The 72,089-nt window shown below is 36.2% G+C and overlaps 2 protein-coding genes across 2 annotated transcripts in view; both read right to left on the minus strand.

Annotated features, from left to right (window-relative positions):
- Positions 1–5,423, minus strand: part of LOC131168223 (CRM-domain containing factor CFM2, chloroplastic) — a 28,562-nt gene extending 23,139 nt beyond the window's left edge. The window contains exons 1-9 of the mRNA XM_058127515.1: positions 4,648–5,423; positions 3,757–4,267; positions 3,548–3,678; positions 2,847–3,161; positions 2,607–2,763; positions 2,177–2,469; positions 1,779–1,838; positions 1,628–1,684; positions 1,431–1,547 (exon numbers count right to left, since the gene is read on the minus strand). Of these exons, the coding sequence (XP_057983498.1) occupies positions 1,431–1,547; positions 1,628–1,684; positions 1,779–1,838; positions 2,177–2,469; positions 2,607–2,763; positions 2,847–3,161; positions 3,548–3,678; positions 3,757–4,267; positions 4,648–5,367 (2,361 nt within the window). The 5' untranslated portion in view covers positions 5,368–5,423. The remainder of the gene's footprint in view (positions 1–1,430; positions 1,548–1,627; positions 1,685–1,778; positions 1,839–2,176; positions 2,470–2,606; positions 2,764–2,846; positions 3,162–3,547; positions 3,679–3,756; positions 4,268–4,647) is intronic.
- A 4,857-nt stretch (positions 5,424–10,280) lies between these two features.
- LOC131168224 (uncharacterized) lies at positions 10,281–37,409 on the minus strand. The gene is made up of 6 exons (XM_058127516.1): positions 36,770–37,409; positions 22,877–22,912; positions 13,918–14,119; positions 10,978–11,056; positions 10,700–10,817; positions 10,281–10,457 (listed from the first exon to the last, which is right to left on the minus strand). Exons 1-6 carry the CDS (start codon positions 37,210–37,212, stop codon positions 10,433–10,435), a joined length of 903 nt encoding a protein of 300 aa, XP_057983499.1. The 5' UTR covers positions 37,213–37,409; the 3' UTR covers positions 10,281–10,432.
- Positions 37,410–72,089: the final 34,680 nt, after the last annotated feature.

Below are 72,089 nucleotides of genomic sequence, written 5' to 3' on the forward strand. Positions count from 1 at the left end.
AACATTGAAAAAATGGGAAGATTGAAGAAAGTTTCTAGCCACAGAATTCGAAGTGAAGAATTTGGGGCAAATACAATACTTTCTAGGGATGGAGGCAGCTAGATCAAAGAATGGAATTAGTGTTTCAAAACAAAAATACACCCTTGATCTCTTGACTGAAACAGGCCTGCTAGGTTGCAAACCAAGCGACACACCTATTGAAACTAGAAAAAGAACAAAAGATGTTGAGAAGCCAGTAAAGATTAGTCGGCAAACTAATCTACCTGTCACATACTAGACCAAACATAGCTTTCGCAGTAAGTGTAACAAGTCAGCATATGCAATCTCCAAAAGAAGCACACTAGGAAGCAGCCTTCAGGATCCTAAGATATCTAAAGGGATCTCCAGGAAAAGACTTATTGTTCAAGCGAAGTGAACAAAAGGAAGTGGCAATATTCATTGATGCTGATTAGGCTGGCTCTACAAAGGATAGAAGATCCATGAGCACCTTTGTATGGGGAAATATGGTCACTTGGAGAAGCAAGAAAGATAATGTTGTAGCAAGGAGCAGTGCAGAGGCAGAATTCAGAGCTGTTGCTCAGGAAATATATGAAGGATTATGGCTGCAGAGGCTATTGGAAGAACTACATGCTGAGTTAGAGTTACCTATCAAGTTGTACTGTGATAAAAAGGCAGCTATCAGTATCTCTCTCAACCCTATCTAGCATGACAGCACCAAACATGTGGAAGTTGACAAACACTTCATTAAAGAAAAGGTGGAAGAAGGAACTATTTGCATGACACATGTCCCTACTAAGGAGCAGATTGCAGACACATTCACCAAGGGACTACCTCAGCAAATCTTTGAGGATTTCATTGGCAAGTTGGATATGATCAACATCTATGATCCAACTTGAGAGGGAGTGTAGAAATCCCTACAGTTTAGGAGTCATGTGTGATCTCTATAATTAAGGAATGATTCTTGACTGTCTTATTTTAGGCATGTACAGAGGGGGTGCTAGTCAATAGGGATTTCCGTGATTCTTGTATATTCCTTTATTCTAGGATTTTATTTCCTTAACTTAGCTGCTGGTTACATGTTATATAGTAGGGCATATTGTACAGTTTTTTAAAATTAATATACGAAACAGTATTCTTACAGTTTCAACAAAATGGCATATTCTCTTGTAAAAAAAATTATGACATGCTAACAAGTTCAAAGAAGGGCAGCATGCCTTATGTGAATGATGTTTAGCCTATATGCTTTTGGCAGCATACGCACATCGCAACTCGCAAGTAGAAAAGCATGCCTGGAAAATTAACCAACTAACAATATTGACAAACATAAAATCAAGTTCATGTAATTGCTAAAAGATGGCATAAGCTTGAACTGGGAACAAATATGAGCCTAACTGTGATGTTCTATGCATTCAGTTTTCAATGGCCCCCACCTCCACATTATCTTTAACACCAGCAGGAAGTAAAGAACAACAGTGAGAATCAGCTTTAAGTTCAGAATCCAATCTCTCACAGTCAAGTGACTGCACATCATTCATCTCCTCCTTAACCTGCATCATCACATTACTGCATAATTTACAATAATGTATCTAACACAGTGAAAAGGGCTTAAATTAACATATCCACTCACCAAGTGAAGTTTTGATTCTTCAGCAGACAACATCCTATTCATCTCCTCTTCTTTAACCTGTTAAAGACAGAAATGTGTTATCTACTTAATAGCCATTTCAACATATAATTGAATAAAATGACAAGATTAATATAAATATGAGACATCTCACCAACTGACGATTCAAACCATCTATATTTCTGTTCAGCTTCAAAACATGAAGTTTAAGGGACTGCATAATTCAACAAGGAGGAATAAGTTGCTGAAGTAGATGGCATTTCAATCAAAATGCATAGAAAAAATAATAAATAAAAAATTTAATAATTCATCCTAAACAAATAGATAAACCTAACCAGCAGTTGGCTATTGTTCTCAATTCTCATAACTCTTCCTCTTTCTTTCAAGAGAAGAAATAATGGATTAGATGATTCAGTTAAAAACATCAGCCTGGCCCCTCTTTAAAAAAAAAATGAAAAAAAAGTTTGTCTCTCTTTTTCATTAAAAAAAAAAAATGAAAACAAGCCCCAACCTCTGCCACAAGATATGTAGACATACTAATGCCAATTTTACCTGACGACGCTGCACCTCTAACGAGCGCTTCATCGCTTCTCTTTTATTCAAGAGTGTCTGAGGCCGCAAACAAGCAGGGCGTTCATAATTCTTTCCACGATATATAATGATCGCATAACCCTTCCTCACTCTCTCCACTGCCACTAATATTCCTCGACTTTCTGCCTCTAGCGTCCTGGCTACTGCATGAACCTCCTCAATGCTTCTATCGCTGCATAATATCTTAACAAGTTCCCTATACTTCCAATGAAGATGCATATTTTCAACTGTGCCATCAAAAACCCCTCTTCTACCTGAGCAAGAGGAAAGAAAATTTAAGAGGGTCTTTGTAGCAGAAGAGAAAGATGCCCTTTAATTTACTATTGAGTGGAAGAATTTGTCACATGTCTGATTTAATTTATGTAACCTTATACTAGACAGCACAACTCACCCAGTAGCAGGAAAGGTTTAATTTTCAAGCCAACCCTCCTCAGCATATATCTTTCTTCTTCAGTGATACCCTCTTTATCTATTTCAGGTTGTTGGGGCACTTCTCCCTTCCCCAATTCTGATAGAAGTTTCTCTGCTTTTGCTCTCTTTTCTAATGCCTGTTGTGAGAAACATGCCATTCATAGCACAAAACAAGAGTGAAACTAAGTAAACCCATTGTAACATCTTAATAAACATATACCCTTGATAACTTAATGCTAGTTCTCTTAATAGCTGCTTCAGTGGACCGTAGCTTGCGTTGTTCAGGGATGAGGGCCTGCTTCTGGCCATTTGTCCCATCAAGTTCATCTCCAGAAGCATGCTCTATGGTCCCCAGTTTAGGCACTTGTTCAGTCAAAACTGATGAACCACAATCCACTCTCTGTTTCTCCCTGCCTACTCCAAACCTTCTCCTCTCTTCTATCGCAGAAGAAACTGCAGGTGGCAAAAAATCCTTCCCTCTGTAAAAAACTATAAACTCCCTATCCCGTGAAAGCAACGTTCCTCCAGTCAATCGCTGCAACAAAAATATCTAAATAAATAGCCATCTAGGGAGAAAGCATAAAGTAACTGAGTCTTAATACTAAAGATTCAACAAGGTAGCAACATAAAGAGTTTCAGAGTTATGGGTCATAATTAAATTCTAGGAAATATATCAAACTCCACACACAATTAATAATTTAAACCAGTGGTCCAGCCATTTATGTAAATCTCACAATTTCATCTCCGTAGTCCCCAGTAGGTTGCCAATTTTCAATTTTCGGTTTCTATTTCTCATCTTGGTTTTCCATTTCTGGTTGTCATTTTCATAATTCTTCCAAATATACCAAATGGCCCTTATTTTAAAGTGACAACATTGCATAATGCCAAAACATAAGAATTAATGCCCATGGTATCACTAACCTTTAATTCATCAGCCATCATCTCATTATTAGTGTTTTGGACTCCTCTCTTAACTGCAATTTTTGCAATCTCGCATTTTTCCCAGAGCTTGACAATGGAGGCAGCCAATCCTTGAAGTCTTCTATTTCTCCCTGATGAAAAGGTGAAAATAAGTAGAGAAATTGGTGCCAGAAAAGAATAATGCTTGTGAAACTGGAAGTTAAATTCACCTAATGCAAAATGACATGGTAAGGGCCGGACAAGTCTCCTTAATGTATTCATTTCATCATTCGTTAATGTAGGCTTCACGCCATAAGGAAGAAGCCTAAAACGTCTCCTGTATCCTGGAACAACCTCCGGTAGAAGATCAGCATCAACTGGAAGAGGGTCAGGTCCCCACCAATCAGTAAACCGCGGACCCAGTCCATCTAACAATTGGTCAGCTTCTTCTGCAAGCTGAGCCTCCCCTGGAAGTAGAAATCGAACTCTGTTTGGACAACCTACACCTTGTATCAAGGATGCCCGAGACATCTTATCAATTGGTCTTGGCCCAGTACATTCTACACTGTCCATGCCAGGTAAGTAGCCTTCCTTACTGTCCTGCACTCCATCTTCCAGGCATGAAGATTTGTGATTTGTCGCAATGTTATCATACGAGAAGTAAGGATACTCATAATTGGGTCCCCTGTACAAGACTATTTTACTTCCAGACCTCCAAACAACCAAGCCTCCAGTTTTTCTCTGAGGAATTTATTATGACAGAAAAAGAGTAAGTATGTGCCCAAATCCAATACTCTAAGGACCAACAATGGCATTCAATATCAATTTGTTTGCCCAAAGTTAACTTGGTCATGCCGCAAATATCTTTAAAGAATTAAAGACAATCACATCATGAGCAGGGCGCCTAGTTGCTATCAACTAAAAATGATCAAGCCTAACGAAAAGAAAAACATTGCTAGATTGGGGCCTTTGAGGTATTTTTCATGCTTTCAAAGCACAAATTTTACGTTGATTTGAAGTCTTAAAAACACGACAAATACTTCCAGAATGCTTATATAAACAAAAATATAAATTCCAATGACACAATTCCTTCCAAAAGAATATAAGGAAAAAAATTTTACCTCCAATAAGTCATGGGTCCTTTTCATGTTTATCTTACACAAATCCTCGCACGCAACCTTCACAACCTCCGACCGCCTCCACCGCTCATGAATCCCGTTCACAATTCCCTCTGTAATCCCCGCTTTCCCAATCTTCAATTTCTTCTTCATCCCAATCCCAATGCGCTGAAGCCTCTTCAACTCCTTCCTCGGTAGTGTGCGCTCAGCCAAAATTGGCACCTTCTCCTCATCCTTCTTCGCCAACTCCTTCTCCTGCTTCTTCACTTCATTCGTCAGTTCATAGAACCTCGCAATCGCACTCCCGGACGCAGGCTCCGGCATCGGGTTCTCCGGCGTGCTCCAGCTCGAATCAAGGGTGCACCCAACCCGGTGCTTTGGCAGTTGCCGGCGAAAGGGGACGAAGATTTCTCCGGCGGAACCATGGCCGACGGTTTCTGGCTGGGTTTCGCTTTCGGGACTTCGAATCTGACCTGGGTCCTCGTCGACGTAGCCAAGGCTGCGGAGCTTGTCGGCAATTCTTTGGATAGCGGATTTGGGTAGTGTTTTGGGGTCGGAGGTGGAGCAACGTAGGAGGAATTTGGGGGGTTTAGGGTTTCGAAAGAGGAGGGTTTTAGGGAGAGTTTGCGTATAGGACAAGAAAAGGTAGAATGGGGAGGAGGAGTCTGGTAAAGCTGGGGAAGGGAGAGAGCAATGGTGGTGGTGGCACAGAGGCAGCGGCATGGTTTTGGGAGAGCATGAGTTGGAGCGGGTGGGTAAGTGGGTTCAAGATGAGGATTGAGGGCAAACTCTGTTGACCGTTGATGGTAAAATAGCTATCCACGTACAAGGAGATTTGGCGGGTAAGCTCACCCTATTTTGGTCAAATGGATGGCTAAGGATATGTTTGGATCCTTTCTTACCCTTTCTTCTTAAATTAATCTATTTTCTTACCCTATGTTTGGTTCCATTAGATTTAAATACAATACAATATAAAACTATATTAAAATTTATTCAAATTCATCCAATCTAAATCTAACGTTTAAGGTAAATATTGTGCATAGCTTGATAAATGAGAAAATAAGTTAAACTCAATCGCCCTATATAATTTATCAACTTCTTAAATTTTAAATAATTTTATTTTAAATTAATTTTTTTCAAAAATCATCCAAAAGATAAGGATTTAATTAGTTGCATGCGGCTAGATCACCTAATATATATATATAAGTTATAAATTTAGAGCTTTTAACAACAAAATGATAACCTTTTTTTATAATTATTCTATTTTATGAGTACATATTTTTTTTTTTTCAAATATTACAAGATAATCAAGCAAATTAATTACATTTCTTAAAATTGACATGTCCCTATTAGCCATTTTACACATTTCAAGAACCATATTTTTTTTTTTCCTACCAAATGGTTAGAATTATTTGTTTCTTTAATCTTTAACAATTCATTTTTTACATACCGGAGAGTAGTTTTATGGTCTAAACCCGCTCATCTCCAATACTTCTTTCTAAATATTTCTTCATTTTCATATTCTACCGAAGATACTAAACTAAGTCTAAAACGTCCAAACAAGCAACAATAAAGGAAAAAAATTCAACAGCATAATGGATCCAAGGCCCCATTGGTTAATATTAGGATTTAAAAACTTGTATAAAAAATCTTATTTTCGAAACAAGAATAGTACATTGTAATATTGTATATTGTATATATTTTATATTCAAAATGCATTTGGATAATTAAATGCTCATGAAAAGATTCAAAAGATGATGAACATCAATCAATTTACAACTTGAAGTTTGTTGCTATTACCATTGAAGCAATTCAGAAGCACAACTCTAACATAACATTGAGTGGAGGTGTTGTTTATGGTGTCACTCATATACTTGGGATTTTATAAACAGAGGAAGGAGGAAAAATATAAGGGTGTTGCACAGTAGGGACTCGTCGACGAGTACCCTATCCTCGTCAACGAGTAGATCCCGAGAGGAAGGAAAACTTAGAGGTTTTGAGATACCGAGAGCAGAAAAATGGGTTCGTCAACGAATTATCTAATTAGTCGATGATTGTCCTTCTCTGTCTCATCGACGAGTATCATGTTCTCATTAACGAGTGCATCTGGGTTACGAGAAAATATTTGAAATTTAAATTGAAACATTGGGGTGGTTGGGAATTCGGAGGGAAACTTCCGAGGGAGTCTTATTTATGTTCTTCTGGACATGTATTGATAGAAGAGAGAGATCATTGTGAAGTGTATTATGTACTTTGACATTTCTTAGTAAAATTCTTGTGCCGATTGCTTCCATGGATGTAGGCTTTGCCGAATCACGTAAACCTTGTGTTGATTCTTGTTTGTTTCTTAATCTTTTGGTTGTGTTTCATTTGTTTGTTGTTGATTTACTTATTCCATTGTGTATCATATATCCGATCATTATACAATAGGAAAAAACTCTTCTTGTATAGAAGTAAGGGTAAGAGTGCATAATATGACAAGTCTTCTCGTTGCCTAGAGGCCATTTACCCTAATGTAGAATCAAGTTAAGAACCCATTTTAGTTTCTTGTGCTCCTTGCACAGCACTAGACCATTAATGCTTAGGTTCCACAAAACCTCCATTCCAGGTTGCTTAAGAATATTAGCCTCAAAATAATGCCTAGAGCTCAACTTGTAATTAATTATAGAACTACAAATCCATGTGTTGAGAGCAAAATCGAGAAGCCTATTGCTGACACTATCTCGAGTCCTACTCCACTACAGCCTCCAGCCATTTCTTTGTTGCCCTTTGACACCCTGGTCATCATTGTAAATTAACCTTCGCCAGTACATCTCAACAAAGGTTGCCAATACCTTTAATTTACAGAATTCTCAAAACTCGACGAAACCCAAGCTTGAAGACAATCAAACCATATACACACAGCTAGTATATGTTTACCCACGCGTTAAGTCTCATGAAATTGTCATCAAAAGACCTTACCAAACTCATTCTAATTCCAAGCTTCTATAGCTAAAAATGATAGTTTACTTGTAGCTTCTGAAGCCTCCATCTCCAACCAAGATGATGGGGCAGTACTCTAAGAGGGGTTTTCATTTGTAGGGATCCCCTACGTCTCTCCCTATGAATGAATGCATGATCATACAACACTACATTTTGCATCTTAGTCAGCTAGTTTCTTTCTTTAGTTTCTTTATCTACATCTCTTAATGTATTGTTTGGAACTTAGAAAAAGGTGAGGAAAAGGAGAGGAAAATATTAAAAAAAATTCCTCTTTTCATGTTTAATTATTAAAAAAATATACAAATGAATAAAATGTAATGCGAATCAATGAATAAGTTGCGAAAAGAGAAACTTAAAAAAAAAAAAGAAGCACACAACAATTTACATAGTTTAGTGTGCCTATGTCCATGGAGTTATTGTTCAATTTTTAGTATCTCGTCAATGAAGCTGACCTTAGAGTTTCAACCCTAAACTGGAAGCATATATGTGAAAACTCCAAAATACCCTCATAATTACACCCAAGGGGGCATAGCCCCAGCCCCCCGCCCCCACCCCCACCCCCCCAATTTACATAGTTTAGTGTGCCTATGTCCATGGAGTTATTGTTCAATTTTTAGTATCTCGTCAATGAAGCTGACCTTAGAGTTTCAACCCTAAGCTGGAAGCATATATGTGAAACTCCAAAATACCCTCATAATTACACCCAAGGGGGCATAGCCCCAGCCAGCCCCCCCCCCCCCCCCCCCCGCGCGCGCGCGCGCGGCGCGCGGCAACCAATCTTGATTTAATTATAAAGGAGATTCTGCCCGCAAAAATCCTCCTACTTGTAATAGGCTTCAAAATGAACAACTACTATGAGACATCTCAATAGAACAAAATATGGATTACATATGATTAACATTTGCTTTTTCTTAACTATTTTTCAAGAATAAATTTCATTTTTAATATTTTTTTACATAGAGAGACAATACAAAGAAAAATACATATCCCTCGTCTTCTTTTTTTCCTTTTTATTTCCTCGAACAAGATCCTTAATTGCAAAAGGATTTTTGTAGATGGAGTGATTTTAAACTTGCTTCCATGGGTTGCTTGTGTTCACTCCTATAAATTAAGAGGAGCTAGTATGTGGCTTGTCAAAATTTCAAGGATTGTAATTGGAGACCGAGAAAATCCTAAAAGCTATAGATGCAATTTATCAATAGGTATGTTGTCAAAGTTACTCAAGACACTACCTATTATGTTCTGATATATAGAAATAGAATTGAATAGGACAGAATACATTGAAGTTCTTACTTGATTTATTCATATTTTCTTTTCAAATTTTTATTCTATCTTATTTACTATCCTATACATTTTGCAAACCAAACATGCGTTCATTTCTTTCATAATAATTACCATTTCTTTTTTGAAGAAAAGGTGGTGGTATCATCATTGAGATTTTACAATTCCCATTGAAGGTAAAGTAGTAGCTGTTTTTGGCAATAACACTACTTCTTCAGCTACTTCTTTCTAGTATTTATAGAGCAATACTCAATGCCCTAATATTTCTATCCGTGGTTTATTAGAATGTACAAGAATCTTCATAGTGACGTTTGCTTGGATTTTCATGGACCCAACTTCACTCATGCATATTTTGCAACTGTTGTTTGGTTTACATTTCAAAAATGGCTTTCAACTTTGGAGAGCATCAAATGGGGGATGAGGCTTGCTTGCTCCATTATGCATTTTTGTGTTGCAGCCATCACCCCAAAAATAAAAACAACTCTTCTTTATGTGTATATTTTCATAGGAGATCTACCGAATCTGCGTTTCATTTTTTTTGAAGTTAAATCTAGAGCTAAACTATTCAAAAATGTCAATGGCATTTTCAAACTACGGCAAAGAAAGTGTTGGCAATAGTTTTTTCATCATTAAAAACCTTGTTTTCTTGTAATAGCCCTTTTTTTTCTTAAATCATATTATTGTCTTCCACACAGTCTATCTTTCATAAAAATTACATGAAATGTGAGTTTTGTTAAAATAGTGCTATGCTTATTACTCAAAAATCACACTCTCACTTATCCATAATACAACATATGCTAAAAGTGATTATCCAATAATAAGTACTATCAAATGCAAACTTAGTAGGAGGAAAAAAAGGGACTGAAGCCTGAAAATTAAGAACACATAATAGCCGCTTAACATCATAATGCTTTTGTGTAAATATATATATATATATATATATATATATATTTTTTAAAATCACCTCATAATGCTTTGGATATAAAAAGCTCTCCTATTAATAGTAATAAACAGTAAAACACTTTCATTTTAAAAAGATAATGCCTCTGTAGAGAACCTGTGATGGAATAGTCGGCAGAACTCCTGTGCCCCTAAAACTCTATGCCAATGTTTGGCATGTTGAAATCAAATGAAATGCAAGTAGAAGGGGATGAAAAATTATATATCTAATATATAAAATTAAAAAGACCAATTCCATCCAATAGTTACATCCAATTCATAATTTAAAATTTTAGAAAATAAAATTACAGTCATTCTATTTTTATGCATCAAACAAATCCTTTAGGGCTTCATAACTAAAAATTTTTGAAATAAAACTACATATATAAAACAAAGCTTCATAACTTCGAACATAATACCAGCCATGTAATCAATTTATGAAATAGTAAGCGGGAACTTCATTATTTTACAGTACATATCAAACACAGCTTATCATTTTATTTACAAAGGAATCATGTTTACAATTGACAAGTTTACATTCCACATCATACACATCAACACATGAAAGCAATAAAGACCGAGTCCTTCACAAAATGAAAGTGGTTTTGTACCTATAGGTTGAGGGGGGAAGAAGAAGGAGAAGGAGAAGAAGAAGAAGAAGAAGAAGAAGAAGAAGAAGAAGAAGAAATGTGTCAGAAGAAATGAAACATGCACATAGTATAATTTTTATTAAAAAAAGAAACTCATTCTGATGTAGAGTGGACAGTTCTGGAATTGCGCTCATTTTGGGGGTGGTGAGGAAGGGGCTGCTATAACAGTTACTGCGACCAAGTATCACTCTTCTAATACTCACATTTTGGGATGCAGGTACTGATCCGGAGTAAGAGGTTTAGGACCACCGAACCAATCAATCAAAAATATATCCTCAATTTCTAATTTGAAGATCTTGAAGTCATGATCCTTGGGCCAGTCTGCCAATCATCCAAAGCAAGAGAGAGAAAGAGAGAGAAGATTGATACTGTTAGTAACAAAAGCCATGGAAATGAAACAGGGTCCAAAGACATGGGCAACAATTTCATGCTACCAACAAAGAGGAGCTCTGCTACTGAAATGAAGAATTCGTGTTCTTACCCTTCATCTCAGGATGCTTTGAAAACAATGCAGTTTGCGCAAATTCTGCTTCCTTAGAGTTTCCATCAACCAGCTTCAGCTGAAATACCATAGTGAAAGAATTTATCATAACACAAAAACATGCAGAGGTTCAATTTTTGTTATACTCAACCAAGCTGCAGTCAATTAACATCCAAAGTCAGCGGATAAGGCAATTGTTCATCATCATCATCAACATTATTATTATTACACCATCCAATTGTTTTATATATAGACAAATCTACCCCAGTTACAGTTCAAATATCTTGAGTGGTGCATTCTTGACAAGTATGGCTCTTTAGTTCATTCCCAATGATTTATAACTAAACAGTTATCCCTCTTCATAAACTCACTTGTATCCATTCTACCACTGGATCTGTCTACATTATCATTTCACTATTATGTATCTTTTTATCATATTAATTATTAAGAATTTTTTTCCCAATTTAAAATGAATCTTTGAATGATCAGCTATTAAGATTGCATCCCAGAGGGCATTACAGATGCAACAAATTGTTACAACAATGCTAGATTTAAATTAATAATAGCAAAATTTAAGGTAAAAAGTCAAATATCTTCATGATATGGTCAGAAAGATGAATTAGCAAGTAGTTGAATTGACCATTAGACACACCAATGTCCTCAGCTGGAAGAACTGGAGCCATTGACCACATTGGGTCTTTCAACGATTTACTAATATAATTGCACATTAAAACTAGTTACAATGGGTGTGTTAATAGTTTCACCATGTATGCACAAATGCAGATCTTCATGATCCACTATTATTCAACTTTAATACACACTTCAAAAAGTGAATTTGAATTTTCAAAATCCATGTGTGTTTGTAATGAGAAAAAATGAAATTGGATTTTGTGGGGAATATGGGGGAAGTATGTATTTAAATACCGGAAATCCAAATATGCAGTAGGTATATCAGTGACATGTATGACTCCCCCAACCCCATATTAATAGAAGTGTCCCTTGACTTCCCCATTCCATAATATTAAATTTACATCTTATTATTATTATTATTATTATTATTATTATTATTATTATATACACACACACACACACACATAATAATTATATATATTAACAAATTCATTATATAAATTTAATAATATAAACATGCCAATATAAGATCATATCTATGCACTAATTAATTTGTAATAATCCAGAAATTATCATCACCTCCAACATTTGATGGACTCAATTCAGAGAACGGGAAATAAATGGGCTTAAAATTAGTGACAAGTTTTTCACTAGAAATTTGTAGCTTGTAGTTTATTTTATGCTTGAGCATGACCTGCATGCACATGATGTAAGCACGAGCATATGCACGTCCATGTTCATAAGTGAATTCTAATTGGCCCAAATTTGACCTCCGAATTTGATTTTTTTTTTTTGGAAAAGATGTTGTCAGAGGCCTTTTGGATGCTGTACTAATCTACCGGGATAATGGGCCCGCCCGTCACCCTTCTCCACTTAAATACCAAGATATTATCTCAAATGGAAAGTTGTAGCCCCCAAGACTTACTATGACATTTTAACCAAGAGAGCCTTGAGTTTAGCACCTTTATTTGATTGGTAGACTAAACCTCCCATTTGATGCATAAACAACCAAAAATCACAAAGTTAAATAAGTTTGTTGCAATCAGTCATTGACTCATTGGATTACTATTTTGCATCATGACCATGATTAGGATATGTCAAGATGAATTCCCAAGAAATTATGGCTTGGGCCATCATTGCAGTAGTAGCATAGGGGTAGAGCCACTCCAAAAAAAAAATAAATCAATAAATTTTAGATACCTGTTCAATTGAAAAAAAATCTATATGGCCATCCAAAGATTCTTTCGTAAAAAAGCCTAAACAAGCAAGGATTTGCTTAACTGTCAATATTGGGATTATGAATTAAATGGGGCATAAATTTATGACGACGTTCTCATTTGAGGTTTTGTATTTTGCAATTTAGTTTACGACTAAGCACACGTGTTCAAGCGTGCATATGCATGAGTGTGTCTATGCATAATCATATGTGTGCCAAGGCATTCACATGTGCAATACACAAGTGCAAGCATGTGTATAGATGTGCATGCACATGCATTTGTACACGTGTAGTAATATGCGTGAGCGTGAGCATTTGTTGATATTTGTGCATGCACATGCGCACATATAGTTATGTCTATGGATGCATATGCAAGCATGTAAACAAGCAGTGATGGAGCTAGGGAAAAAAAGTTGTTGTGGGAGAGAGAGGGGGGGGGGGGGGGGGACAGTGTGCCAAGTGAAATTTGTGAATCATTCCATAGTTGATTATAATCTTATAATTAATATTTTATGACACATATACCGTTTATTTCATATACATAAAATAAATTACATAAATATAATATCATAGGGTGGAGGAGTCATCTCACTGACACCCCCACCCATGAAAACTAGATTATGGGGCGTGGATGCCAGTGACATACTCCCCCACATTCGGATTTTGAAAATCAGGATTCTTTTCTTTTCTTTTTCCAGCACCAAGGCAGGGGTGTCACTGAGTGTGTGTGACTATTGATGCCTCATATTCAGATTTTGGAAATTCAAATTAATTTTTCTTTAGTCGAGGTCCAAATCATCGAAAGTGTACATATATGGCAATAATGGCATAAACACACTGATTATTATTAATCCTCAAATGCAGTTACATTGATAAATTATTTGAGTGAGTGCAGAATGCTCAATTTGATCAAAACTGTGAACAATTGAACATAGATATTAAAGTCGTGTAACTACTAATTCAAAAAACAAGTAATTGGAATTTTATAAGATTTTCAAAAAATAAATGCTAGCAGTGCAAATTGGAAAGTAACAAAGATGGTTCACAAAGAAATGGTACTGTTTTTAAAAAGAAGGGATAAAGTTGCAACACACCTTTCCAGTAAGTGTAAGTTTTGCACAAGTAGGGTTCTCAGGGTCTATCTTGCCACAAGTTCCAATAGGGTATTCACTAATTGTCAATGAAGACCTTTGATCTTTCAATGCATTTCTAGCAGTTGGATCGAGAGTTGTCAAATAAAAGTATGGAATACCAAAACCTTTGTCTGGTAACCCATCACTAAATGAAACTACATTCCTGCATTGCATTTAGATTATTGTGTAGGGTGAGAAACAGCAAAGGGAAAAATAAGCATAGAATAATGAGACAAGGTCTACAAAATATAAGGGGCAAGCATTTTCATTGTATTGCAAGGGAAAGCTTTATGTACAAGTATGACTAAATTTAAATTTCCCCAAACAAAATTTGAAATTTGAAAACTAAAACAAAAGGAGAAAGTGAAAATATACACATGAGAGAGAGAGAGAGAGAGAGAGAGAGAGAGAGAGAGCTCTGGCAGAAGAATGAATAAGTTGAAAATATTTATCTTCATGTATCTAATCTCAACCTCATATAACGTTTACAGGTTATTATTCTAATTAGACTCATCTCTAGTTTTATCTCCTTTCCATTTTGACCAGCAGAGAAAAAACTAACTTATAAACTGCTGGCTCTAAATGAATCATGACCAACTGGCTCTAAACTTGATAACAATCTACAAGAACAATCATTAGTATGTAACAAAACCATACATTATTTTTTTTTTTTTTTAAAGTAAAAAATACAAAAAAAAAAAAAAAAATGTTTGGGAGGGAGAAAAAGTATCAATCAAACTCATGTCCATCCCACTTGTTACTGACACAATTTTTGTTTCACCAAGTACTCTATTTGGTATCATATTCTCTAGGGAGAAAGTGCAGATTCAAGAATGAGGAACAAATATCAGCACAAATCATGCCTAAGACCTGAAGTGTTTGCCGGACGCCTGCCCTGTACTTTGAGAGGTGTTGAGATTTTGATTAAAAAGAATGACCTAACTTGAAGGTAGGTCTCTCCCTCTATTTATAATACAAATTAAATGCGTTTCTAATGACAAGAATACCCTAAATCTCACTAAGTAACATACTAACATACAATAATAATAATAATAATAATACGAAAAGACATAAATAACCTCTAACACTCCCCCTCAAGCTGGAGCATAAATTTCATATGCTTCTAGCATGTTACAAATAAATTTTACATGAGTACCCCCTCAATGCTTTGGTAAACAAATCAGCAAGCTGCATATCAAACTTCACATAAGCGGTAGTAATGAGCTTTTGCAAGAGTCTCTCCCAAACAAAGTGGCAATCAACTTCAATGCGCTTCATCCCCTCATGAAAGACCAGGTTGGAGTTAATATGAAGAGCAACTTGATTGTCACACATCAACTTCATAGCTGAGAACACGAAAAACCCAATTCTTCTAACATATTCTTCAACCACACAAGTTTACAAGTAGTGTGAGCCATAGCACTATATTTTGATTTAGCACTTGACCTGACCACCACGGTTTGTATCTTACTCTTCCAAGAAACCAAATTACACCAAGCAAGATACAGTACCTAGTTGTGGATCTCTAGTCAGAAGATGACTCAGCCCAATCTGCATCTATATATCCATAGATATAAGTGTGATCCTGATCACGATATAAAAGGCCCATACAAGGTGCACCTTTGAGATATCTCAAGATGCGAATTATTGCATCCCAATGACTTGTCCTCGGAGAATCTAGAAATTGACTCACAACATTTGTTGCAAAAGATATATCCAGTTGAATGACTATGAGATAATTCAACTTTCCAACGAGTCTTTAGTATTGTCCAGGATTAGTTAGAAAATTATCTATATTCGACACTAACTTGTTGTTAGGATCCATGGGTGTATCAACTGGTTTAGATCCCAATAATTTAGTTCCATCCAACAAATCAAGAACATACTTTCTCTATAACAAAATAGTTCCTATACGAGATCTAGATACTTATATACCAAGAAATATTTCAACGGTCTTAAATCTTTTGTTTGAAACTTAGTCTGTAAAAAAAGTTTGAGACTCTGAATACCTTTATTATCATCACCTGTAATAACAATATCATCCACATAAACAACAAGAAGGATCCTACCCGATGAAATATGACGATAAAACACAGAATGATCCACTGCACACCGTCGAAGACCAAACTCAAGTACTACAACATTGAAACAACCAAACCATGCTCTGGGAGACTGCTTTAAACATATAGAGCCTTCTTGAGCCGACAAACTAAGCCTAACTCCCCAGCGCAACAAACCCAGGTGATTGCTCCAAATAAACCTCTTCCTTAAAATCACCATGCAAGAAGACATTCTTCACATCCAACTAATGCAGAGGTCAATGGCAAGTAGCAACCAAGGAGATGACCAAACGTACTAATGTAAGTTTGGAAACCAACGAAAAAGTATCAGAATAATATAGACAATACACTTGAGTATATCCCTTAGCAACAAGACGGACCTTTAGACGAGCCACAGAACCATCAGGGTTGACTTTCACAGTGTACACCTAGCAACAACCAACTACAGATTTGTCAGGAGGAAGGGTTACCAAGTCCCAAGTGCCATTTTCATGTAAAGAATTCATCTCTTCAACCGTAGGTCCATAGCATTCCTTCACCTTGAGTGGGCTAAGCATGGTTTTAAATCGCGGTAGCGGGTAGCGTAACGTAACGGTAACGGGTGTAACGGGAAGCAGGAGTAGCGGATGTTACATAACAGGAAGCGGGTGTAACGGCCGTGAATTTTTTTGAAGCACGCACAACCTTGTGCATATTAGCGTACTTGCATGTTTTAAACTTTTAGCCATTCTTAGAAAGGGTTTTAGTGTATTTTGGACCCTTTAGTTCGAGTAACTAAGTTATTTGGTAAGGGCAACAAGTTTACATTTGTTTTAAACCATCATTGATAGAAAATTACATGTGTGCGCGTATTTATACTTCTCATTGTTCTTATCTGTGATAAATTCTTATGTGTGCTAAATGAATTAATAAAATAAAATACATTATACACTCCATTAATCTATTAGACACATAAGACATACGAATAATATAAATATAAAATAGCTAGAAAAGAAAGAAGGTTGAAGTTGAAAAATAAAGAACATAAATATCACATTACTAATATTATTAAAAAAAAAATTTCCTAACAAGTTAGTGTTTTGAAATTGTTAATTAATGCATCTATTGTGAGTATTTAAAGCATGGTTTTAAATAAAGGCCGCGACCGTTACGTAACGCCGTTACGTAAAGGTTTTTTGGGTTACCGATACCGTTACACACCGCGAAATCGGTAGGAAGAAAAATCACGGCCGTAGCGGCCGTTACGGACCGCAACCGTTACGTAAAGGCCGCTACAGCCGTTACGTAACCGCTACAGGACTGTTACACCAAAAAAAAAATTTATTTTTTATTTTTTCTTCTCACTTTTTCTCTCTCTTTCATATATCATTCTCAATATACCAAATGGCAAGAGGGGGAAAAATTATAATGAGGATGACAATGATACAAAATTTACTTTTTCTTTAAATACTCACAATAGATGCATTAATTAACAATTTCAAAATACTAACTTGTTAGGATTTTTTTTATAATAATATTAGTAATGTGATATTTATGTTCTTTATTTTTCAACTTCAACCTTTTTTCTTTTCTAACTATTTTATATTTATATTATTCGTATGTCTTATGTGTCTAATAGATTAATGGAGTGTATAATGTATTTTATTTTGTTAATTCATTTAGCACACATAAGAATTTATCACAGATAAGAACAATGAGATGTATAAATACGCACACACACGTAATTTTTTATCAATGATGGTTTAAAAAAATGTAAACTTGTTGCCCTTACTAAATAACTTAGTTACTCGAACTAAAGGGTTCAAAATACACTAAAACCCTTTCTAAGAATGGCCAAAAGCTTAAAACATGCAAGTACGCTAATATGCACAAGGTTGTGCGTGCTTCAAAAAAATTCACGGCCGTTACACCCGCTTCCCGTTATGTAACACCCGCTACTCCCGCTTCCCGTTACACCTGTTACCGTTACGTTACGCTACCCGCTACCGCGATTTAAAACCATGATTTAAAGAAATAGTAAATTTTGCATCATTGTCATCCTCATTATAATCTTTTCCCCCTCTTGCGACTTGGTATATTGAGAATGATATATGAAAGAGAGAGAAAAAGTGAGAAAAAAAAGTAAAAAATAAAATATTTTTTGGTGTAACAGTCCTGTAGCGGTTACGTAATGGCCGTAGCGGCCTTTACGTAACGGTCGCGGTCCGTAACGGCCGCTACGGCCGTGATTTTTCTTCCCACCGATTTCGCGGTGTGTAACGGTATCAGTAACCCAAAAAACCTTTACGTAACGGTGTTACGTAACGGTCGCGGCCTTTATTTAAAACCATGGGGCTAAGGCTTCTGAAAAAGATTTAGGAAGGACAGTAGATGATAAGCAGTGAAAAAACATTAATAAGAAGGTGATAAGAAGTCATAACAAACATAGTTGGAAATGGGATGTTGAGTACATGTGCTTTTACCTTTCCAAAATAGCAATGGGAGGATCAACATTCATGGGGAATATGATCATCAGAAGAGGAAACCAAAGGCATGGTAGTAGAGCTAGAGGAGACTCTCTTCCTTGGCGCCACAGTCATGAATACACTTGTAAATTAGGATGATCAAGACGATGAGAAGGACTCGCACTACATGGAGACTCAAATGGTTGGTTAGGCAAGGACAGCAAAGTAAAATCAGGAAAATTAGGCAAAGGAAGAGACTCATTAAGCTCAGAAGTACTCAAGAACTATAGTAGTCAAAGGCGCAAGGCGAGCCGAGGAGCAAAGGGTATTTGAAGCCAAGGCGCGAGGCGAAGGCGCACAATTATTAAAATAGTGTAAAATACCTATTTGGGGTAATTGATATATGAACATATGAATATCTAGTAATATTAGAATTTAAAATGCCAAAACATTCAATAACAAAATTGAAAATTTAATAAAATTGTTAGGGCGATTCAACATAGTTCAACATCAAAGGAAAAGAATACAATAAAAGATTTCAAAGTATAAAAGAAAAGAGTACAATAAAATATAGTTTGCATGGGAGAGACATTGGTTTAAAAGATTTCCCTGATTTAAGCATTGAAGCGATTCTCCGAAGTACAACTTGCGCCCCTTAAGTCATTTCTCTATTAATTTTCGCATGCAATCAATATTATAATTGATCCAAATTCTCTTAGATAAATTTTAGCAGCAATAATTATAATTGACGATTTGACTATACAATAATCACGACTTGAATTTGTATCAAAGTGATTCTAATGATTTAAAATAATACTCATAAAATTTAATATCAAAATTAAGTTTAAATTGTCACATTTGATATATCAAAACTTTCTTGAAAATACTATGGGGAGTGTGAATATATATTATTTTAATGAGTGGTATAGAAATTTTGATCATATAAGAATTATTTAAACATTAACCTTTTTGAAAATTCTTTTTTTTTTTTTTGGGGGGGGGGGGGGGGGGGGGGGTTCATTCTTCAAAGCAAGTTGTATCCGAAATCCAATCCTAAGAAGATGGTAGAAGCTTGAAATCCATTGTGATCCGTTGATTTGTGGGGTTATGTGTCCAAAATCCACCATCACCCTCATGTGACATAAGCAAAATGCAAACAGGCAGCAGAAAGAAGAAGAAGAAGAAGAAGAAGAAAAAGAAGACGAGCTCGCTGCTAGTTCGAAATGTCGAAGACGACGTGACGAACTCACGGCTGCTTTGAAGGCTCGCAGACGAACTTGCGAAGGCTCTTGCTGGTTCGAAATGTGGAAGACGAAGTCGCAAAGGGTCATGTGACTCGTGCTGGTTCGAAATGTCGAAGACGAACTCACGGTGTTGGTTCGAAGGCTCAAAGACAAGCTCGCGAAGGCTTCTAGATGGTTCGAAGGCTTGCAGACGAACTCATGCTGCTGGTTCAAAGGCTCGCGAAGGCTCTTGCTGGTTTGAATGTGCAAGACAAAGTTGCGAAGGGTAGTGGGGCTTCGAAGGGCCGAAGAGGGCTAGGGCTCCTGTTTGTTCGAGTCAAATAAGGGCTACGGCTTTGGCTCTGGCTATTTCTTTCATTTAACAGACTCAAATTTTTCAAGGCGCGCCTCACTACGCCGCCTCATCTCGCCTCACTACGCCGCCTCACTGCGCCTCTTACAGGTCGCCTCGCCTCACATGGCATGAGGCGCTAGCCTCCACGCCTTTTTGCGCCTCGCGCCTAGGCAACTACTATGTCAAGGACTAGGTGTCACTGGTGTAGACGTAAAAAATCTAACATCAACAGAAACAAAGGAGCGATGCAGCACAGGACAATAACAACGATATCTCTTTTGAGTATATGAGTAGCCCAGAAAGACACATTTTATAGCACGAGGATCCAACTTATCCACCCTAGGAGTTGGTTGATGAACAAAGGACACCCCCAAATATAAGAGGGAGAGAGAAAATAAAAGCGAATTAGAAAAAAGAATGGAGTAAAGTGATAGAGTCCACTAGCTTTATGCTCTCAGGCAATCGTCTTCCTCGTCTTCAAATCCTGAATAACCATAAAATAAAGGAAGAATGTCACTAAACAATTTATGGATTTAGAAATCTGGCTAATGGACATAACATTAAAATGAAATTTTGGAATATACAAAATCGAAGGAAGAGAAATAGAAGAAGTGGGATTTATAGTCCCAATTCCCTTGACTGCAGTGGTGGATCCATCAGCAAGAGTAACACAAGGTAAATATGCAAGATATTGAAGAGCGGGGAAGAAGCTAGGTATACGTGTGATATGATCAATGGCAGCGAAGTCTATGACCCAAGGACTAGGACGAGAAGTACTAGATGACAAGCATATTGTGGGATTACCAGTTTGGGCAAGAGATGCAATGGGAAAAGAAGCTAGTTGTGATGCTTGATATTGCTGGAACTTGAAATACTCTTCCTCTAACATGGATACAATACGCTGCCCCCCACTCGGCCCCAAAGGTAAGGAGTCGGCGGTGGCTGCATTGGCTGTCCTAAAAGGTGTAAAGTCAGTGTTGGCTGCATTGGTGGAGAACTAGAATCACCCTGTATAACAAAAGCTATCCTCTCAGAGCCAAATGCAAGATTAGAAGAATGCGTGCTAAAGGAAGCATGAAGGGCACGAGAATAAACATTGGAAAATGATGGCAGCTCAGCATTACTAAGTATCTAGGACCAGATTGCCTCAAACTCGGGTCTCAAGCCCGCTAGAACCCAAAGGACCGTCATCTGCTCCCTCTACTTCTACATCTCACGAACATCAGCAGTTATAGGTTGCACGACGTTAAGCTCCTCATGAATACGCTTCATATCTCCAAAATAATCTGCAATACTCCTATCTCCTTGCTGTAACTAAAAGTAGTCCTAGGATAAATCATACATACGTGTAATGTTACTAGAGTATAGAAACTTGACATAATCCCAAATCTCCTTGCCCGTACCTAGATACATACACATCCGTGCAATCTGTGGCTCCATCGAATTCCATAAGAGGGCAACAATCTAGGCATCTTATTGAACCCACACTTTTTTTCTCTTCTCATCAGAAGGATCAGATTGGAGCAAGTGGTCAGATTATCCTAATCTTGCTAAACAAACCCAAACAAATTTTGACCATTAAACATAGTTCTTTCCATCTAACTTTGGAGTCATTATCTATGGCAGCGATGTAGGAAACAGATTTTTTGGGATTCACAGACTCCATCCCAACACTCACAAACTTTCAGCCACGCCAACGTCAAACAAGAAGAACAATCAAAACTAATCGGGACAATCACAAACAATATGAAGCACCAACACAACCATGGACGAGGTGAATGACTCACCGACTGATATAGCACTGCCACAGCATCACAACTAGACATACGTACACTGCCACTGCTCCAAGAAACTCACAAAGAAGCCTTCACAAACCCCAAACAGAAATTAATGGAGTACCGCACGTGCATGGTCAAAAACGGTTGGATTTTATAGCAAAAAACATGCCCAACAAGAAGGAATCAGAAAATGGCGGACGAAAAAAAAAAAAAAAAGGCTGGAACCTCACTCACACACCAGAGCGTGGGGTCGGCACTGCTGGCAATTGGATGACACGGGGCGGCACTGCTGGCAATTGGCCGACATGTGGCGGCACGTAGGTACTTTTCCGGCAATGGATTTTGTGGGGTTAGGCTTCAAAGGGTTCTATGTTTGGGTATATGGTTGGTTTTGTGAAATAATGAGGGGTGGAGGTAGATCTGAGAAGGACTGCGAAGGGAATGGTTTTTCCGGCAACGGCTGAGTATAATAGGGTTTAGGTTGGATCATGCTCTAATACCATGTTGAGATTTTGATTAAAAAGAATGACCTAACTTGAAGATAGGTCTCTCCCCATATTTATAAAACAAATTAAATACAATCTAATGACAATAATACCCTAACTAACTCTCACTAATAAAATACTAAACACTTAATCATAATAATAATAATACTAAAAGACATAAATAACCTCTAAGAGAGAATACAAAGAAATTCGAATATTTAAGGCTAATTCCCAAGGGATACTCCTCAAGTGTCAAGAAGTCCTCCATTTTTATTTTTACTTTTTACAACTAAGTTGTATCTCATCGGCCATCACATTTTAAACCACTCCAGATTTTAGAAAAGTATAAGATAAGCTTGCATTTGGTCAATTCACATGGATTACCAATACAATAACTTATAGAAGTCATTTCCACACTCATATATCTCATTTGCAGCATACAACTCCTAGAATGTAACACATTTATGCCTATGTTAAACTGATTTCCAAATAAAGCAATTGAGTTATGAATCATTCGAACATCAGCACTACAAAAAATACGGAAAACTTAAAGTAAAGAAGCAGGAGAACCTTACCCAAAGGGTGAGCCTCCCAATTCCATTGAGATGGTGCTGTAAAAATAAAATAATCACATCAGCTTCTACTTCAACCACATTCAAGCTTCATAGCAGAAATAGCTCATTACAGTTTAAGATTTGCACAAGTTCTAAAAGACTGGGAAAAGCAAACAAGAATTAAAATGCAGTGTAAGAGGGAACTGTACCAAACTAGCAACATGAGCACATCGATGAAGAAAAGGAGCAAACTATTAAGTTTCCAGGATGAGATATAGTTGTATAACGTATAGTCTCTTATAGGTAATCTTATTTTATACTCATGGTACCAAAAAAAAAATCCCTCAAAAGGTTTTGGCACCTATCTTACATTTCTAGAGAATATTTCCCTTTAACAGCAGCAGTTTTGATACAGGTAAAATAGTATTTTGCTTAAAGATATCCACTTTCAAATGCTCAATGCTTGTTACTGCCTTCACAAGTCACACCACCTTCCTTTTTGTATTGATATTTGAACACAAGAACATTGCATGGTGTAGTTAAACATAAAACAGAGTTTTTTTTCAAAAAAAATTCACTTCCATTAACGGCATATTAGCTGACTGGAGTTAAGTGCAAGGGCCCTAACACTAAAAAATAAATCAATACATGAAACACTATCAAATGATCCATCAATTAAACTGGTAAGCATCACCATAAATTCTTTGAACAACACTCTTGGCAGGAAAATGTGACTGACTGTATATGTGTCATGCATGCATCCGCGTGTGCGCGTGCGCAAGAGAGAGAGAGAGAGAGAGAGAGAGGGATGATTTTCACATACATACACTTGGAAACCTATCTTTCTAAATGCTAACTCTCATTCTAACTCTATATATTTGGCATTGAAATTGAAGATAGACGACAGCCAATGGCGATGGGCTCATCGTACACTGCATTTGAGTAGGTAGGTTCAAACCTCACTATCCCCTCCGACAGTCAGCTACTAAAAAAATTCACATTGAAGCCTTGGCTCTATATAATGCACTTTCAATTAACCCCTTCTAAGATCTTGCGGAAACACCCCATCAATTAAAATGAGAGTTGAAGAGGGGGGGGAGGGGTGGGTGGGGGAAATTCATTTGCCAAGGTATAGTCTGATATTAAATCAAAATACTAAGAAATTGGAAATGAAGTAGGAATTCTTAAGGGTGTGCTTGTTTTGCAAGCTAAGGTTTTACAAAACTCGAATGAATTGAATAGTATTGGATTAGATTAGCTATGATAATTATTCTATCTCATGTTTGCTCTTGCATCAACAAGAGACTAGATAAGCAAATATGGAGCTTGTTTTAAATCATAAAAACTAAGAAATTGGAAATAGAGTAGGAATTCTTAAGGGTGTGTTTGTTTTGCAAGCTAAGGTTTTACAAAACTAGAATGAATTGAACAGTATTGGACTAGATTAGCTATGATAATTATTCTATCTCGTGTTTGCTCTTGCGTCAACAAGAGACTAGATAAGCAAATATGGAACTTGTTTTCCTTTCAGTCTTTTCCTTTTTCCTTTTTTTTTTTTGCTTTTGCTTTTTTTTTTTTTTTTTGTGGCAACTCTAGCACACATGGGCTAAGGAGCCTCGCCATTGTCAGTCCTATCCTTTACTTTTGTTGCACCAATCAAGGGTGGCTACCCTTACCCCATGAAACTTATTGCACTCAAAAGTCACTCATTCATATTATTGATAAAATTACGTTCTAACACAATCAAACCAACACATTAGAGTAAGAAGTCACATACTATTGAACAAAAAACAATGCTAGAACCATGGTTTAAAATAACAGTAATGGTCAGCATAATGGTAATGGTCCCCGTGTAACAATAATGGCTCTCACGGGTGTTATGTTACAGGTAACGTTCACCACGTCCGTGAATTTATTTTTTGCATTGCCAAACTTGAAGAGAAACACACATATTCCCATGTTTTGACCCCAGAACCTTATATAATAATGTTTCAAAAAAATTTTAGTACATTTTAATAAACTCACATGCAAGTTATGCAATTGCAACTATTGAATGTCAATATGATTTTCAACTTGTAGTTAACGAGAAAAGTGCTTATTGGTTAGTTCTCTCAATTATAGTTGATTATAAAGGTAAGAAATCATAAATGTAATGAAAAACAAACATCATAACAAGTTTATTGCTAAGTAGTAAGTACTAGACTACTAGGTTATTAAGTAGTGAGTTAGTAAGTAGTAACTACTAAGTAATATTAATAAATTATGAATTATAATGCTAGCAAGTACTAACTTCAATTTAGAACTTAGTATTTAGTGAGTAGAAGATAGAAACTCTAGAAAGTAGAAAGTTAGTCTTTAGTAACTAGTAATAAGTAATTACCTAAATAAGACAGACAAGAAAGTAGTAACTAGCAAGTACAAACTACTAAGTACTAACAACTATGTAGTTAATACTTAATAGGAAATAGTTAATACTTAATAGTCACTAGTAATAAATTACGTATTTTATGAAAATATGAAATTAAATATTTAATTGCATATTTATAAAGGGAAATATCTGAAACCCCCTGCGAACCCTTTCTCGTATGCAGCTTTGGCCTTTGTTCCCTGACTATGGGGGTTTCTCCACCCTCACTCTCAACTTCCTGCCTTCATCCATGGTAGGCGCAAAGCTCTCAGAGTGGAATCTGTGGATCAAGAGGAAGACCTTCAACTTGGCTATTGAAGGGAAGGAACACGAAATCCTGAGACTCACAGATTTTTTGGTTATCATGCATCCATCTTTCTGGATTTTTTGGAGGAGCTTGCTTGGTTCCTTCGAGCTTGGGAAGACTTCTGGAGCTCAAGAAGAGGCTCCCGCTCAACCTCGTGGTTTCGCAAAACATGGAACAAGGAGAAAACCTGGTTGCTTCTCCTAAAATCAAACAAGCATGGCAGGTACATCTCCCTTTTGGAAACCAAAAGTGGGGGCTGGAGGCATTTGTTCTTCCTGGAGGATTTTGATTTGAAGGGGTGGCACAAAATCTCTGATGCTGTAACTGAACTGGGCCAACACTTGCTTCCACATTCTTTTTGGAAGCCCAAATCCAGGCAGCAACCCAGACCCTTGTCCCCCTCCTCAAGCTGGGAAGTTTTGAAGACCTCAGCTTCTGTTGCAGCCCCTGAGACCTTGTTGAGGCCAGCAACAGCCCGGCCTTGTACCCACTGCGCTTGCCCTTGTGTCATGAGCTAAGCTTGTTTAGGGCATCATGCTTGCCTGTGACCGCTTTTCTCGTGTGCTTGGGATGGGTTTCCATCATGTAAATACTAGTGTAGGGTTATTTTCTGCTAGTAGTGTCTTTGTATGCCAAATAAGGCAGTATGACTCCTCGGTCACTTTGATATTTCCCAGTGTCAGAATGATAATTACATAAAAACCTCTTTAGGGGAGGGTGAGTGTTCATCAGTCATTGTAAAACTCACTAGCTATTGTCAACGTGTTTAGCTTACTTGCCTCCCTCACTAAGTACACAATGTCAACGGAGGTGCTGTTAATGAATTACGTTTACTTCAATGTTTACTGCTTGCTTGCCACGGCTTTCATGAATGCTTACTGTTTCCGTTGCCATTTGATTGAATGCTAATGAAAGTGTTTCGTGGATGAATGTTGGTAAACGATAGGCTGGCTAGTTAAACAAGAGTGCTTTAACTAGAGCCGCACGGCCCTTCACAAGAGTGTGAAAATAGTCGGACCGTGACACCTTGCTGCGGCAAACTGATCTGAAAGGCTGACCAGCCGCAAAAAATTCACAGGGTGGGGAAGTTGTCTGGTTCTGCACAATCTTTTGTGTGTTGTTGAGAAGAAAGCGTAGGCCTGGGCAAACCTAAACTTTTCTCCTCCTTCGTCTAGCTTGGGAAAGAACTAAAGGTGGACACAGGCACTCTGTTTGAGGGGGCTCTTCCCTTTGGCCTCCCTGCTTCTAAAACTTCCCTAACAACTGAACCAAATGCTTTCAGTCCCTTTATTTCTCACAAGGGTCCTTTATTTGTCAGCTGAGAGGACTTCAATTTTCTAGAAAAACCCTGTGGTTGAGCCCCACTCTCAGGTCTTTGCTTCTAGCGATTCTGAGAAGGAACCAGATTCAAAGCCTCCAATTACACAGGCTGATGCCATTGATTTATCCTTAATTCCAGCTCCTTCAAACCACCTGCAGGTCTTACAAACCAGTCCCAGTCCAGCTGATACCCAGGACACTCCCAACTTTGAAATGCTGAATGGAATAAACCCGGAAAGCACACTTTTTAAGGAGCAGATCTCTGAGTGGGCATTATGGAAAATGAAAATGATCAGTAAAGCCATCAGCATGCCTTTCAATGGCTTTAAACACCAAGCTTTGAAATTATTTGAAGAGACTGAGAAGAAGAAAAAGAGGAGGGACAACTTAGCTACAAAAAACCTACAGGCAGTAACAACTAACAAGAAACTGGAGACAAACAGGGAGCTGAAATGCCAGAAATGTTCGGTAAATTATGATCAATTGGGTGGATGCACAGGTTTGGTGGAGCCAAGCAGTGGTTGGGTCTTTACTACTAAATCATATTAAGGAAACTCATTTCTTGGAATGTGAGGGGATTCGATGACAAAGATAAAAGGAGTCTAATCAAACCCCTTCTTAAAGAATGGAGAGGTGACATTGTCTGCTTACAGGAAACTGAAGTGGAAAATATGGATCAATCTTTAGTAATCTCTGGGGAGAGGAGAATTGTGGTTGGATCTCCCTTGGTGTTGTGGGCAATGCAGGAGGTATCCTCGTTATGTGGAAATATAATGTGCTGGAGATGATCAATCATTCCATCAACTCCTTCTCTCCCTTGTGCTTGTTTAAAAATCGGGATGACAATTTTCTATGGGCTCTCACTGGGGTCTATGGCGCAGGCAAGGGACCTCATAGACATTTGTTTTGGATTGAGCTCTTGGAGATTAAAAGCCGATCAGATGCACCTTGGGTTATTGGAGGAGACTTCAACATGGTGTTGTACCCCCATGAAAGAAGTGGAAGTGGAAGTGGAGCAGAGAACAGCTGCACGAGGGAGTTCCTAGACTTCACCAATGTGAATGCCCTCATTGATCTTCCTCTCATTGGTGGTGCTTTCACTTGGTTCAACTCTAGAGACTCGCCTTCCTTCTCAAGCATTATTGATTCCTTATCTCAGTGAATTGGGATACACACTTTACCAAAACCACTCAGGAGCTCCTTCCCAGGCCCACATTGGATCACTTCCCTATCCTCATTGACACAGGTGGAATCAAATGGCACCAACCCCATTCTGCTTTGAAAAGATGTGGTTAGAAACTTAAAAGCATAATGGCTTCAGGGACCCAATTAAGCTCTGGTGGTCCATGCTAAGGGGAAAGCTACCTTTGTGCTAGCTTCAAAAATGAAGGGATTGAAAGAGAAACTCAAAGTCTAAAATAAAAGCAAATTTTGGGAATTCAAATGAAGAAGACCAATATTATTAACGACATCAAGATCCTTGATGAGCAAAATCTAAGAGAAAGGCTCAATACCGATGAAAGGGATAAAAAAGTTTTGTTGAAGAAGGAGCTAACCGAGGCATATCCTCAAAGAAATCTCCTGGAGGCAGAAACATAGAGCCTTATGGCTCTAGAAGGGAGAAGGGAATACCAGATTTTTCCACTAACTGCAAGTGCCCATCGCAAACTAAACACCATTTCCAACATTGAAATTTGGGAGAACACCTTAACTAAGGAAGAAGAAATCAAAAAGGGGAATCTGCAACTTTTATAAAGCTCTTTACTGTGAATCCGAAAGCTGGAGACAAGTAGTGGACGGCATTGACTTCAAATACACCAGCCCCTCCACCACAGAGTGGCTTAAGAGACCTTTTGAGGAGCAGAAATCCACCATGCCTTAAGAGAATACAATGATACAAAGCACTAGGACCAGATGGATTCTCCTTATCATTCTTCCCGTAAAATTGGGGCGAGCTCAAGCAGGACTTTAATTAACACTTGTGAGGAAATCTTTAGATTGGATCGATTTGTGAGCAGCATCAATTCCACTTTCCTTACCCTAATCCTGAAGAAAATCAGGGCAACCAACATTAAGGACTGTCGTCCAATTAGCTTGGTGGTAAGTATCTATAAGATCCTATGCTAAAGTCCTTGCTACGAAGTAAAAAAAAAGCCACTAGGGAAGTCAATGGGCAACATCAACACACCTTTGTGGTGGAAAGACAAATCAATGATGCAGCCCTCATAGCTAACGAGGTGGTGGATACTTATCGAAGGGAAAAGAAAAATGGGGTGGTGAGCAAACTTGATATGGAGAAAGCTTTTGATCACGTTAAATGGAATTTTCTTCTCTATACTCTTAGAAAATGGGCTTTGGGGAGCTTTGGTGTAGTTGGATCACTCATCACATCAACATGCCAAGTTTCTCAGTGTTAGTCAATGAGTGCCCTACCAATTTCTTTTGCTCCCCTAGAGGACTGAGACAAAGGGACCCCCCTATCCCCCTTTTTGTTCATTGTAGTGATGGGTGCTGAGCCTCATGTTGAAAAAAGCTACCAGAGAAGGGCTAATCAAAGGCCTAAGAGTTGGCAGGCATGAAATGTTGATGGAGGTCACACATCTCTTACTCGCATATGACACTATCACATTTTGTGAGGATGACCCTCTCCACATTTTGAATCTGAGATGTGCCTTGACAGGGTTTGAGGTGGCTCCAAGCTTGAAAGTTAACCTAGGAAAAAGTGAAATTATTTTGGTTGGAGAAACCAAACATAAAAAACAAGAGAAAGCTTTTACTGCTGCCAAACAGATCTGAATTTGGACTTTCTAGAGAGCCCAATCCTTCAAAATCTTGATTCGAACTTCAAATTGAGTTTTTTATTCACAAAACCAGCACAGAAATGATAGAAAAGTGCTTCAGAGGCTTAGAAAGAAGAAACAAGTCAAGGGAATGGAGGAAAATGGGTAAAAAAAAAAAACCCTTATCAGCCAACTGCCATGCATAACATCCTGTAGTGTATGTTACGGAGCCACAACGGAACTGTAACGGACATTACAGTGCATAATGGTGTGTAACGGTCTGTTACACTCTGAATTTTGTTGCACCCGATATTTCACCCTACAATGCTCTTGGTCACATCCCATTCCATTATGTAACAGCCGATACGGACTGTTTAGTACCATGGCTAGAACATTTTACAGAAAAATATCATCACATATATCGCATGACAACAAAAAACAAAAAATAATAAGAAAACATTTAACGAGGCTGCTTATTTTTTCATAAAGCATCAATACTAAACATTTAAGCTTGAAAAATAAGAGATTTTATACAGAGAATAGAAAGTATAAAAAGATGCATAATAAATTCTCCTAAGAATATATAAGAACAGGAAACAAAAAATATCAAAACAGCACTGCTCGCCGGTCATGCAATAAGTTCAAAAAAGAGAAACCTTAGAAACATCCTGGCTGCGAAAGCCCACAGCAAGGCCAAATACTGAATCCTTCCCCAAAGCATAGGTGAAGATTGAAGACATCCTCTGTCCCGAGAATATATGTACACCTCACTCCAACTACATTCCTTAAAAACAGCAAAAAATTGTGCACCTCCACAAGGCCTTCTTTATCCCTTCAAAAGCCTAAAAATGAGACATCTAATTAACCCTCCACCAACTCTGGACATGGCCAACTCTCTCCACATAGGTAAAATAAACTACTCCACAGCCTCCATGAAAAGGATTTAAGGAGCAAAGAAGGACCAAGTGAGAAACAAATTCTGAACTGAAAAAACATAGAGAACTTACATCAGGAGTTTATTAAAAGGCCCCTTACTCTGCAATAGATTAGTGTTATATTAAGAACAACTAGCCAAATAAAAGCTTTTGGTTACATTCAGTTCATAGAATGCCTAAACCTAAAAATTGATTAGATATAAGAGGTTAGTTACAATTAGTTATACAAAAAATTATGTTGATACCATAAACCAAATAACAATGTGAAACTTTTTTTTGAGTACATAAGGAATAAATAAGAAATAACTATTCCCAAATTTCACCATGGGAATGTCTATTCCTTTCTTATTACATGTTGAATGAAATAATAAGGTATAAGGAATAGGTATTACCTACATTCCAAAAATTTTCACTATATTCCATCTTATTCCAAGGAATAGCTATTTTGCAAACCAAACATAACCTTTATCTTTTAAGGGACTTTGGCCTTCCAAATCAATGAAGCGAGAAGGACATGCTTATGTGGGTCAAATGCTCAATAAAAGACTTGCAAGAGGACACACTGAAGAACAAGAATCCATGATCAGTAGTCTTTCCTAGAGGAAGGCATGCTACACTCCAACAGACTTAATAAGGAGGTGAGCTCCAACACCTCTCTATCATTAGGAGACTTACAAAAGTGAAATACCAAGAGAATTCATCCCCCTTAGAAATAATGAATGGAGAAATAGATTCAATATGCAATAAGGACAGTCTATGCAAATGAGGAAAGGAAGTGCAAAGTGTAGAATAACCCACTCAAATGTCTTTTCAAAACAGAATCGAGTACACATTACCAACAATAAATTAGTACAAGGAATAAAAAGAGGAGGATATATATGTGAAATACCCATACAAGGACTATCACGAGAACATGGCACCAAATTAGCATCCCACCCATTTCCTTGCAAACCAAGCTTAATTATAATAGCTTTCAGCCAAAAGGAAGGCTCATCTAAAGGAAAATGCTAAAGCCATTTATCAATTAAAGTGGTGTTCTTGGAAACCAACTTTCCAAGACCCAACACCCCATCCTGTTTAGACCAACAAAAAATCTCCCAACTAACTATCCTTTCTTTCCCCCAACCCTAGACCACAGGAAATCTCTCATCACTTTCTCAATATTTCCAGTCACCCCTATGGAATTACAAAATGAAACAAGAAATAGATTTTTTTATAACAAAGAAGTTCATTGATAGAATAGGAATGTAAAAAAAGGAGAATAAGACATCTCCTTTCAAAACTCTGGGTTACATTAGAAAAAAATAAAAAGGGATAAACAAAAAACACACTAGAAACAACCCAAAATAATCATCACGGCCTATCAATTCAACAAGGAAAGCCAATCGCGCTGAATATCTGAAAAGCACATTCACCCTGAAGTTCCCATTATCCACACAGCAAAGAGAAGCCAAATAGTGAATCTACTCCCAAATCAACAAAAAATGATTCCCTAAAAAAATATATGCGTTTCCTTCCATCCACAGACCCCAAAATACAGCAAATAGGGCACAATTCAATAACTCTTTATCTTCCCTTTCCAACTAAAACTGACAAAATGAATTGCCAAAAACTCCTCCATTGTCTCTAGACAAGCCCAACATTCCCCAAAGTGAGTAAATAGCTTGTTCCAAAAATCCTCCAGGCGAAGTCACAATGCAAGAAAAAAGCGGAGCAGTTTCAGGGCATTTAAATCAAAGCACACATACATCTGGAGAGAGAGCCTCTAACGGTATCCTAATCTGTAACAAGTTATTGGTATTGATCCTATTAAGCACAACGAACCAGAGAAAAGCTTTGATTTTAGAGAGCACTTTGGCCTTCCAATAGTTTTATAGAGAGGAAAAGAAAAACCATAGCTAGTCAAAAACTCACAAAAAAATTGCAGGAATAAAACCCTGAGGGATCCAAAGACCAAGAGCATCAGCTTCTAAAGAGTCTCAACAATTATTCAACAAGACTAACAAAGAGGATAACTCCTCCATCTCCCCATCATTCAAGGATCTCCTAAAGTGAAAATCTGAAGAAAGTAAAGTACCACCCGGCTCCACAATAAAAGAAGAAATAGATCCATCCTATCCTGAGCTCAAACAAAATAGGCAAGGAAAAGAGATGGACAAAACAACATTCGCAACCAAAGCTTTCCAAAAGCAAATGCGACCCCTACCCAATAGAAATTTAGTATGGGAAATAAAGAGGGAACAACACTGAAAGATGGCTTCCCACAGACTTTCTAAAGGTGCTTTTTCATTTTATACACTTGAGATGGCTTCCATGTATTTGGTTTTTCCAACATGGGATGGAGAGCAGCAGAGCACTTACTCACCTTGCAGTCCTGCACCTACAGATGTGTTGCCTTCTCCCATTTCATTGCAAAAGAAAGAGCCCTCTCCCTCCTATAAAAACCCATCCCCACCCTTTATGTCAGCACACTTGGGCTCAAGCCCAAATCCATGTCCATTGATGGGCTTTTTTTTATACCCTCCGTATTTGAAACGTGAAGAGTCCATATTGAAGTCAAAAAAATTTTTAAAATTAAAATATTATTAAAAAAACTGATGGATAAACCGAACCAACTAAATAACGAATGGGTTTGTTATTCCTCTGAACAGACAGTTTGCAGTTCAGTTTCGGTTTGAATTTTGAAAACTGGTAAGTTCGGTTCGATCATCGATGTTTGCTAAAACCAAACCGCATCAAACCAATTTTGCCCCTTGTTTTCACCCATCCAACCTCATGGACCTATACCTGGCAAAATGGATAAAAATATGTTATCCAAACCAAATCCCACCCACTTAAACTAACTCATAACCAATCTGCACATTAAATGAGTCGGATATGTTTTTAAAAATTTTTATTTGCCCTTAAACGAGTCTGTTGGCGGATTTCACGTTTTATCCGATAGATATCCGTCAATTTGTTAACAACTAATGTCCAAATCCACAGATAATTTCATATGTCAATGCTTATTAGGCATTAACCAGTCAGTATAAGCCCAATTGGCCAAGGCCCAACACTACACTCCCAACTCTCGCACTAGCACTGCTATATGCGCCTCTATGTCTATCCCACATCCCCGCTTAAACTCAAGCCCAAATACCCAATTCTCATGATCAAAACAAAAGCCTTAAATTCATGATCTTAAAATATATATATATATATATATATAAAATTTTATGATTTGTTGTTAACTTCAGTTATCATGTTACAAAATAAATTGTTCATTGAATAGTAAAAAAATTATACTTGGAATGGGAATGACAAATTATCCACCATCCGCCATGGATTATTTGGTCCAAACTGCCATTAAAATCCGCTACTTAATTGAGTCGGATATGAATTGCAATTTCCTTACCCGATAATCCACCTAATCCTCCATGGATTATCCAAAATGTTTTGTCAGGTCTAGTTGAACACCTTCTCCATCATAGGATCCCAAAACCCAAGTGACCTAGAGTCACCACTCAAAGGTACTCCTCAAAATAAGCCAGAGGCCAATCAAGAATACCAAACACAACTAAAGAGAATACCAAACACAACTAAAGAGAATACCAAACACAACTAAAGAGGACAACTCCCAAGATCTAGGCACACTCAAATTAATACAAGCTATCCACTCTTCCCCAAATTTATTTATATATTTAATAAATAAATAAAAAAACCTCACATATAGTGCAGGACAGTAAGCACATTTAAAACATCTCCTTGGTCTTCAAATAAAAAATAGTATCATCTACAAACTAGAGATGGGACACCACAACCCACTCATTCCCCACCCCATTTCCTCTCATCAAACATCTATCTACATCCATTTGAACCAATCTACTTAGGACATTTGCCACAAGAACAATCAAAAAAGGAGAAAGAGGATGCCTTTGCCTAACTTCACTCTAAGCCCTAAACCGTGATTGAGTTTCTCCATTAATAATGATTAGAAAGAAACATTAGATAATCGCCACCTCATCCAAACCCACCACCTTTCACCAAAAACCCGCCTCATAAAGATCTTATCAAGAAAATTCCAACTTACTCGTTTATAAGCTTTTTCAAAGTCAATTTTAAAAACAACTCCCTTCTTTCTCCTTCTATGACCATCCTCAACAACCTCATTTGCTACTAAATAGCATCCACAATCTGCCTATTCCCAAAAAGGCCACTTTGAGCCTTCAAATAGTCTCTCCTATCACAAGATTCAGCCTATTAGCTAGCACCTTTGCAATGATAGTACACACACTAGTCACTAGACTAATAAGCCAATGCAACTTTAATAGACTTGATAGTTGATACTAGGCACCAATGTGATGAAGGTTGTGTTAATAATCTATCCCAAAATCCCACAAAAATTGAAATTATTGAAAATCTTCATTAAGTCTCCCTCAGCCACATCCCAGCAATCGTAAAAGAAAGCCATACTAAGCCCAAACCTCAAGCCTTATCCATATCCATCCTAAACAGAATCACCTTGACCTCATTTTCCTCATCCATTCCAGCCATCACATTTAATCTATACAAATATAAATCCACTCCAACCCCTCACACATAGGTCTACAAATATCCTCCTCAATTAACAAATGGGCACAAAAAATATGTAATCTGCTCATATATCAAACAGAAACAAGAATCATTAAAGCCACCTCCTCTCAGTTCCAATTCCTAATCATATTATTTCTCCTCATACCATTAGCCAATCTATGAAAAATTTTCAAATTAAAATTACCTTCCTTAACCCATTAAAAATTTCCTCTTTTGCCCCAACCTCACATTTCCCTAAAAATATCCTGCTCTTACTCATTTACAAGCAACACCCTCTCTATCTTAATATGCTCCAAAAAAAAAAAAAAAACCTCCCATTTCTTTCCTATCCAACAAATCCAAGCTCTCCTAAAATGTTATGTTTCTTAGCCCCAATAACCCATAAGCTTCAATATTCCACTCTTTGAGTTCCTCTTTAGACATTATAGTCATTTCATAAACCTAATCCCTTCTCAACCTTCTCACTCCAAACATTCGTAGCCAAATACTGAAAGGAATTATAACAAAGCTACATTTTTTTTCAAACCTAAACGAAGTGGATGCCCATTTGATCTTGCTAGACTCTAACAAAACAGGGAACGATTTGACACTAGCCCTAGATGAGACCCCTTGAGAAAGGTTAGAAAACTCATCACTAAATTCACTTGAAAACAGGAACCTATCTAAAAAACTAGTACCCCCACACACCTCCCCCACCCCCTCCCCCCTTAGGGGGGGGCCTAGAAAATAAAGCATTAGTCAAGGGAAGGCTCTTTAACTAACAATCCGTAATAAACCAATCAAAATCCTTCATATTCGAAAGTAACCCTACATCCCCCATTTTCTCACTAGGAAGAAAGCTCACCACATTAAAGCCTCCCCCAAAAACCCAACCAAGGATAGCAGAAGCTATGTGCAACAAATAACACATCCCAAAAATAAGACCTAAGGCTACCAGCAAAACAAACAAGGAAAAACATCAAAACAAAGCATTGTCTCTCTCTTTCATTTCATGATCACTTGTTTAATATCAGCAATTTCTAGAATAACAAGCCATAAAATTTTTAAATCAGTTGTATTAGACATTAGTAGAATCTTAAAGCATATTGATCATAGCAAAAAAGAACTTGTCAAAACTCTTTGGAATTTGCAGATTATTCATTTGGAAAAAACAATACCCCACATACAAGTTGTAACAAGTAAATGGGAATTCACCATATCAGTAAAAGGACCCTTTGAGGAAAAAAAGACTACAAACAGTAAAAAAAAATTGAAAAGGGGAGAGCATGGTTCAATAAGCCCAAGAAATGCACTTGTAAACCCATGTTTCTCATTCCTTTTCATGATAAATTACAACTTCCTACTATTAACTTCAAAGTTCAAACAATTCACATTGAAGCTTTGGCTTTATATAACCAGCACATCGACAATAAGCAACCGTCTGAGATTTGAACAATAATTAACTAGAAAATCAGAAATAGGAGCGGAAATTCCTACAAAGAACATCAACAACAAACGCCCAATACCCAGTTCATTATATCAATTGAGATGCCCTCCAGGGGAAAGAAACGCAAATAAAACTCAGGGAGAGAGAAAGAGAAGGAGAGAGAGTACTTCAAGACACCCCAGGAGTTCTGAGAGACCAGCCATCGAGCAGTGACCGCAGCATTATCAGGGTCCGGCTTCTTGGAGATGGAGAGTACGCGTCCAAGTACGATATCTTGCGACGCCACAAAGGAGAAAATCAAACAAACAACAGACCCATAACGCAAAACGTTTTTTATTTTCATCTTCTCGTTCTGCTCTGCCCCCACGAAGAAGTGAAGACCAACAAGAAGACGAATCAATTGGCCAAGAGCTAATAAAATCGTCGTATTTATACAAAGGCGTTCTATGAATGGGGATACTGTACGTGTAAACAGTACAGCCGCAGCTGTGTCATTTGTGTGTACGTTTGAGTTTCTTATCAAACAGGAAAAAGAGAAAAAGGCCCAAAAACAGATAAGAATGGCATTACATCGTACGCAGACAGACAAGTAGATGCGCGGATGTGGCATCCATCGGGGAGAGGGGAGAGAAAATCTAAGGAGGTGTGTCGAGATCGGGTGGGGGGCGGGTCCCTCGGCATGAGAAGTTCGTGCTAGCAATAAAAAAAATTGCGGCTTGCAAGCGAGAGGCTAGAAGGGGCACTTCTAGATCTCGTAATGATGTTTCTTTGTTTTTTTTTTGGGGGGATAGGATTTGGCGTACAAGATACTGAAGCTTCAATATATGTGACTTAGCAAGAAAAATATTTCTTTTATGCCAAAAAGTTCGTTTTTATATGAAAAAAAATGAAGAAAAAAAAGTTCACATTTAAAAATATTTTTTCAATAAATTATTTCACTTTGAGCTTTCAAGTTTTCAATAAGCATTGAACTTATGTTTGAAAAGACCTTAAATTTGGATTTATATTAAATTTAAATAAGATGTAATATAAAATTATAGAAATTTATCTAAACCCATTTAAATCTAAATTCGAAATCTGAAATTATACTCCCAAGATCGTGAAAGCATTTCTTTTACTATTTTGAATTTTTTAAAGTTTATTTTTTTAATTTTTTTTCAATTATCACTATGTTTCATTTATTGCAATTATTTTGGCCTCCAATCCTCACAAATGGCGTCATTATTATCACTATCTTTTTATTGGGAAAATGTAACTTTTCATTGTAACAATCAATTATACATCGCCTTGCTACATTCTTTGGCCTATTACAATATTTTCTGTTCCATCTTTCTTTGGTCACTTTGCAATTTTTCATCCTTAGCGGAATTGCATTAAAGAATAGTATTCTGTCACTTGAATTTAAATTTGTCACCTAAAAAACCCCTCCCCAAAATAATATTCATGCCCGTAGTGTTGGCAAAGGTTGACCAAACTTACTCTTTGAACAAACTGTCTACGTACCTTATTAGAACCACATCATAACGTAATTCAAATTCTAATGAGTTTGACAATTCATTTGAAATATCGATACGTACCAATCAGGTCAGGACTTTCATTTGAATCGTAATTTAGGTTGGGGTTTTTTACTAAAGAAGAAAATGATTTAATAAGACTCAAAAGTATCAAATTTTCAAAGGTAACATTAGTCAAGGATCACCTTATAAAATATGCCCCTCATTTTCCTTTTTTCTTTTTTTTTATTATTTTTTTCCCCTTCCCTTTTGCTGAAAGAATTTTTGTTTCCCCTTTTTATTTGGGATTCCCTTAGGACTTTATATTAATTCTTTTGAAATCGCCCCAGTGTGGGGTGTGATCTTTTGACGGGTTATTCAAGAAATATATTTTTTTTAAGCTCAAATAGGCTAACAAGGGATTTTTTTTTTTTTTTTATTGCAGAAAGATGACCTGACATCCTTTTGATAGTAACCATGACCTCAAATGAATTATCAAACACTAGGAAATCCAAATCCAAGTTAAATTTTTTTTAAAGTGACTTTTAAGAAAAAACTAGTTTAAAATTCAGACTCAAAGGGTTAACAAATGGTAAATCAATGTTTGATTCTTTTGGAAGTACTAGTCAACCAAAGATGGTCACCCCTCATTTGATCGAAATACAATCATTATACCCTTAAGACACATACCATAATCTAGATAAATAATTGAGAAATTTTATTCATTAATTTCATCACGACACATATGTCATCAAGCAAAAGTATGATATAGTTTGATAGGCTATCTCCATCTACTTCTCCTGATAAAACTCCTTATAATTTGAACTCAATTTCCCACAAGGATCCTTATGGATTATCAATATCTTCCTCTAGACAAGTTCATCTTCTACCAAGGACACATTGTTGAAGTGTGGTCTTTACTAAGCACCAGTTTTGAAGCTTTTTCTTTTTCATTTTTAATTTTTTTCAACTTTGCTTTTTTTTTTTTTTTTGCCTCCAATAAATAGATTCTCAGAACCAATTATTGGTTCTAGGTCTTTTGTACTAGCAAAATCATTCCCTATATCATTGCATGAATCGCAAGCAAAAACAAACAAAATTTGGCAGAAATGTGACAATCAAAGGATGGTGTGATGACATGAGACTAAGATGCATTTTATTTCATTTAAATTCAAAATAATCCAACAAAAATAATTTATAGGCGTTATCTTTTTATTGACAAGAATGAAGGTTTCATTGATTCTATCACCACTAGGTACTCGAGCATATGTCTAGTTTTCCACCATCACTTATGTGTCATGTTGATTAGCCTCTAAAGTTGATGACCAGTCAATTCTCCAACCCAATATGGAACTTTATTAAATGAGCATCGTTTTCTTTCTAGCATTACCTCCACCATAAGGATGACCTTGTATTACCTGCACTTCCTTATGTTCGTTTTTGTCCATTTCTTCCTTCACAATTCTCTGCCCAAAGCTTGAGTTGCTCATCTTTCCCATCTTAAATGTTCTTTCAATTCACTCACTAGTGGTTACCAAATATGTAAAATTATGGGGACTACTTTTAATAAAATGGCCAAAATATGGATCTTTAAGGGTGTTGACAAATAAAGAAATTACTTCCTTATCCTCCACCAGATGATAAACATGTGCTGCCATTTCTCTCCAACGGTAAGCATACTACTTAAATGTCTCACTCGTTTTCTTTTCCATATTCTGGAGAGTTAACCTATCAGGAGTCATCTCAATCGCATGCTTGTATTGGGATATAAAGGCCTAAGCTAGATCCTTCCAAGTGTGAATCCTTGTTTGATCTAGCTGAACGTACCACCTCATAGCTACCCCAATCAAACTATCTTTGAAATAGTAGATAAGCAACTTATCATTTTCATAATGCGCAGCTTTCTTCTGACAATACATCTTCAAATGAGTTAATGGACATTTAGACCCACTAAACTTCTTAAAATCCAGGACCTTAAACTTTGGGGGCAAAACCATGTTAGGCACCAAGCACAGATTGAACGCGTCAACTGATCCAAACATATTTATTCCCTCCATTGCCCTCAGGTGTTCCTCCAGCACCTTGTATTTATGGTTAAACTCCAAGCTTGGAGTTTGCTCCTTGATTGTTTCCTTAGTTGCTCATTTTTCTTCAACATTAGTAATCACAATTGGTGGTGTCCTCATTGACGAGAATCTTGACATTGGTACTATTGGGATGAATAGTGATGCGCTTGAACCAGGGTTGGTTGTCGTATTCATTGGTTGAGCTGGAAGGCGATTATAAATAGGTGTAAACCCGGGTGGAAATACAATCTCTTCTTCCATTATAGGCTCTAAAACTTGCACAACTTTTTCCTTGTTCATAGTGATGAATATCTCCATTAACTTATCCATCTAATCCTTAATCACCCAAACATCTTGACGAACCTCCTCATGACTTTGCTCAAGTCCCTTCAGGCGATTTTCCAAATACTCACCCATGAATTTAACCCTTCACCTTAAGAGATTGTCACAACTTTTGGAAGCAACCGAAACATGAGCAAGGACCTATTGACTATAACTATGTATGCATGCCTATTCATGAAATGCATGAATGTGATGCAACCTAAACAACCACTTTGCCATAATTTATGGAAAAACCTCATCACCTTAAGAAAACTCCTAAATCAACACTCTTGATATACAATCCTTAATTTAAAACTCAATTCATCCTCCCTAACTTGCAGACCCACTTATTTTCCCCTGCTAACTTTTAAGAATTATCCTATCTACTAAGTATTCTACTTCTAACAAATTTTTTCTGTAACGCCCTGATTTTTTAACCATTTTTTTCTTTCTCCTAAAATATTATTACTCTGATAAAGCTTTGATACCATAATCTATAGTCAAAGTCAACTCGAATCCATAGGTATCGGGGATTTACCTGTTTATACATTCATATCACCTAAGTAGCAAAACTATAACATACTTAACATATATACAATAACCATAGTTTCACTATCTCTACATATAAACATATAAACTGTAACGACCTGATTTTCCTTTCCATTTTTTTTATTATATAACTGTAAAATTTCACTACTTTGATATCTCCTAATAAAACCAAACCATCATCACGGACCAGATAGGGACCGTGGAATCTAGAGCTCAATAAATTAACTATGCAGCGGAAAGTAGAATACATACAACCACATCAATATATACAACACTGAAGTGTCAGAATTTTTCCCAAAAATGTATACATAACCATTCCAAAAATACCCTCATCTGAACCTAGGAACTACTCACAAATAACTCCCCAAAAACACTCACCCTATAGATAGGGCAATATTGTAGTCCCCTTTATCTGCGAGCCAGATCTGCTCGCCTAGCTGGATCACCTGAAAAATGTTAAATCACTGGGATAAAATAACACTTAGTAAAACAAAATATGCTATTGCTAGTATATGACAGATGCGTTTACATAATTGTAAAATATGGTTTAAAAGTATTGCAAATAAATGAGTCTGAGAAAACATGTATAAGAATGATACACAGTATTGTTCATACCTACGTTGCTTAACATAAACTTTTTTCTGAATATTCTATTCATAATACTTTTAATATTTATAGGTATGTCGACGATTTCTATAAATCTAGATATATATTTATAATAAATGAGAAACCTTCCCTAGACAGATAACTGAAAGTCATGATTTAACCCCTCATGATAGGATTGTGCGGCCCGTAGGCGGGACCTATCACTGGCTGGCTGACTAGGATAAGTCAACTAAACTCCGAAAGTTAGATCGGCCTCCTCAACCCTAACTGACGGGGAGCCCATCCACAACATAGGCACGATCGACTGCTGAAAATCCACATACTATCTGAGTTATGTGGTTGCACTCTGAACTAAAAATAACTATGGTACCGTGCTCTACTGACTAAATCTAGTCCATCAGGGTCTGATACTATATATATATATATATATATATATATATATATATGTAACTAATATTTCTATATTGCTATTTTACCATGATTTTGAAATAACCATAACACTATAAAACTAATCTGAGTAATCTGAAAATTTGAATAACTGACTGAATATTTAGTATCTATTTATTTGAATATCTGTGTATCTGGGTGTTATGGTTCTAAAATCATGGTATTCTGAAAATACTGAAAATATATGTTTCTGTAAGTATACTGTAAATCATGGTATCTTAGAAATACTATAAATCATGTTTCTGAATATTCTGTAAAATTTCTATCTATATATATACTAAAAATCTATCACTCTATAGAACATGTATATTCCATGATATTTTATGCCAATATACTGTAAAACATGGTATTTGTAAATTGTATAAATATTGTACTAATCTGTTACGAACTCATGCCACACAATTAAATAATTAGATTCACATGTTTTGAAATCTGTATTTTCTGTTATACTAATATTTTATGATCTGAATAATAATTTGGTAAAACATATAATTTTTACTAATAACCATACTAAAAATTCCTAGCATAGCGTATTTTTATCCTTACCTGACTATCTAAGCACTAACTGCTATTTACAACCCCATATGTGCGGCATTCATAATTTTAACATCCTTAGATAATACACGTATAATTTCCCAATCAACCAACTTAATTCACTTAAATGATTATCACCTACATATTCCCTAAATCCATATATGCACAATCTCTAAACTATAAACCCTGTATCATTTTACTTGAGTTCCTAAAATATCACCCACTGGGGTCCTTAACCCTTGCCTACAGGGTCCCAAAACACCCTATTCCTCAAAATATAATACCCTGATTTTTACTTCACAAAACCCCAGTATATTCTCATATAATACAAAATTTGGGTTCAAATGAACTTGGTATTACTAACAATATCCAAATATTCTACTTACCCTGGTTTTGGGATGGTTCCCAAACTTCTCAAATCAACATTTTGCTCCGGTTATGTTGTAGAGAATCTCCCCAGGATCACTGTGGTAGGTTCTGATTGTCAAACCGGGGAGAGACGGTACCAAAAATTTAGAGAGAAGTGAGAGAACACATTTTATAGGGAGAGAGAGAGAGAGAGAGAGAGAGAGAGAGAGAGAGAGAGAGAGAGAAATGGGCCTCAAATTTTTCACAGAAAAATTATTTTCAGCTTTATATAGAAAGCTTATCCATGTGGACTCATCGACGAGATACGTCACCTCGTCGATGATTCAATGAAGGGAGCTCGTCAATGAACACCTTCTCCTTGTTGACGAGTTTCAAATTCTGGAACAAACCTCTCGGTAAAATCTCGTCGACGAGACATGCGTTCCCGTTGATGAGCACTTCTACACTCGTTGATGAGATCCTGCTGAAATCCCTTTTAAAATTTTATTTTCTCTCCTTTATTTATTATTTAAATTACTAAAATTCTTCGGGACTCTACATAAACCCCAAAAATCCGTCATGTCCCTAACTTATCTACTTACTCTACTTACTCTACTACTGGGTAAAACAAACGAACTCCTCAGTCACGGAGCTCGCTCCATTTGTCTGTCAGAGTTTCCTGAAATATTTTTAATTCTAAGGTGAGACACCTCTCAGTAAGGGAAATAGACTAATATCAGTGTGTGGCAATGCGATTTTGTCATATAATAAACATATACTGTAAATAATTTCATTGTAGTATTATTTAAGTTGTAACTGTCAATACATGGAAAATTTGAACTTGTAAACTTACTCATAATGAATTTACATAATATTGAAATCATCTGCTAAATCTATAAAATACAGAAATTATACCTTGGATGTCCGTGTATCATGACTCCACCCCTCATGATCTGGATTGTGCGGCCCAAAGGCTGGACCTAACCCGGCTAGCCTACCAGGTTAAGTCAAACATAACATACTATGCACGATTGCTCACCCAACCTGGTCTGCCCATCCTACTACACCGTCACGCACTTCTAAAGGGTTAGTAATACAGTGGGTATCCTACTACACCGTCATACTTCTGGCCTAATCGGCCACCGACCCACACTTCCTTACTAGTGTGGTTGCACTGTCGGCTATACCCAATCTAGTCTGCCCAACCTACTACACCGTCAAAACCACTTGGGTCAGCACTCAGTGGGTATACCTACTACACCGATCTGACTAGCTAGTTATGGTATCGTGCTCTTAACGTAAGTAACCATCCGGGTTTTGATACTATATAATACATTTCACATAATATATTTTCATTCGTAAATAACATTTTCATATTTCTGTAAACATGACTTTTACATAACTCTTAATAAATTCGTTATTTCATAATTTATGAATCATATCATCATAATAAAACTGATCTCGGCATCTACGACGGCAATCATATCTCGGTATCTGCACCAACTAACATATCTCGGCAACTATGCTAGCTAACATATCTCGACATTTGCACCGATTATCATATGATAATATGTTGGAAAATATTTTAATTTCTATATTGACCATTAACTTTAAAACTATTGTCACATTATGCTTATTCCATAAACATAAAACATTTTGACATATTACAAATCTATAGTAAAATCATTTATACTCTTGTCACTTAAGTGAGTATTACTATATTATATCCATAAACTCCAAATAAACAATTAAACTCCCAAAAATAACCAATTTTCTTAATTCCCTAAATCTGACTCTCACTTTGGAGTGGTGCCTTGGACCCCCAAATTGAAAATTTGTTTCGCCCAAAATGTTGACGATCGAGACTAGGATCCCATGGTGGTACCTGATTGTCGATTTAGTTGAAGATTTAATACAAAATTAAAGAAAGAAGGAGAGGTTACCTTACCCTAGGAGTGGTGCCTACGTTGCTCCTACGACAAATCTACTCCGGTAGAAATGTTGATGGCGGAGAATAGAGTTTAGTGGTATTTTTCAATTTCCGATCGATGCTCATTAGGCCAACGAAATTGAGGAGAGAGAGAGAGAGAGAGAGAGAGAGAGAGAGAGAGAGAGAGAGAGAGAGAGAGAGAGAGAGAGAGAGAGAGAGAGAGAAAGATGAGGAGAGCGTGAGAAGACAGAGTGGGCGTGGGTTTTTTTTTTTCTCTCTGTTTTGTTAACTTTTTCTCTAGGAAGCTTAGACATTAAGCTTCCTAATACCCCTTTTTTTTTCTTTTTCTTTTTTCGTTTCTTTATGATCTTATATTAATATTATATACATGTACTTTTATCCTTATATACTTATACATATATATATATATATAAAACCATTATATTATTTAATTTAATTAATTCAACTTAATCATGTTTAATTAATTAATTAATTAATAATAATGATAATTATTATTATTATTTACTTTTTTATTTTTTATTTTTTTTGGAAACCACTACATCTTCCTGTAATAATTATTTTTGGGGTGTTACATTCTCCCATCCTTATAAAAATTTCATTCTCGAAATTTGTTGAATGTAACCCCAAGTAAAATCCATCATTAACCCAATAAGTTTTGAGTTAATCTTTTAAACAAGTCCATTAGAACTGATAACTAACATAAATGATGGATTATACATCATGTTCTAATGCACTTTACTTCAGCACTAACACTTAACAACTTCAATTTTCATCTCCGGTCTTCCAAAGATATAACACCGACATAACCTCAAGGCCCCATTATGTTTCTTAGTGAATAACACAAGTGCAACCTATGATGATGTACTAGATCAAACAAATTCCTTGTCAAGGAAATTTTCTAGTTACACCCTAAGTTGTTTTAGTCTAGTTAATGTCATTCTATATGAAATAGTTGACATAGGCTCCGTTCCTAGCACCAAATCAATATTAAATTCAATCTCCTCTTGGAAGTAACCCTGATAAATCATATGGGTAGAATATCTAAAAAATCATCACCTATGGGTAAAGAAGTTTGGAATTCATTAACTCGTATATTTCTTTCATTGTTATTACAACCCCAGACATGTGCCCAAATTTCGTCCTTTCACAAGCACTCAAGATGTCAAATATGAGAGCTTATTAGTTAGAAAGAAAACCCTTACTCCATTTGGATTTCTGAGTACTATTTCTTAAAAAAAAAAAAAACAACTAGGTGAATGATCAATAGATAGCCACCAATGGTTAGCCTCATTTTTAAATAGAGAACCTGCAATAATGACTCATACTTATCAAGGACCATACCTGTTGGGACATCTCAGGCCATGATGTGTAATCATTAGCTTGTCAGATCAAATGTATAAAAGCACTTCAAACTCTCATCATAACTTATGATTCATTTGAGTAAAAATTATATAACCTTCTAAACATTCTCTGAAATTCTAATTACCCAATATTTTTTTTAATGCCAAACTAATACACAGGATTACATTTTTAAATCAGGGTAAAGTATCATTTTCCTACCAAATTGGTTTCTAAATTTTTCTTGCTTCCAACAGTTTTACGATTCAACTTCTAGCCTATGTTGGCAAACGTTGAATATCAGAGTTTAGTTGGAAAATTTCCTCATTGAAAAGCAAGGATTACAATTATGGCAAGTCTAAGTCCTAGTATACTGACTTCAATTCAACCATTACCTTGCTCAAGTGATTGGACAAACATGCAATAAACATGTACCTTGGTTTTTGGTACAGAATACAATACTAATGAAGTTGTTTAGTCAGCTATTATCAGTGATTGGACATTGTCTGGCAGCATAAATCTTATGTGAAATGGACTAAGAAGGACAGGGTGATATTCATTTGTACTAGAGAGTTGCTAATGGTAGAAGGATTAGATTCTAAAGTCACAATCAATTGTAGACAACAACAGAAGATTTCACATTAGACTGTATACAAATCAAACCCCAATTGAGCCAATGCTTAAATGGTTAAATTGGTGTTCCATTGCCAAGTAGGATTCGCATAGGATAGAACGAAAAGATAAGGCTCCAGGTCCTAACATGTACGGTTTTCCTTTGGGATAGCAGATTGCTAAAGGTCCTAGTATCATTATGATTTTTTTCTAGGTAAGTTGCTAAAGATGATTATGTTAGGTGTTATTTGATTCACAGGATCCTTCAGAAGACTTGGCAATGTGATACCCATGACATCTTGTTCCCATGGTTGGTTTCAGGTTATGGTGATGACCCCACTTCCTTGGGAATAAAGAATTTCCACAGAACGTAGGAGTCCAATTATTGCCCACTTAGTATCTTACATTCTTATGGGCATCTTAATTTTAGGATTACACTGTCCCCACTATTTTGGCTGACTTATGAAAATATGTAACTGATGCACACTCTCATCGACCCATCTTTCTTTTCCCCAAACAGTAACGACACGAAAATCTATACCTTTTTTTTTTCAATTAAACTTTACTATATACTAAAACTTAATTTACTCTGATACCCTTGAATTATCTACTATAACATCTCAGGCCCCAAATGAGCACTAAGGAAACCCTATTCATTTTGCACACCTACGTAGTGGAAAACATAAAATTGTACATCTATATTTACAATACTAGAATTCAATAATTCCCCAAAATATACATACACAAAAACACATCTCCTAGTAACATCCACCAAAAACCTTGGAAAACTACCCAAAAACACATATCCTTAAAAACACTTACCCCACAATCAGGGCAGTGCAACAACCCTCTATCAGCGAGCCTGATCTGCTCGTCTAACTAGATCACCTGAAAAATGTTAAATCACTGGGATGAGACAACGCTCAGTAGGAGGAAATATGCTATTACTAGTGCGTGGCGATTGAGTTCCATAAATACTATACTGATAAATATCTGAAACTATAAAAGCTGGTAAACCAATATACAGTACAACTTGCATCTATTATAGTTTAAAATACAACTATAATATATGAGTTTTCTACTTTTTCATACTTCTAGTATCATAATATATCTGCTGATATTCTATAAATCTGTATACATATACATAACTGTGATATTTACCCTGGAAAACTGTACATCATGATTTAACTCCTCATGACAGGGTTCTGCGGCCCGTAGGCGGGACTTAACTCTGGTCGGCCTACTAGGATAAGTCAATTGTAACTCTACCAATCCTCAGCCCGACCATCTAAAATCCCTCCAAGGCACAGTACTGGTATCTACCTCGTCAAACTAGCCACCTTAACCCAGTCTTCTGGGGAGCCTGTAATCTCTCCAAGCACGGTTGACAGAATCCTCCACACACTATTTGAGATGTGCGGTTGCACTCTGATCTATAATAGCAATGGTACCGTGCTCTGCTAAAATATGAACTGATTTATTAGGGTCTGATACTGTATAATACTATTTTTTATATATATATCTTACTGTTTCATCATGATTCCAAAATAACCATAACACCGAAAATTGTTGTGAAAATACTTTAATATCTGAACTATAATAGCTGTAATAACAGATCTGTAATATTTGAACTGTATAAACTATAATATCATAGTGTGATGGCTTTAAAATTCTGAGAATCATGGTAATCTATAAATGCTATAAAAATATCTGTCTGTATATACATTGTAATTCATAATTCTGTAAAATTTGATAAAACATATTTTGCATAAATATTGTAAATCATAGTAATATGAAAACTGTAGGATTTCTGTACTAATCTGATAATGTCTCATGTCTCACAACTAAATAAATAAATATTCCATATTCTAAAAATTGTATCTTATAATATACAAATAATTTGCATACTGGATAATAATCTGGAAAAACATATAATTTACTGAAAAAACATTTTGAAATTCTTAGCATAACATATTTCCCTTACCTATCTTATTGAAAGACTTGTCTCTAATTCAACCCTCACACCTTCGGCATACCAACCTCAAAATCCTATAATTACATATATATACAAATTTCCCAGTAAAATGTTGAATTTCCTAGAAAATCATCATACTCACATTTCTTGAATCTGCCTATTTGTAATTTCCTAAACTATAATTTACTTGGGTTCGTGGAAAAATAACCGCTAAGGTCCTCAACTCATGCCTGTAGGGTCCTAAAAACATCATAACCCTGAAATCATAGCACCCTAATTTTACTCCACAGAACACCGGTATATTCTCATACAACAGAAAATCTGGGCTTCGATAAACCTGGTAATACTGGAAATACCAAAATAATCTACTTACCTTGAAATTGGGATGGTGCCCAAATTTCTCAAATCAACATTCTGCTCCGATTAGGTTGTAGAGAATCTCCCCAAGATCACCATGGCAGCTTCTGATTGTCGAACCGGGGAGAAATGGAGCCAGAAAGCTAGAGAGCAGGAGAGAGCACCGAATTCTAGTGAGAGAAAGGGGAAGAAGATGAATTTTTCACTGAAAAGTGAATTTTTCGCTATATATAGATGGTTGGCCATGTGGCTTTGTTGATGAGCCACATCACCTCACCGACGAGACCAAGAAGGAGGTTCGTCGACGAACACATAACCCTCATCAATGAATCTCAGACCCTAAAATTAGCCCTCTCGGTAAGTTCTTGTTGACAAGACTTGTGTCCCCATCGGCGTGCCCAAGAAGACTGCTCGTCGACGAATGCTCTGCGCTCGTCAATGAGACCCTGCTGAGTTCCCCCTTTGAAATTTCCTTTTCTATCCTTCCTTTTATTATTTAATTGCAATAATTCTTTGGGTCTCTACACAAACAATACCGGCGCTCCCCAAGGTGACACATTGGGCCAAATAAACCCCTTATCTAACAGTTCCTGCAACTGTTCCTTTAACTTTTTTAACTCTACCGGTACCATTCTGTACGATGCCTTCAAAATTGGCGCTATCCCCAGAACTAAATTAATAAAAAATTCTACCTCACGATCAGGAGATAGTCCTGATAAATCCTCAGAGAATACACTAGGAAAATCCCTCACTACCGAAATATCCTCAATTTCCCCTTCTGATACTTCCTTCACATAGGCCAAATATCCATGGCAACCCTCTAACAACAACTTCCTAGCCTGAATGGCAGATAACAACTATGGTGGGGTGCGCACCCATGACCCCACAAATCTATACCCCTGTCCTCTTGGAGGTCTGAACACCACCTCTTTTTTATAACAGTCTATACTAGCGTAGTTAGCTATCAATCAGTCCATACCCAATATTATATCGAATTCTTGCATTTCTAACACTACAAGATTGGCTAGTAATATTTTTTCCTGAATGCCACTGGATAGTTTTTAAGTACCCCTACATATCTCATTACTGATCCAATTGGCGTCGCTATTGACAAATTAGTATCTAGCAATTGTGTCTCAACCCCAGTCGTCTTAACATATCCCAACGATGCGAACGAATGGGTGGCACCTGAGTCAAATGAAATAACAACTTTATATGATAAAGCAATAATCATACTTGTCACGACGTCGCGTGTAACCTCAGCATCTCCCGACGTCAATGCATAGACCCTCACTGGAGCTCTGTTCCTCTACTGGCTGCCCCCCCTGGGTGCCTGGATATTCGCATCAAATGGTCTAAGAGCAGGAGCAGTACTATACTGCATATGACAGTATCGTGCTACGTGACCCTGGTGCACCACATCGGTAGCAAACATTCCTCCCTGCTCAACATTCTCCCCGGTGTCTCTTTCCATATGTAAGACAAACTGGATATGCCTATTTGCCCTGAATCTCCCATCTCCCAGTCTCCTACCTCTGGACTCTGCCATATCTGTCTCCTCTTCAAAGGCCTCGGTTGGACCTTGCCTGGAATCCTAGAGGCGTGGACCTCTTCCTATGATTTGACGTCCCCACGTCCCTCTGATTGCTCTCCTCTGCCACTATGGAACTGTCCACCAACCTAGAGAAATCTTGTATCTTTAGTACTACCACCCGTCTATGAATGTCATGCCCCAAAACCCTTTAACATCTTTACATTCTTCACCTCATCTGGAACGATGTAGGGAGTAAAACATGACAGCTCGATAAACTTTGCTGCATACTGCTGCACTGTTAGTTGTCCCTATCTTAGATTCATAAATTCTGCTATCTTTACTTCTCTAACTATCGGAGGAAAGTAATGATCAAAGAACACCTCCTTGAATCGGTTCCATGACATGACCACTAGTACGAGTTTCTGTTCCTCAAGCAATTTCACGGCTATCCACCATCTCTCAGCCACACCTGCCAACTTATACATGGCATATAGGATCCTCTGTTCATCAATGCAATGAAGCACCATCAGTATATTCTCGATCTCCTGCATCTAGTTTTCAGCCACTACAAGATCGACTCTTCTTGAAAATGTCGGAGGATTCATTTTGGTGAACTTCTCTATAGTGCAGGCCTCGTCTGCTGTTGGTCCTCCCCGTTCCCTTGAGTTTCATGCAATCTTAGTCATAATTTGTTGAGCGACACTATGCAGAATCGCATTTGAATCATCGCTACCCACACTAGAGGGGCTTGCACCATCATCTCCATTGGCGTGGGCACTGCTACCCCTAGGGTCCATCCTGAAAAGAAAATAAACATAGTCTGAGGACCCTATCTACATAACCTAACTAATATATTTATCTAACTAAAAACTTATATCCTCAATTAACCTAACATCCTTATTCTCAATTTAAGATTCAGTCCAGCAATTGAAAAACACAACCCGACAATAGTTTACTATGACTTTCCTAGAATCGTCACCCAGGAAAAACACAGAACCACCATGAAAATTTTGCTTCCCGATCACTAAACAAAACCCTAAATACTCATCTTAATTTCCCCAGCATTAACTTACTAAATTCCTCATTTATTCCTATATTCTAGTATTATTTCTGCTGTACACTAAAGTCTACAAAACCTTGCAAACTTGGTTCTGATACCAAAATGTAATGCCCTGATTTTTGAACATTTTTTTTCTTTCTCATAAAATATTATACTTTGATAAAATTCTAATACCACAATCTATTGTCAAAGTCAACTCGGACCCATAGGCACTGGGGATTTACATGTTTGTACATTCATGTCATCTAAGCAATGGAACTATAACATACTTAACATATATACAATAACCAGAGTTTCACTATCTCTACATATAAATATATAAATCCCAAAAGTCCGTTATGTCCCTAACTTATCTACTTACCCTGCTACTGGGTAAAACAACCAAACTCCTCAGTCACGGAGCTCGCTCCACTTGTTTGTCAGGGTTTCCTGAAATATTTGTAATTCTAGGGTGAGACACCCTCAGTAAGAGAAATAGACTAATATCAGTGTGTGGCAACGTGATTTTGTCTTATAATAAACATATATTGCAAATAATTTCATTGTAGTATTATTTAAGTTGTAACTGTCAATACATGGAAAATCTGTACTTATAAACATACTAATAATGAATTTACATAATATTGAAATCATCTGCTAAATCAGTATAATACTGAAATTATACCCTGGATGTCCGTGTATCATGACTCCACCCCTCATGATTTGGACTGTGTGGCCTGAAGGCTAGACCTAACCTGGCTAGCCTACCAGGTTAAGTCAAACATAACATACTATGCACGATTGCTCACCCAACCTGGTATGCCCATCCTACTACACCATCACACACTTCTAGAGGGTCAGTAATACAGTGGGTATCCTACTACACCATCATACTTCTGGGCTAATCGGTCACCGACCCACACTTCCTTACTAGTGTGGTTGCACTGTCGACTATACCCAATCTGGTCTGCCCAAGCTACTACACCGTCAAAACCACTAGGGTCAGCACTCAATGGGTATACCTACTACACTGATCTGACTAGCTAGCTATGGCACTGTACTCTTAACGTAAGTAACCATCCGAGTTCTGATACTATATAATACATTTCACATAATATATTTCTATTCGTAAATAACATTTTCACATTTCTATAATAAAACCTGGCTTTTACATAACTCTTAATAAATTCATTATTTCATAATTTCTTAATCATATCATCATAATAAAACTAATCTCTGCATCTACGCCGGCTGTCATATCTCGGTATCTATGCTGACTATCATATCTTGGCATCTGCGCCGGCTAACATATCTATGCATTTGTGCCGGTTATCATATCATAATATGCTGAAAAATATCTTAATTTGTATACTGTTCATTAACTTTAAAACTATTGTCACATTATGCTTATTCTGTAAAAATATAAAAAATTCTGACATATTACAAATCTGCACTAAAATCATTTATACTCATGCCACACAAGTGAGCATTAATATATCGTATTATCTGTCTTGAAAATAACATATTTTACTGATGAAATAATATTAAATATGAAATCATGTTTTACTTAATTCAACATCAATATTTTCCTAAACTAATTAATTCATAAATAAATTCCCAAAATTAAATATTGTATATTTAATAAATAAATTTCTAAAAATAACTGACTTAATCTATTCCCTTACCTGGTTTCCTGAACTACGCCTACAGGGATCCCAAAAATATACCCACAGCGCTCACCCAAACCCTGAATTCAATAACCCTAGTTCAATCAATTTCATCTTAAATAAAATACTATTTTAAAATTTCCTAAGTCCGTAAACTCCAAATAAACAATTAAAATCACAAAAATAACCAATTTGCTTAATTTCCTAAATCCCACTCTCACTTTGGAGTGGTGCCTAGGACTCCCAAATTGAAAATTTGCTCTGGTCAAAAATATTGACGAACAAGACTAGGACCCCGTGGTGGTGCCCGATCGTCAATTTAGTTGAAGATTTAAGGAAAAATTGAAGAAAGAGGGAGATGTTACCTGACCCCAGCAGTGGTGCTTATGTCACTCCTATGACAAATCCGCTCCGGTAGAAATGTTGGTGGTGGAGAATGGAGGCCAACGGTATTTTTTGATTTCTGATCGGTGCTCGTTAGGCCGACAAAATCAAGGAGAGAGAGGGGAAAGACGAAGAAAGCGTGAGAAGAGAGAGTGGGCGTGGATTTTTTTTCTCTCTCTCTCTGTTCTGTTAGCTTTGTCTCTAGGAAGCTTAGACATTAAGCGTGACGCCCTGAACCTGGCAAGTGGGGCCTAGGTGCCACATGTTCCAGTCACTTTTATTTGATACCATAACTAACATACACCCAGCGGAATATAAATAAATGACCTCAAATAAATACCAGAGTTCTATATAACAACCCAAAAACGAACACTACAACATCCTAATATCTATATTCACAACCATAATTTGGAACATAACCCAATACAAATACATTTGCATATATATACCAGTATTTTACAATACCCAAAAAAAAAAAAAACCACCAAATACAGTCTCGGCCTAGGCCTCCAAGCCCGATCTCTAGAAGAACCTGAAAAGTCGTTAATCCACTAGGGTAAGACACTTCTCACTAAGGGTGGAATAAATTATAACTGTGTGTGATAAATGAGTTTTAATATTTATATATCAAAATAAACTGCTTCTCATATAACATCAATAACAACTGAGCAAACGTATCATTAATAACATCGCTGACATCTAATAACATACACACATCCAATAAGTACAAGTACATAATTTTTATGTAGGAGAAAGTCCCTGAGGATAGGGAAGATTACCCGCCCATACAAGTAGCTTCCCTCTGCTCTGGTACCAAAAACTACCTACCAAAACACTCACCTTACTCAGTAAGCCCTCAGGTGAAGAATTACCTCACCGCCAGTATACACATTTTATTATTTTAAAGGCGAAGGTTTTCGAGAATCGGGATGTCTACCCACTTATACAAGTAGCATCTCTTTGCATTGATACCAAGAAACTACCTATCACAACACTCGCCTTTCTCAGCAAGCCCCCAGCGGTATGTTTACCACGCCACATACATGCACATGCATTCACACTATGTTATACCATTATTATTATGCTATAATTAAACTCACATGCGCATAACACATCCACATAGGAATCATGCATCTCATACTTTGTCTTCCGATGTCCTCAATAAGTGGCCCACACAAAGCAACTGCGTACATGTCAATTCGTGGCCCACATAGGTACCTACGTACTTCTTATCTACATATGGTCCACACAGGCACCACTACCCACACAGGGTACATAACATGGCCCACACAGGTGCCATTATCCATACAGGATATAATGTGGCCCACACAGGCACCACTTTAGCTTCCGTGACACGTGGCCCACACAGGTACCACTATTCACTAGTATCTAATCCCCGTGACCTACTCGTTGTACATAAGTAAAACAAGCTCCTCGATCTGCCAATGTCCTACTCTATATAAATGACAATATGACGAGCTCCTCAACCTGCCAACGTCATATCATGATTTATATCTAAGCAATATAACAATCTCCTCATGCCAACGTTATATTGAGATGCATACGAATAACCGCACCAGTTAGTTCACACAGACGCGTCAATGCATTACCACACAAGCATCCAACAGATTAATGTATTTCCCACACAATATCCCAATAGATCAATACATTTCCACATAGGAGTCAAACATAACAATTCATTCATTATATCATAATTATTACAAACATCCCCATATGCAAGCCCGAATACCTCAGTAATTCATATTCAATTTATTAGGAAAAATTGTACCTATGTCACACGAATTTAATATCATATGTAATTATCCCAAATAAAAACCTTAAACAAAATCATCATTTTCTAGTACTCAGGCGGTTCTAAAAATCATATAGATAAATAATCAATTTCATATGCTCGTAAATGACTGATTCACCTTAATAAAATACTAATATAATTTTATTCTCCCTTACCTGATTTCCTGAACCACGTCTGCCGGGTTCCCAAAATTATACCCGTAGCGCTCATCCATACCCTAATTCAATCAAATCAAGCCCATTAAAATATTATTTTAACCTTCCCTAATTTAAAATATTTAAATAACAATTAATTTCTAAATAACACAATTATCTTAGTTTTGGGGTTATTTCTACAACGACCCCACGAGAAATCTACTCCGCTAGACTTGTAGAGAATCATTCCTAAATTCTCGTGGTGGTGTCCGATCGTCCATTTGGCTTAAAATTTAGGAAAAATTGAGGTAAGAATGAGAATTTGCCTTCCCCCAGGAGATATGCCTACGTTACTCCTACGACAAATCCACTTCGGTAGATATGTCGGTGGGGGAGAATGGAGTTCAGTGGTATTTTCTGATTTTCGATCGGGTGAATATTTGCCGAGAAATTGAGAAGAGAAAGAAGGAGAAACAGAGGAGAGAGGGAACATGCGTGAGAAAGCTTGAGAAATGCGTCCCTCTCTGTTCAATTGAAATTTCATATTCCCAAAGCTTCTCAAGTAAGCTTTAAGCTTCCTTTATCCTTTCCTTTCCTTTTTTATTTTTTTTCTTTTACCTTATTATATAATAACTTTATATATATATATATATATATATATATATATATATACATATATAACTTAATATATATCCTTATTTCAATTTTTTCCCCACACTATTCCTTTTATTTGTTTATTCCTTTAATTAATTTCCTTAATAATTAATTAATTAATTAATAATTAATATTTATTTATTTATTCTATTATTATTTTTTCTGGGTTACTACATTCTCCTCTCCTTATGAAATTTTGTCCTCGAAATTCGCTAATAAATTCTTTTACAAAATTCTAAAATTACTTAACTACCATTATACCACAAATTCAATATACTCCACAATTTTAAGTAAGCATATGAATCTAAAATCAGATCAACCATTAATATAAAATCATACCTGCTCCTGCACCACGAGCAATATCCTTATCAGCAAGAACCATGGTATACACACATGCCGGACCACCACGAGGCAGTGGCTCATTCCTCTGGTGCTAATCAGGAGCGAGTGCGTTGTTCAGCAGTCCCCGGCAATCTTAGGCCATGTGGCCGTATCTGCCAAACCGATAGCACTTAATGTTCCTTGCTAGGCATTCTCCCCAATGCCTCAACTTACAACGAGCACAATAGGGAGGGACGAATTGGTCTGACGTCCTCAATCACCTCTATCAGATCTCTGTCCCCCAACATATCTGTCCCCTTTCCATGAGCCCTATCTGGCATCATCAAAAAAACTAGGAGGCATAGGCCTCTTCCTCTGCTCTGCCATCTCTGCACTCCTATGCAGACTCAATTCTTCCACAGTGACTCTATCCATCAGCTCTGAAAAGATCTATACCTTTAGGACTACCACTTGTTCATGAATTCTTGGTTTCAATCCCCTCTCAAGCCACCTCGCCTTCTAGAACTCATCTGGAACCATAACGGGTGCAAAACGGGAGAGCTCCATGAACTTCATAGCATACTGCTGCACAATAAGTTGCCCCTGAGTCAGATGGAAGAATTCCTCTGCCTTCGCAGCCCTAGTGGTGGCAGGGAAGTACCAATCGTAGAAAAGCTCCTTAAATCGACTCCAAGTCATATCCGTGGGTACTACCTGCTGTTCCTCTAGCAGCTTTACTGCTTGCCACCAGCGTTCGGCCTCCCCTATTAGCTTAAAGGTAGCGAAGAGAACCTTCTGTGCCTCAGTGTAAGATAACACTGCCAACATTTTCTCCATTTCTTGCACCCAGCTCTCTGCTACGAGTGGGTCAACATCGTCGCAAATGCAGAAGGTTTTAGGCGAGTAAATTGGTCAATCGAATAGCTCTGGTTCACAGGTGGGCAGTTCTATCCTTCAGAGTCTCACCTAATTTCTTCCCGAACTTGTCGAGTTAAACCCTGCAGTAGAGTGGACGTATCGATCTCTCCTACATTGGTAGCTCCTACATCATTCTCCCCTCCAGCATCAATGTCCTTTCCCCTGCAATCCATCCTATGGACAGGACAAAAGAGAATTTAGAACCTTCATATGACTTTAGTACAATTATAGAACAACAAATCAGTTTAACATTTAAATCCTTAATTAAAACATCAAACAACCAGCTTATCCCCAAATCAACCTAACCCTCAAGTTCTAATTCTGAATTCCAGTCTCTCTGCTCAGAAACATCACCGTCAACAGATTTATGGTAGTTTTCTGAAACTGGCCAGATTCAAAAACTCACATAAGTCCATCAAGGGATTTCTACCTCTAAGCTACGAAACAAAACTCAAAATCTCCTATCAACATCCTAATCTACCCATTCCTATCCTTATCCTTATTCGTACCTATACTCTGGTATTAATCAATCCTAAAATCTACAGAATCTATAACCTAATGCTCTGATACCACAATGTGATGCCCCGAACCAGCCAAGTGGGGCCCGGTTGCCACGTGTTCCAATCACTTGTATCTGATACCATAACTAACATACACGCAACGGAATATAAATAAATGACCTCAAATAAATACCAGAGTTCTATATAATAACCCAAAAATGAACACTACAACATCCAAATATTCGTATCCACAACCATCATTTGGAACATAACCCAGTACAAATACATCTGTATATATATACTAGTATCTCACAATACCCAAAAAAAAAACCACCAAATACAGTCCCAACCTAGGCCTTCAAGCCCGATCTCCAGAAGAACATGAAAAGTTGTTAATCCACTAGGATGAGACACTTCTCACTAAGGGTGAAATAAATTATAACAGTGTGTGACAAATAAGTTTTAATATTTTTATATCAAAATAAACGGCTTCTCATATAACATCAATAACAACTAAGCAAACGTAGCATTAATAACATCACTGACATCTAATAACATACACACATCCAATATGCACAAGTACATAATTTTTATGCAGGCAAAAGTCCCTAAGGATAGGGAAGATTACTCGCCCATACAAGTAACTTTCCTCTACTCTGGTACCAAAAACTACCTACCAGAGCACTCACCTTACTCAGTAAGCCCTCAGGTGAAGAATTACCTTGCCGCTAGTATACACATCATTATTATTTTAAAAAGCGAAGGTTTTTGGGAATCAAGATGTCTACCCACCCATACAAGTAGCATTCATTTGCACTGATACCAAGAAACTACCTATCAGAGCACTCGCCTTTCTCAGCAAGCCCCCAGCGGTATGTTTACCTTGCCGCATAGACACACATGCATTCACACTATGTTAGACCATTATTATTATGCTATAATTAAACTCACATGCGCACACCACATCCACATAGGAATCATGCATCTCATACTTTGTCTTCTAATGTCCTCAGCACGTGGCTCACACAGAGCAACTACGTACATGTCAGTACGTGGCTCCCACAGGCACCTATGTACTTCTTATCTACATGTGGCCCACACAGGCACCACTACCCACACAGGGTACATAACATGGCCCACACAGGCGCCACCATCCACACAGGATACATAACATGGCCCACACAGATGCCATTATCCACACAGGATATAACGTGACCCACGCAGGCACTATTCCAACTTCCGTGACATGTGGCCCACACAGGCACCACTATTCACTAGTATCCAATCCCCATGACCTACCCATCTTACATTAGTAGAACAAGCTCCTTGACTTGTCAATGTCTTACCCCATATAAATGACAACATGATGAGCTCCTCGACTTGCCAACGTCATATCATGATTTATATCTAAGCAATATAACAACCTTCTCATGCCAACGTTAAATTGAGATGTATACGAATAACCACTCCAGTTAGTTCACACAGACGCGTCAATGCATTACCACACAGGTATCCAACATAACAATGCATTTTCCACACAGTATCCCAATAGATCAATACATTTCCACACAGGAGTCAAACATAACAATTCATTCATCATATCATAATTATTACAAACATCCCCAAATGCAAGCCCGAATACCCTAGTAGTTCATATTCAATTTATTAGGAAAAATTGTACCCATGTCACACGAATTTAATATTATATGCAATTATCCCAAATATAAACCTTAAACAAAATCATCATATTCTAGTACTCAGGCAGTTCTAAATATCATATAGATAAATAATAAATTTTATATGCTCGTAAATGAATAGTTCACCTTAATAAAATACTGATATAATTTTATTCCTCCTTACCTGATTTCCTAAACCACGCCTGTAGGGTTCCCGAAATTATACCCGCAGCGCTCATCCGAACCCTGATTCAATCAAATCAACTCCAATAAAATATTATTTTAACCTTTCCTAATTTAAAGTATTTAAATAACACTTAATTTCAAAATAACCCATTTATCCTAGTTTTGGGGCTATTTCTACAATGACCCAACGAGAAATCTGCTCGGTTAGATTTGTAAAGAATTATTCCTAGATTCTCGTGGTAGTGTCCGATCGTTCATTTGACTTAAAATTTAAGAAAAATTGAGGCAAAAATGAGAATTTGCCTTACATTAGGAGATATGCCTACGTTACTCCTATGACAAATATACTTCGGTTGATATGTCGATGGCGAAGAATGGAGTTTAGGGGTATTTTTCGATTTTCGATCGAGCGAATATTTGTCGAGAAATTGAGGAGAAAGAGAAGGAGAAACAGAGGAGAGAGAGAACGTGCGTAAGAGAGCCTGAGAGATGCGTCCCTCTCTGTTCAATTGAAATTTCAGATTCCCAAAGCTTCTCAGGTAAGCTTTAAGCTTCCTTTATCCTTTCTTTTCTTTTTTTTCTTTTTTTCCTTTTAACTTATTATATAATAACTTTATATATATATATAACTTAATATATATATCCTTATTTCAATTTTTTTCCCACACTATTCCTTTTATTTGTTTATTCCTTTAATTAATTTCCTTAATAAATAAATAAATAAATAAATAATAATTATTTATTATTTATTTATTTAGTCTATTATTATTTTTTCTAGGTTACTACATTAAGCTTCCTAATACCCTTTTTTTTTCTTTATTATCTTATATTAATATTATATACATATACTTTTATCCTTATATACTTATACACATTTACATAACCATCATATTATTTAATTTAATTAATTCAACTTAATAATGTTTAATTAATTAATTAATTAATAATTTTTTATTTTTATTATTTTTTATTTTTTTGGAAACCACTACATCCTCCTGTAATAATTATTTTTAGGGCGTTACATTTTCAGTTAGGAATTATTTCATGCAGCTTTACCTTTCCATATAACCATACTATTCCTGTTAAGGCAAGACTTAGTGACAAACCCCCATTAGAAAAGTTGGAACTTATTAAGGGCACAATGTTTGGATATTAGAAGGATTAATTTGTTGAATGCACTAACTTGACCAGATTGCCCCTCAGGTCCTTCCTTAGTCACCTCAATTCCCTTAATTCAACTACTTTTGTGATGATCTGTTGGACCCCAAAACAATGTCGAACTTCTATTTATTCTTCAATGAATACCACTACTGAGTTGTCCATAGGGTGATATGGGGTTTTTCCAAAATTTTGACTAAGTAGCATGTATGCCTAAAATGGATGCAAAGTATGGGAAATCACACAAAGGAATTCAAACAGGCACAACAAAGACTGGATTGAGTCATATGAAGAAGGATGGAGCTCCTGTCCTAACCCTAGGTAGATTTATTACTTACAGGTCTTCACCGAAGCTCTATTCTAAGGGAGGAAACTAGAGTTTAAAATATGTGTGGTTCAAGCTCTATTCCTTATCAACAATAAGTTCCTAGCATGTCCCATATTCTAACCCAATGGGTTTGAACTAAGTTCACACTGAGCGGAGTGGTTCACACGCCCAAAGGACCTTGTCTCATGAGAGCTAACGGTATTGTGTTCCTTTCCATTCCTAAAAGGTAAAGCCCGGGTAAGAGGCTCATGAAAATGTGTGCACTTACATAAATATTAAAAGCCCATCTACTTAACCCCCATATATCATTAGTGTAAGAACCTGAACCATGATTTATGGATTAATTATATAAAAGAAGGGGAACTTGGAAATGAAGTAGAGTTCTTCGACGAAATCAGAGTTCGTCGACGAAGTCTAGGTGCCGCTGGTCAACGAAATTTAGAGGCTCATCGACGAGGAGAAACCAAGGGATTTCGGGAAACCGGGGATCTCAGGCTCGTCGGTGAGGTCATCGTCTCATCGACGAGGTGTCTTCAGTGACTCATCGACGAGGACGCCATTTTGTTGATGAGGACAGCCGAGTCAAGGGCTATAAATATCAGTTTCCATTACTTCCAAGCTAAGTAATCTCAAAATATCCTCTCCCTCTCTCTCTAGAAATTGAAGATCGCCCTCTCTCTAGATTTCTTCACCGTTCGTCGCTTGAATTGTAAATCAGACGTTACTGCGTAGATCAGGGCAAGATTCTCTTCGTGAATAGTAGATCGGAATCTCGTTTTGAGCAGTTTTGAGTTTTGGTCAAAAATCGAGGTAAGGCTCAGTTTCCATTTTTGTTTTGAAATACGTGTAGTAGTACGAGTTGTAAGGAAGTGTTGTTTTATGTTGTTTAGGTTTTAGTGTCACGGTTCGTAGTTTTGGGAGTCATAGAGTTCGTGGCTTGGTTTCGGGTTAAGGTAAGGGGATTTTGTTTATATCAGTTCATTTTTGAAATTGAGATTGGTAAACATGTAGGTTACGTTCGTATGTATGTTTTGACTACTTATTTGGGGAAATCTATCAAGTATAAATGCGGAATTTTAGGGTTACAATTTTCAGGAAAATCAGGGATATTAGAGATCATCTCTACTTTGTTTGGAAAATGGTATGTTGTATTTAAACTGTATTATTGAGGTGATTGTATCCATATATGTATAAAACGGTATGCTTGAATTGGAAAACGATTTGATTTATAGTATACCAAATGAGTATGGAATGTATGGTTGTATGTAATTGTTCCAGGTATTTTGTAAAATAGCTATGTGGCGGCTAAATACTGTACGTTGATGAGTATAGGAACATGAGTTCCAAAATGATTCCAGGTTTTGTGAAATCAACTAGTGGCGGCTAATTACCGTACGTTGAAATAGCTATGTGGCGACTAATTACCGTACGCTGCGCCATGTAACGGTTCATTACCGTGGGCGAGAGTGTCTGGCTCTATATCCGAGGGCATGAAATATCGCTAGTGTGTTCCGAATGGTCACCGATGGGTGTTAGCTACACCGTATTGGCGAAATACCGATGTGAGGCTTCGGTTATCACAGAGTATCAGTTGCTTTAGTGTGACAACACTGACCGTATGTTTGGGTATCGTATGTACTAGAATGGAATTGTGAAAATACTAGAACTGTATGGAAATGTTTTGAACTTGTATCGTATTGTATGGTGTTATGTTTTACGTAAAATAACACGAGTATGCCACACACTGATATAACCTGCTTTCTTCCTTATTGAGGGGTGTCTCATCCCAAATGTATATACAAATGTTTTCAAGTCATTCGAGTAGCCGAAACTGACATTCTAGCATCCGAAAGTAGGGGTGTCGTTTAGCTACAGTTAGTGCCTAGATAGGTATGAGTTTTGTAACCGGGTTGTCGTGATGGTTTTTGTAGACACCCGGAGTGTGTTTTGTAGTTATGGGAACGTATATCCTAGTGTTGTATAGACTCTGGTATAGTATGTTATATGGATAGAATGAACATTTTTCCGCTGCGTACTTGATGAGTATAGATGTGTATGTATATGTTTTTGGGCTTCCGTATACCCCATGGGGTCGGACCCTCTTTCAGTATTGTATCATGTATGTTTAATTGATACAAAGGCATGTTAGGTTTCTATTTTCACACCTGAGACCCATCTGCAGGTTCGGGGTGTGACAATCAGACCGTGAACATATTTATCCATCCATTCCATACATACAAGAATTAGCCATATACGAATTATATACAAGCAAAATATTCACAAAAAAACAACAACCCATATTTATAGACAAAAACATTAAGGAGCAATCAAAATACCATTAAATTCATATTCGAGATCATTCGAAACTAATTGATGGCTTGACTCTCTATGTCCGTAGCGAAGTCGTCAAGCTATCGCAACATGCTGGAGAAGGGTCTCGAATAGTGAGGGATAATAGATATTGAAATTTGAATAAAGTCACACCAACCTATTATTTACCTTAGTGCGGTTAGAATACCTATTTACTACTTATTGATTGGTCTCTAGACTATTTCTAAGCCAAGGAATTAATAATCTCACTTTATTTTACCAGAATCGAGATCAAGAGTTCGATTATGCAAGGGGGAGGTATCAGCACCCCATACACACCCGTTCTATGAACGATACCTAATTAATTATGAATTATCTCTAAATTGAATTTTAATGGTCTTTAATTAACTCATTTAAAGTAAACAAATAATATAATAAATAAATAAATAAATAAAAGTAAACAAATAGATAAATAAATAAACTAAAAAGGAAAATGAAAAATCACAGTGCGTTTAGGAATGTCTATTAAGAGACCTCCAAATGAGGAGATCTTACTAGATAAACCCCCCTTAGAGCTAATATAGGTGAGGTCTAAAATACCTCTTTACTCTTTTTGAAATTATCAAGACGCATCCGCGCAGAAAATCAAGTAAAATCATAAGATTTTGAGCAAAAAAAATGACTTTAAAAAACATTCCTAGATTTTTGTAGAAAATTTCCCACATTTTTCTAAAATTTTCTATGACTTTTTTGAAAAGATTTTTCCTCATTTTTTTGGTATTTTATTTTTCATTTTTTAAAAATTTTGAGTCAAAATAACTCAAAATATTTTTCTTGACTTCAAAAATATTTTTTCCAAATTCTTCATGATTTTTTTCCTTTTTTTTATGATTTTTCATTATTTTTGTCCAATTAAAAAAATCAATTAAAAAGTTATTAAAGAAAATAAATAAATAAATAAATATCTTTAAAAAATATATATTTTAAGAAAACATTAATTCATTTGAGTTCAAACATTTAGACCACTAGCTTAGCCCCTGAGCCCAAACTTAACCCAATTTAACCTAACTCAAGTTAGGTAAACCTGTTTGGACAATAAGAAATACAGGAAAATATCATCAAACACAATATAAAAAAAAAAAAAAACTGTAAAATATATAGTGTTCTTATCAGTTGGGGTTTCTTCAATTTGACCATAAAATTGTAAACCTTTTCATGGATTCCAATATTTGAAGCTATTGCTGCAATGGAACTGCTGTCCAAGTCAGGGAAACCAAAGTTACAAGACTCAAAATAACAATCTGACCAAATTAGAATTAAGAAGGATGAGTCATGATTAACTTATCAAAATTTCAGTTCAATCATATGTGAAATCACTATCCAATCATCTAGATCAAGTTGACTGCACAAACATCTCCAATCTTGAAGCTGCTACTACAGTGAGGCTGTTGTCCAAGGAACAAAACCAAAGTTGCAAAGGTCCAAATAACAATCTAACCAATCATATTTAAGAAGGATGAATCATGAATAACCTATCAAAATGTGAGCTCCATTGGACGATAAATCACCATACAATCATCTAGATCAAGTTAACTGCACAGGACTTCTAATCCTGAAGCTGTTGCAGCAATGACGTTGTCAAAATTTCAGCTCAATCGGAAAAGAAATCACCATCCGATCGTGCAGGTTAAGCTGGCTGCGCAGACACCTCAAATATTGAATTTTTAGTAAAATCAATTTTTTCTCCCTCACTCTTTCTTAGCACGAAACTCTCTTTTCTTCCTCCTCCTCTCTTCTTATGTTGTCTTTCACTCTCCTCAAAAGCCTCTATTTATAAGTTTGGAGATTCAATAAACTTTAAAATTGATTTGATCAATCAATTTTTATTTGATCAATCAAACTTAACAGAAATTAATAATTTGACCAATCATGTCAATCAATTTTTTTTTTCACACATTTCACTCATATTTATTTTGTTGATTTTTCCTTGTAAGTTTAAATTGGAAGCTGAAAGATATTGACCTATATTTTTTTTCATTATTATCATATTTTTTTTATTTTCCAATGTAAAATGTATTTTTTTTTCTTTTTCTAGATTTCTATTTTTTTTATTGTTTGTATTTTTGTATGAAAAAAAAAAAAACTCTATTTTTAGTTTTTGTTGTGTAAAACCTCACATAATTTGGGTGTCTACACACATTATAACAGGACAAATTCCAAAGATTCAATATTCTCATTGATTGTTTTACTCCTATGATCTCCCCAATCACAAACTTTCCATAAAAATTATCAAAAATTGAAGATCAAAATCTGAAACAAAGCTCAAACTTCCCCATCTAACAAGAGAAAGATAAAATTATACTTAGTTTTTTTTCTTTCTTTTTCTCATATCCACCCCTTACAAACATATTATCAAACACCTCACATGCATCAGGATTTAATATTTTGTTTGTAAAATATCTACCCAAATATTATCAAATATACTGCAAACTTAATAGGATTATACTGAAAATAGAAACACATTAAGGGAATCATATATAATAGATTAAATGGAAGAGATTTTGCAGGACAAAAGCTAATTAATTGTGGAACTGTTTAAAAAAAAATTTAAACAAGCAAATTGGGATCTGAATATGAAAAATAAATTTGGATGGTTGGATGGAGTTTGTTCGGCTAACCTAGAAATTGTCTCCTTGATACAAATATTCCTCCGAGTAAGGGGCGGGTGATAATTGTGAAAAGAATGAATTGATTGGCGGGTGATAAATGTGGTAATTGGGACATGAAAGCTATTTCATTTATTTGTACAACACAATAAGTGTACCAGAATTTTCCCTGTGTACTTTTAGAAGAACTTTAATTTAAAAAATTGAAGAACATATTTTTGTAATTATTTTAAATATTAAAAAGGAAAATAAAATTATTTTCACAAGCAAATAGTGTCAAAAGTATTTATTGTTATTCATTTATTTTAGACAAATGTTGTAAAAATAAAAAATTAACTAACCTTTTTGTAATTTGTTAGAAAACTAAAATAGGAAATGGGAACTGTTTTCCAAAATTGTGTGAACCCTAAACCTCTCTGTGGTTTTTAAAACTATGAAAAACTATAATACTTGTTAGTCTAATAAGTTTAAGAATCTTATTTTGATGATAACAAATCAACGGAACTTAACATATTTAGTCAAGTGATGATGTTTCAGGATTCAAGTGATTTTAATAAAAGGTTCAAGATCTCAAGTGTTTAATGAAATTTATTAAAATCTTAGACTCAAAGATAAAAGATCAAATGAAGGTTAAAGTCTATAGAAGGATGAAGACAAGATAGACTCAAAGAATAGAAGTAAAATGCATGAAAACTTAGTGTTTAGAAAGTTAGAATCTTAACAAGTTTTATGTTAGTACTTCGCAAATCTCAATATAAATGTTTGAAGCTCTTAGGGATCATTATGGACTTAGAGACTTATTTTTGAACACCACGAAAAATGTTTTAAAGACTCAATTAAGTTTTCCAAGATTAAAGATTAAAATCAAAGTTTTTGGAAATTTCTGAAAGTTGTAAGATCGGGCGACTGATAGTGTTTCATTAGTTGATTGACGTTTTTATACTGAAAAATTTGAGCAAAAAGAATAGAATCAGTCGACTGATCTCTCAGGTTTAGGCAACTGACTACCTACCTACTTTTGAAATATACTGAACTGTAAAAGCTCAGGCGACTGACCATTCAGGATCAGGTGACTGACACTGTACTGACTTTCAAAATTTGTTGTTCTATAAAAGATCAGGCGACTGACACTGTACTGACTTTCAAAATTTGTTGTTCTATAAAAGATCAGGCGATTGACCGCGATAATCTCAGTCGACTGACCTTCGTAACTTTCAAATTAAAACAACGAGGGAAAGTTTTCAAATTGGATTGCTTGGTCCCCAAACCTTGTGAAAACTTGGGAAACGCTTTAAGAAACTTGGGGAATACGAAAATTAACTTTTTCTATCTATAAATACAAGGCAAACCTAAAGATCAAATATACCTACAAGCAGCAATCAATCTAAATTCTTTCTACTCTTGAAAGCTTTCTTGCTCCAATATTTTCTAAAGTCTTGCTGTGTTCTTGTTGATACAAACTCACGGTTTCTGATCTCTTCTACTAAGTTTTTCAAATCTAATCAAAATCCCGGTGATAAAAATCTGAACTTTACTCTTTTATATTGTTTTTTGATTGAAGTATATTGGTCTTCAACTGTACTAATCTGCTCTTGTTGAGAGCTTTTCTTGTACACAAGTTGTTTCTTGTTTCTTTTGTTGTTTGACGATTCAGGGTTGTTGAATCGTTGGCTAACAAGAAGGGGTCTTCTTGTTAGAGAGGGATCTCCACCTGATACAAAGAGGTTGTATCTTGGCATGTAAAGAAGTTAGAAAGGAAAATCCTCACAGCTGTTGCTTGAGGCAAAGATGTAGGCTGCTGGCTGAACCTTGTAAAAATCAGACGTCTCTCTCCTCTTCCCTATATCTCTTTAAATTTCTGCAAACATATTAACTGCGTGAATGTTTTAATATTTGCTGGAAGTTTGGATATTATTGAACATTGATTTTAATCAAGGTTTTTGATTGGATTAAATTTTTGAAAGCTAAAATTGTTGAAATACACAACTGACTTAAATCTTGTACTCTCCAGATTGATTTATTGAAACTATTCATTGAAGTTATCATTGTTCATTGTTTCTAAGAAAAATTGAATCTGAAAATATGATTATATATTGAAGCATTAGATTCAAATACTGAAGTGTTGAATATTAAAACTGAGTTTAATACATCATTCTACTGAAACAAAATTGCAAGGACACTTAAGATAATTTTCTAAAATTAATATTATCTTTGGTATATATATTTGATATGATATTTTATGTGTCAAAATTCTAGAAGTTGAATAAGCAACACCATTTTTATTGATTAATATAAATAAATTATTTGATAAGAATTGTGTTGCTTATTAGAGAGTGTGGTTGCAATCAACAACGATTAAACTAAAGTTCTAAAGAAGTTTTAAAAACCCAATTCACTCCCCTCTTGGGAACACACCTTACTTCTCAACACTGTTTGTTTGTTTGGTTTTTGTGTGTGTGTGTGTGAAAATCAATATGTTACATGAAAATAATATTTTAATGGCTATAATCCTCACTATTATTAAATAGAGTCTAGGTATGTTTTTTAAGACTTGAAAGAATACTATATATATATATATATATATATATATATATATATATATATATTAATCACTAGATAAATTAGATATAAATTTAATATAAGAATTTGAGATATTAATTTTAGTGTCTAATTAATCTCAATCATTATCTAATAAACCTAAAAATAGTAGGAGAATAATAATATAATATTAGTAAAAAAAAAATTAAAATATATTAATATTGATAAAAAAAAAAAAAAAAGTTGAGGTTAGGGGGCTATATGACACCCACGACCCTTTGATCACCCCTAACCTTTCCATCCATGAAGATCTCTACTACTCTCATTTATTCCTTAAGTTGATTAATTACATGGGGATGTCTTAGAACTTTTAACAAATTTGAGTAAACATGAATTGACCATGTGAAAACTTTTCATTGTTATAAAAATCATCGAGGAGGAGGGGTTAATGATCATAATAAAACTACAAGGTGGATTATTGCTCTTGGGTCAAACAACAAGGCGGTTTATGTAGTTTATGCGGCCTATTATTTATTATGAGAAAAGTTTATATTACTCTTTAGGACAAAAGACACTAACTTCCCTTGGGGTCTCGAAATTTTGATGGACCCTTTATGATGTTTTCAAAACTCCCACGAACCTCCCTTGACATTTGATTTTGGGACACTTACACCCCTCAAAACTTTTATTTTTTTTACAAAATACAAGGGAAGGATAGTGTCTTTTTGGAAATCCTTAGGGGAGGTTTGTGAAATTCTTAAAACCACAAGGGAGGTCCTTATGATTTTTGAAATCTTGGGGGAGATCAGTGTTTTTTTGTCAAACCTTAAGGGAATTCAGTGCCTTTTGCCCTATTTTTAAAAATTATTTTATATTAACTGTGCACTTGAAGCCATTGCAAGGAATCATAATTACATCACAAATAAAACTTTTTGAAATCTTTTTATTTAGATTTAGGCTCCCAACAAATAAGAATAATACATGATTCATTAATATTTTTAGATTTAATTAGAATGACAAAACTAGTAACATGAAATCAATAAGTAAAAGTACTCAATTGTATTAACCTAGGAATTAAAATAAATGTAACTTAATTGACTAACTTAGGGCTCTTTGGTATCGTTGTTGTTTTCTATTTTCTATTTTCTATTTCTATATGACGACCTGATTTTTCTACCATTTTTATTTTCAACAATAAACATTAATAATTAATCATCATCTATCAACTAACTCTGATGCCATATATTACACATAACTCGACCCTAAGGGGGGTATTGGGTATTCAGTCCATCCAAACATACTATCCACGCAGCGGAATACATACTATGTCTGGGTCCAAAATACAATACCATCCAAAATACAATACAATACCAGAGTGCTAAGACCTCTACACACATATATACACCCCCACAAATTCGTAAAACAGTCTAGGGGTTACACAAAACACATCTCATACTCAACCACTTACCCTGAATACTAGGGTACTACGGTCTCCTCTACCTCAGGGCTCTCTCTGCTCGTCTGTCCTTATTTCCTGAAATTTTTAGATTCTAGGTGAGACTCTCAGTAAGACAGAATAAGTTATTGATAGTGTGTGGTATATGAGTTTAAATATATTAACATATCCATTTAAATAATTATAACAATTGAGAAAATATACCTTTATGTGCTCATAATCATATATAAAACATAGTGTCATAAACTTTCATATCATTTTCATAATCATATACATACTCATTCATTTCTTATATCATATACGTACTCTGTCATTTCTTATATTCATAATCATACTCTAGCCCATGGGTATCCACCAGCATATAGCACAATGCGTCTGTAACCCATGGCTGTTCATTTCTCATATCATATACATACTCATTCATTTCTTATATCATATACGTACTTTGTCATTTCTCATATTCATAATCATACTCTAGCCTATGGGCATCCACCAGCATATAGCACAACACGTCTGTAACCCATGATTGTTTATTTCTTATATCATTTTTTTTTTCATTTTCATCGTCTAGCTCACGAGTATCCACCAATATAGAATACACTACGCGTCTATAACTCATAGTTTTTCATTTCACTTTTCACTTTTCATAAACATTTTCTAACTCATGAGCATCCACCAGTATAAAATACACTATGCGTCTGTAGCTCATGGATGTTTTATTATCGCTTCTGTAATGAGAAACCATCCTGAGGATAATCACTTCGTCATGTATGCACCCCACATGACCAGGTTGTGCGGCCCGAAGGTTGGACCTAATCGCGGTTGGTCTACCCGGTTAGATCAAAATAGGAAACGCGTCTGTAGTACGATTGGCCTACCCAATCCTGGTCCGGACCCTAGGGGGTAACACAACCCTTCATAGGCCCAATCGACTGTCTCACCACACTCTGTACTAGACGTGTGGTTGCACTAAAATAATGCTAGCAATGGTACCGTGCTCTCGGAATAACTCTGGTCCATCAGGGTTCTCATTTCCACATTTCAGTATTCATATTTCATTCAGTGTGTATAATTCTCATAACATCTATATATCTCATCATTTCTATATAATTCTCTGTTCAACATTTATGTACAAAACATTTTTAAGTATTTCACATATCTTCATTTTTATATAAAATATAACTAGGTTTCTCATATCATCATTTCTGTATAAAAATATTTCTGGGTTTCTCATATTTTCATATCTGCATAAAATATAGCAGTATATCAACATTTCTCAGTACAAATCATATATTTCAGTATCATTCACATTCCCAATATAAAGCTGTTATTTTATATTCCTCACCCCACACAATTTTAAACGGTTATTCACAATACAATAATCATAAGGAAAATATTCATATCATAATTTTCCAATACTATATACCATATTCTCATTTTTACATACTTTAATCAATCAATTAATTTCCCAAAAATATCTATTACAATTTATTCCCCTTACTTGCTTACTGAGAGAATTCTTGCGAAGATCCTAAAACCCAAGCCCACAACGTTTTGGAGCTCAAAACCCTGAAATCACATTTCCCCTGTTCAATCAACTCAACCCTA

Source organism: Malania oleifera, chromosome 11 (genome assembly GCF_029873635.1).
Source record: "Malania oleifera isolate guangnan ecotype guangnan chromosome 11, ASM2987363v1, whole genome shotgun sequence".
Taxonomy (NCBI): domain Eukaryota; kingdom Viridiplantae; phylum Streptophyta; class Magnoliopsida; order Santalales; family Ximeniaceae; genus Malania; species Malania oleifera.

What these genes read in the sequence shown, in the direction of transcription:
- LOC131168224 (XM_058127516.1), bottom strand. Translation starts at nt 37,212, where the DNA reads ATGCCACATCCGCGCATCTACTTGTCTGTCTGCGTACGATGTAATGCC. An exon ending in AAAGCATCCTGAGATGAAGG is followed by an intron (nt 10,818 to 10,977) that starts GTAAGAACACGA and finishes GATGATTGGCAG; the next exon opens with ACTGGCCCAAGGATCATGAC. An exon ending in CAGTACCTGCATCCCAAAAT is followed by an intron (nt 10,458 to 10,699) that starts GTGAGTATTAGA and finishes CTCAACCTATAG; the next exon opens with GTACAAAACCACTTTCATTT.